The following is a 72,089-nucleotide window of genomic DNA, read 5'->3' as shown; positions in this document are numbered from 1 at the left end:
ATGTAAATGGATTCATTGCTCCAACCACAACAGATAAACTGGCTGAAGGGATACAACAACAAGCATATTATATATGCTGCCTAGAAGAGATCCACTTTAGACCTAGGGAGACATACAGACTGAAAGTGAGGAGATGGCAAGAGACATTCCATGCAAATGGAAATCAAAGGAAACCTGGAGTTACAATTCTCATATCAGAAGAAATAGACTTTAAGATAAAGACTATTTCAAGAAACAAACAAGGACACTACACACTGATCAAGGAATCAAATTAAGGAGAGGATATAAGAAATGCAAATACTTATGAACCCACCCGAGGAGCACTTCAATACATGAGGTATATCCTAACAGCCATTAAGCGGAACTTGACAGTAAAACCATAAGAGTAGGGGAAATTACCACCCCACAATCACCAATGGATAGATCATCCAAAATAAAACTAAATCAGGAAACATAAGCTTTCAATGACGCATTGAACAAGAGGGAATTCATTCATATGTATACAACATTCTATTGCAAAACAACAGAAAACACTTTCTCCTCGGGTACTCATGAAACACTCTCCAAGATATATCATATGTGGGTCACAAATAAAGCATTAGAAAACTAAGAAAATTGAAATAGCGTCAGGTATAATTTTCGCCTGCAGTGCTAGGCAACTAGATAGGAATTAAAAGAAAAACAAACTGTAAATAATACAAACACATGGAAGCTAAACAAAACGCTGTTACATAACCAAGAATACACTGCAGAAAACCAAGATGGGGTCACAAACACCTGGGAAAAATTGAAAATGAAAATAGGGCCACCCAAATCTATGGAATGGAACAAATGCAACTCTAAAAGCAGAGCTGTGCGAGCAAAGAAGCGAAAAGGTAATCTCTCCCAGCACCCGCACGAAGAGTGGATGAAATCTCCACATTCAACGTCAAGTACCCCGCATCTCTGGAACACCTGAGTAGAACAATGAATCAGTCCAAAATTGAGGAGGTGGACTTTGTGAGCATAGATATATTAGTTTTTCCAGTTTTTCACACTTTGTGAGTGTGTAGGTGTATGCTACTGTGAGTCATTTTGTCTGTGTAGCTAAGCTTTAACCATTTGTGCTAGAGTTCTTTTTGGCTGTTTATTTTTTTACATTTTAAAATTTTCTCATAAAAATATTTTTTATTCTAATAACTTCATTTTATTTGATTTTACTTTATTTTGTTTTATTTTATCCTCATTCTTTGTTTCCTCCTCTTTCTTCTCCCACTTATTCTGAGCTGTGAGGATGAAAGTCTCTAGGTGCTCTAACCAGGAGTCAGTGCTCTGCATCTGAGGTGGGAAAACCAACTTCAGGACACTGGTCCACAGGAGACCTGACAGCTCCACATAATATCAAAAGGAGAAAATCTCCCAGAGATTTCTTTCTCAACGCCAAGACCCACATTCACACAGTGACCAGTAAGCAACAGTGCTGGACACCGTATGCCAAACAATGAGCAAGACAGAAACAGTCCCATCCGTTATCAGAGAGGATGCTTTAAATCATCATAAGGACGGAGGCACCAAAATACACACCAGCAGTTGTGGAAATGCCCACCAGAAAGACAGGATCCAGCCTCATTCAAAAGAACACAAGCATAACTCCCCTCCACGAAGAAGCCTACACAACCCACTTAACAAACCTTAGCCGCTGGGGACAGACAACAAAAACAACAATAACTACGGGCATGACGCCTGTGAAAAGGAACCCCAAGCACAGTAAGTTAACCAAAATTAGGAGACCAAAAAACACACAGCTGACGAAGCAGCAAGGTCAAAACGCACCAGACCTAACAAATGAAGAGGAATTAGGCAGTCTACCCGAAAAAGAATTCAGAATAATGATAGGAAAAACGATTCAACATCGTGGAAATAGGAGATAGAAAATACAGGAAACGTTTCACAGGGGTCGACAAGAACTGAAGAGCAAACAAACAGTGATGAAGAACACAATAAATGAAAATAATTATTCTCTAGCATGGATCACTAGCACAATAACTGAGGCACAAGAACGGTTAAGTGGCCTGGAAGATAAAATAGTTCAAATAAATACTGCGGATCAAAATAAAGAACAAAGAATGAAAGGAACGGAGGACAGTCTCAGCGACCCTTGGGACAACATTAAATGCACCAACATTCGAATTATATGGCTCTCAGAAGAAGAAGAGAAAGAGAAAAGGCGTGAGAATATATTTGAAGAGATTATAGTTGAAAACTTCCCTAGTATGGGAAAGGAAAGAGTTAATCAAGTCCAGGAAGCACAGAGAGTCTCATACAGGATAATTCTAAGGAGAAACAGGCCAAGACACGTATTCATCAAACTATTAGAAACTAAATACATAGAAAGCATGTAAAAAGCAGCACGGGAAAAGTAGCATATACCATACAAGGGAATCCACGTAAGTTAACAGCTGACCTTTGAACAGAAATTCTGCAAGAGAGAAGGGAGTGGCAGTATACGTATTTGAAGTAATGAAAGGAAAAAAAAACCTACAACCGATGTTACTGTTCTCAGCAAGAATCTCATTGAGATTGGACAGAGAAACTAAAAACTTTACAGAAAAACACACGGAAAATAATTCAGCACCAACAATAGCTTTATAACAAAAGATAAAGGAACTTCTCTAGGCAGGAATCACAAGGAAAAGAAAGACCTCCTAGAACCAAGCAAAAACAATTAACAAAACGGTAAGAGGAACATCCATATTGATAATTACCTTACATGTAAATGGATTCATTGCTCCAACCACAACAGATAAACTGGCTGAAGGGATACAACAAAAAGCCCATTATATATGCTGCCTAGAAGAGATCCACTTTAGACCTAGTGAGACATACAGACTGAAAGTGAGGAGATGGCAAGAGACATTCCATGCAAATGGAAATCAAAGGAAACCTGGAGTTACAATTCGCATATCAGAAGAAATAGACTTTAAGATAAAGACTATTTCAAGAAACAAACAAGGACACTACACACTGATCAAGGGATCAAATTAAGGAGAGGATATAAGAAATGCAGACACTTATGAACCCAATCGAGGAGCACTTCAATACATAAAGTATATCCTAACAGCCATAAAGCAGAACTTGACAGTAAAACCATAAGAGTAGGGGACATTTCCACCCCACAATCACAAATGGATAGATCATCCAAAATGAAACTAAATCAGGAAACATAAGCTTTCAATGACGCATTGAACAAGAGGGAATTCATTCATATGTATAAAACATTCTATTGCAAAACAACAGAAAACACTTTCTCCTCGGGTACTCATGAAACACTCTCCAAGATTTATCATATGTAGGGTCACAAATAAAGCCTTGGAAAACTAAGAAAATTGAAATAGCATCAGGTATAATTTTCGCCTGCAGTGCTATGAAACTAGAGAGGAATGAAAAGAAAAAAAAACTGTAAATAATACAAACACATGGAAGCTAAACAAAACGCTGTTACATAACCAAGAATACACTGCAGAAAACCAAGATGGGGTCACAAACACCTGGGAAAAATTGAAAATGTAAATAGGACCATCCAAATCTATGGAATGAAACAAATGCAACTCTAAAAGCAGAGCTGTGCGAGCAAAGAAGCGAAAAAGTAATCTCTCCCAACACCCGCACGAAGAGTGGATGAAATCTCCACATTCAACGTCAAGTACCCCGCATCTCTGGAACACCTGAGTAGAACAATGAATCAGTCCAAAATTGAGGAGGTGGACTTTGTGACCATACATATATTAGTTTTTCCCGTTTTTCACTTTTTGTGAGTGTTTAGGTGTATGCTACTGTGAGTCATTTTGTCTGTATAGCTAAGCTTTAACCATTTGTGCTAGAGTTCTTTGTGGCTGTTTATTTTTTTACATTTTAAAATTTTCTCATAAAAATATTTTTTATTTTAATAACTTCATTTTATTTGATTTTACTTTATTTTGTTTTATTTTATCCTCATTCTTTGTTTCCTTCTCTTTCTTCTCCCACTTATTCTGAGCTGTGAGGATGAAAGTCTCTAGGTGCTCTAACCAGGAGTCAGTGCTCTGCATCTGAGGTGGGAAAACCAAATTCAGGACACTGGTCCACATGAGACCTGACAGCTCCACATAGTATCAAAGGGTGATAAACTCCCAGAGATTTCTTTCTTAACGCCAAGACCCACATTTACTCAGTGACCAGCAAGCTACAGTGCTGGACACCATCTGCCAAAAAATGAGCAAGACAGAAAGAGCCCCATCCGTTATCAGAGAGGATGCCTTAAATCATAATAAGGACGGAGGCAGCAAAATACACACCACCAGACGTGGAAGTGCCCACCAGAAAGAAAAGATCCAGCCTCATCTTCCAGAACACAAGCACAACTCCCCTCAACCAAGAAGCATACAGAACCCACTGAACAAACCTTAGCCGCTGGGGACAGACAACAAAAACAACAATAACTACGGGCATGACGCCTGTGAAAAGGAACCCCAAGCACAGTAAGTTAAGCAAAATGAGGAGACCGAAAAACACACAGCAGAAGAAGCAACAAGGTCAAAACGCACCAGACCTAACAAATGATGAGGAAATAGGCAGTCTACCCGAAAAATAATTCAGAATAATGATAGGAAAGACGATTCAACATCGGGGAAATAGGAGACAGAAAATACAAGAAACGTTTCACAAGGGTCGACAAGAACTGAAGAGAAAACAAACAATGATGAAGAACACAATAAATGAAAATAATTATTCTCTAGCATGGATCACTAGCACAATAACTGAGGCAGAAGAACGGTTACGTGGCCGGGAAGATAAAATAGTTCAAATAAATACTGCGGATCAAAATAAAGAACAAAGAGAAAAGGAACGGAGGACAGTCACAGCGACCCTTGGGACAACATTAAATGCACCAACATTCGAATTATATGGGTCTCAGAAGAAGAAGAGAAATAGAAAAGGCGTGAGAATATATTTGAAGAGATTATAGTTGAAAACTTCCCTAGTATGGGAAAGGAAATAGTTAATCAAGTCCAGGAAGCACAGAGAGTCCCATACAGGATAAATCCAAGGAGAAACACGCCAAGACACGTATTCATCAAACTATTAGAAACTAAATACATAGAAAGCATGTAAAAAGCAGCATGGGAAAAGTAGCATATACCATACAAGGGAATCCACGTAAGTTAACAGCTGACCTTTCAGCAGAAATTCTGCAAGAGAGAAGGGAGTGGCAGTATACGTATTTAACGTAATGAAAGGAAAAAAACCTACAACCAATGTTACTGTTCTCAGCAAGAATTTCATTGAGACAGGACAGAGAAACTAAAAACTTTACAGAAAAACACACGGAAAAAGAATGCAGCACCAACAACACCTTTATAACAAAGGATAAAGGAACTTCTCTAGGCAGGAATCACAAAGAAAAAAAAGACCTCCTAGAACCAACCAGAAACAATTAACAAAACGGTAAGAGGAACATCCATACTGATAATTACCTTACATGTAAATGGATTCATTGCTCCAACCACAACAGATAAACTGGCTGAAGGGATACAACAACAAGCATATTATATATGCTGCCTAGAAGAGATCCACTTTAGACCTAGGGAGACATACAGACTGAAAGTGAGGAGATGGCAAGAGACATTCCATGCAAATGGAAATCAAAGGAAACCTGGAGTTACAATTCTCATATCAGAAGAAATAGACTTTAAGATAAAGACTATTTCAAGAAACAAACAAGGACACTACACACTGATCAAGGAATCAAATTAAGGAGAGGATATAAGAAATGCAAATACTTATGAACCCACCCGAGGAGCACTTCAATACATGAGGTATATCCTAACAGCCATTAAGCGGAACTTGACAGTAAAACCATAAGAGTAGGGGAAATTACCACCCCACAATCACCAATGGATAGATCATCCAAAATAAAACTAAATCAGGAAACATAAGCTTTCAATGACGCATTGAACAAGAGGGAATTCATTCATATGTATACAACATTCTATTGCAAAACAACAGAAAACACTTTCTCCTCGGGTACTCATGAAACACTCTCCAAGATATATCATATGTAGGGTCACAAATAAAGCATTAGAAAACTAAGAAAATTGAAATAGCGTCAGGTATAATTTTCGCCTGCAGTGCTAGGCAACTAGATAGGAATTAAAAGAAAAACAAACTGTAAATAATACAAACACATGGAAGCTAAACAAAACGCTGTTACATAACCAAGAATACACTGCAGAAAACCAAGATGGGGTCACAAACACCTGGGAAAAATTGAAAATGAAAATAGGGCCACCCAAATCTATGGAATGAAACAAATGCAACTCTAAAAGCAGAGCTGTGCGAGCAAAGAAGCAAAAAGGTAATCTCTCCCAGCACCCGCACGAAGAGTGGATGAAATCTCCACATTCAACGTCAAGTACCCCGCATCTCTGGAACACCTGAGTAGAACAATGAATCAGTCCAAAATTGAGGAGGTAGACTTTGTGAGCATAGATATATTAGTTTTTCCAGTTTTTCACACTTTGTGAGTGTGTAGGTGTATGCTACTGTGAGTCATTTTGTCTGTGTAGCTAAGCTTTAACCATTTGTGCTAGAGTTCTTTTTGGCTGTTTATTTTTTTACATTTTAAAATTTTCTCATAAAAATATTTTTTATTCTAATAACTTCATTTTATTTGATTTTACTTTATTTTGTTTTATTTTATCCTCATTCTTTGTTTCCTCCTCTTTCTTCTCCCACTTATTCTGAGCTGTGAGGATGAAAGTCTCTAGGTGCTCTAACCAGGAGTCAGTGCTCTGCATCTGAGGTGGGAAAACCAACTTCAGGACACTGGTCCACAGGAGACCTGACAGCTCCACATAATATCAAAAGGAGAAAATCTCCCAGAGATTTCTTTCTCAACGCCAAGACCCACATTCACTCAGTGACCAGTAAGCAACAGTGCTGGACACCGTATGCCAAACAATGAGCAAGACAGAAACAGTCCCATCCGTTATCAGAGAGGATGCTTTAAATCATCATAAGGACGGCGGCACCAAAATACACACCAGCAATTGTGTAAATACCCACCAGAAAGACAGGATCCAGCCTCATTCAAAAGAACACAAGCATAACTCCCCTCCACGAAGAAGCCTACACAACCCACTTAACAAACCTTAGCCGCTGGGGACAGACAACAAAAACAACAATAACTACGGGCATGACGCCTGTGAAAAGGAACCCCAAGCACAGTAAGTTAACCAAAATTAGGAGACCAAAAAACACACAGCTGACGAAGCAGCAAGGTCAAAACGCACCAGACCTAACAAATGAAGAGGAATTAGGCAGTCTACCCGAAAAAGAATTCAGAATAATGATAGGAAAAACGATTCAACATCGTGGAAATAGGAGAGAGAAAATACAGGAAACGTTTCACAGGGGTCGACAAGAACTGAAGAGCAAACAAACAGTGATGAAGAACACAATAAATGAAAATAATTATTCTCTAGCATGGATCACTAGCACAATAACTGAGGCACAAGAACGGTTAAGTGGCCTGGAAGATAAAATAGTTCAAATAAATACTGCGGATCAAAATAAAGAACAAAGAATGAAAGGAACGGAGGACAGTCTCAGCGACCCTTGGGACAACATTAAATGCACCAACATTCGAATTATATGGCTCTCAGAAGAAGTAGAGAAAGAGAAAAGGCGTGAGAATATATTTGAAGAGATTATAGTTGAAAACTTCCCTAGTATGGGAAAGGAAAGAGTTAATCAAGTCCAGGAAGCACAGAGAGTCTCATACAGGATAATTCTAAGGAGAAACAGGCCAAGACACGTATTCATCAAACTATTAGAAACTAAATACATAGAAAGCATGTAAAAAGCAGCACGGGAAAAGTAGCATATACCATACAAGGGAATCCACGTAAGTTAACAGCTGACCTTTGAACAGAAATTCTGCAAGAGAGAAGGGAGTGGCAGTATACGTATTTGAAGTAATGAAAGGAAAAAAAAACCTACAACCGATGTTACTGTTCTCAGCAAGAATCTCATTGAGATTGGACAGAGAAACTAAAAACTTTACAGAAAAACACACGGAAAAAGAATTCAGCACCAACAATAGCTTTATAACAAAAGATAAAGGAACTTCTCTAGGCAGGAATCACAAGGAAAAGAAAGACCTCCTAGAACCAACCAAAAACAATTAACAAAACGGTAAGAGGAACATCCATATTGATAATTACCTTACATGTAAATGGATTCATTGCTCCAACCACAACAGATAAACTGGCTGAAGGGATACAACAAAAAGCCCATTATATATGCTGCCTAGAAGAGATCCACTTTAGACCTAGTGAGACATACAGACTGAAAGTGAGGAGATGGCAAGAGACATTCCATGCAAATGGAAATCAAAGGAAACCTGGAGTTACAATTCGCATATCAGAAGAAATAGACTTTAAGATAAAGACTATTTCAAGAAACAAACAAGGACACTACACACTGATCAAGGGATCAAATTAAGGAGAGGATATAAGAAATGCAGACACTTATTAACCCAATCGAGGAGCACTTCAATACATAAAGTATATCCTAACAGCCATAAAGCGGAACTTGACAGTAAAACCATAAGAGTAGGGGACATTTCCACCCCACAATCACAAATGGATAGATCATCCAAAATGAAACTAAATCAGGAAACATAAGCTTTCAATGACGCGTTGAACAAGAGGGAATTCATTCATATGTATACAACATTCTATTGCAAAACAACAGAAAACACTTTCTCCTCGGGTACTCATGAAACACTCTCCAAGATTTATCATATGTAGGGTCACAAATAAAGCCTTGGAAAACTAAGAAAATTGACATAGCATCAGGTATAATTTTCGCCTGCAGTGCTATGAAACTAGAGAGGAATTAAAAGAAAAAAAAACTGTAAATAATACAAACACATGGAAGCTAAACAAAACGCTGTTACATAACCAAGAATACACTGCAGAAAACCAAGATGGGGTCACAAACACCTGGGAAAAATTGAAAATGTAAATAGGACCATCCAAATCTATGGAATGAAACAAATGCAACTCTAAAAGCAGAGCTGTGCGAGCAAAGAAGCGAAAAAGTAATCTCTCCCAACACCCGCACGAAGAGTGGATGAAATCTCCACATTCAACGTCAAGTACCCCGCATCTCTGGAACACCTGAGTAGAACAATGAATCAGTCCAAAATTGAGGAGGTGGACTTTGTGACCATACATATATTAGTTTTTCCCGTTTTTCACTTTTTGTGAGTGTTTAGGTGTATGCTACTGTGAGTCATTTTGTCTGTATAGCTAAGCTTTAACCATTTGTGCTAGAGTTCTTTGTGGCTGTTTATTTTTTTACATTTTAAAATTTTCTCATAAAAATATTTTTTATTTTAATAACTTCATTTTATTTGATTTTACTTTATTTTGTTTTATTTTATCCTCATTCTTTGTTTCCTTCTCTTTCTTCTCCCACTTATTCTGAGCTGTGAGGATGAAAGTCTCTAGGTGCTCTAACCAGGAGTCAGTGCTCTGCATCTGAGGTGGGAAAACCAAATTCAGGACACTGGTCCACATGAGACCTGACAGCTCCACATAGTATCAAAGGGTGATAAACTCCCAGAGATTTCTTTCTTAACGCCAAGACCCACATTTACTCAGTGACCAGCAAGCTACAGTGCTGGACACCATCTGCCAAAAAATGAGCAAGACAGAAAGAGCCCCATCCGTTATCAGAGAGGATGCCTTAAATCATAATAAGGACGGAGGCAGCAAAATACACACCACCAGACGTGGAAGTGCCCACCAGAAAGAAAAGATCCAGCCTCATCTTCCAGAACACAAGCACAACTCCCCTCAACCAAGAAGCATACAGAACCCACTGAACAAACCTTAGCCGCTGGGGACAGACAACAAAAACAACAATAACTACGGGCATGACGCCTGTGAAAAGGAACCCCAAGCACAGTAAGTTAAGCAAAATGAGGAGACCGAAAAACACACAGCAGAAGAAGCAACAAGGTCAAAACGCACCAGACCTAACAAATGATGAGGAAATAGGCAGTCTACCCGAAAAATAATTCAGAATAATGATAGGAAAGACGATTCAACATCGGGGAAATAGGAGACAGAAAATACAAGAAACGTTTCACAAGGGTCGACAAGAACTGAAGAGAAAACAAACAATGATGAAGAACACAATAAATGAAAATAATTATTCTCTAGCATGGATCACTAGCACAATAACTGAGGCAGAAGAACGGTTACGTGGCCGGGAAGATAAAATAGTTCAAATAAATACTGCGGATCAAAATAAAGAACAAAGAGAAAAGGAACGGAGGACAGTCACAGCGACCCTTAGGACAACATTAAATGCACCAACATTCGAATTATATGGGTCTCAGAAGAAGAAGAGAAATAGAAAAGGCGTGAGAATATATTTGAAGAGATTATAGTTGAAAACTTCCCTAGTATGGGAAAGGAAATAGTTAATCAAGTCCAGGAAGCACAGAGAGTCCCATACAGGATAAATCCAAGGAGAAACACGCCAAGACACGTATTCATCAAACTATTAGAAACTAAATACATAGAAAGCATGTAAAAAGCAGCATGGGAAAAGTAGCATATACCATACAAGGGAATCCACGTAAGTTAACAGCTGACCTTTCAGCAGAAATTCTGCAAGAGAGAAGGGAGTGGCAGTATACGTATTTAACGTAATGAAAGGAAAAAAACCTACAACCAATGTTACTGTTCTCAGCAAGAATTTCATTGAGACAGGACAGAGAAACTAAAAACTTTACAGAAAAACACACGGAAAAAGAATGCAGCACCAACAACACCTTTATAACAAAGGATAAAGGAACTTCTCTAGGCAGGAATCACAAAGAAAAAAAAGACCTCCTAGAACCAACCAGAAACAATTAACAAAACGGTAAGAGGAACATCCATACTGATAATTACCTTACATGTAAATGGATTCATTGCTCCAACCACAACAGATAAACTGGCTGAAGGGATACAACAACAAGCATATTATATATGCTGCCTAGAAGAGATCCACTTTAGACCTAGGGAGACATACAGACTGAAAGTGAGGAGATGGCAAGAGACATTCCATGCAAATGGAAATCAAAGGAAACCTGGAGTTACAATTCTCATATCAGAAGAAATAGACTTTAAGATAAAGACTATTTCAAGAAACAAACAAGGACACTACACACTGATCAAGGAATCAAATTAAGGAGAGGATATAAGAAATGCAAATACTTATGAACCCACCCGAGGAGCACTTCAATACATGAGGTATATCCTAACAGCCATTAAGCGGAACTTGACAGTAAAACCATAAGAGTAGGGGAAATTACCACCCCACAATCACCAATGGATAGATCATCCAAAATAAAACTAAATCAGGAAACATAAGCTTTCAATGACGCATTGAACAAGAGGGAATTCATTCATATGTATACAACATTCTATTGCAAAACAACAGAAAACACTTTCTCCTCGGGTACTCATGAAACACTCTCCAAGATATATCATATGTAGGGTCACAAATAAAGCATTAGAAAACTAAGAAAATTGAAATAGCGTCAGGTATAATTTTCGCCTGCAGTGCTAGGCAACTAGATAGGAATTAAAAGAAAAACAAACTGTAAATAATACAAACACATGGAAGCTAAACAAAACGCTGTTACATAACCAAGAATACACTGCAGAAAACCAAGATGGGGTCACAAACACCTGGGAAAAATTGAAAATGAAAATAGGGCCACCCAAATCTATGGAATGAAACAAATGCAACTCTAAAAGCAGAGCTGTGCGAGCAAAGAAGCAAAAAGGTAATCTCTCCCAGCACCCGCACGAAGAGTGGATGAAATCTCCACATTCAACGTCAAGTACCCCGCATCTCTGGAACACCTGAGTAGAACAATGAATCAGTCCAAAATTGAGGAGGTAGACTTTGTGAGCATAGATATATTAGTTTTTCCAGTTTTTCACACTTTGTGAGTGTGTAGGTGTATGCTACTGTGAGTCATTTTGTCTGTGTAGCTAAGCTTTAACCATTTGTGCTAGAGTTCTTTTTGGCTGTTTATTTTTTTACATTTTAAAATTTTCTCATAAAAATATTTTTTATTCTAATAACTTCATTTTATTTGATTTTACTTTATTTTGTTTTATTTTATCCTCATTCTTTGTTTCCTCCTCTTTCTTCTCCCACTTATTCTGAGCTGTGAGGATGAAAGTCTCTAGGTGCTCTAACCAGGAGTCAGTGCTCTGCATCTGAGGTGGGAAAACCAACTTCAGGACACTGGTCCACAGGAGACCTGACAGCTCCACATAATATCAAAAGGAGAAAATCTCCCAGAGATTTCTTTCTCAACGCCAAGACCCACATTCACTCAGTGACCAGTAAGCAACAGTGCTGGACACCGTATGCCAAACAATGAGCAAGACAGAAACAGTCCCATCCGTTATCAGAGAGGATGCTTTAAATCATCATAAGGACGGCGGCACCAAAATACACACCAGCAATTGTGTAAATACCCACCAGAAAGACAGGATCCAGCCTCATTCAAAAGAACACAAGCATAACTCCCCTCCACGAAGAAGCCTACACAACCCACTTAACAAACCTTAGCCGCTGGGGACAGACAACAAAAACAACAATAACTACGGGCATGACGCCTGTGAAAAGGAACCCCAAGCACAGTAAGTTAACCAAAATTAGGAGACCAAAAAACACACAGCTGACGAAGCAGCAAGGTCAAAACGCACCAGACCTAACAAATGAAGAGGAATTAGGCAGTCTACCCGAAAAAGAATTCAGAATAATGATAGGAAAAACGATTCAACATCGTGGAAATAGGAGAGAGAAAATACAGGAAACGTTTCACAGGGGTCGACAAGAACTGAAGAGCAAACAAACAGTGATGAAGAACACAATAAATGAAAATAATTATTCTCTAGCATGGATCACTAGCACAATAACTGAGGCACAAGAACGGTTAAGTGGCCTGGAAGATAAAATAGTTCAAATAAATACTGCGGATCAAAATAAAGAACAAAGAATGAAAGGAACGGAGGACAGTCTCAGCGACCCTTGGGACAACATTAAATGCACCAACATTCGAATTATATGGCTCTCAGAAGAAGAAGAGAAAGAGAAAAGGCGTGAGAATATATTTGAAGAGATTATAGTTGAAAACTTCCCTAGTATGGGAAAGGAAAGAGTTAATCAAGTCCAGGAAGCACAGAGAGTCTCATACAGGATAATTCTAAGGAGAAACAGGCCAAGACACGTATTCATCAAACTATTAGAAACTAAATACATAGAAAGCATGTAAAAAGCAGCACGGGAAAAGTAGCATATACCATACAAGGGAATCCACGTAAGTTAACAGCTGACCTTTGAACAGAAATTCTGCAAGAGAGAAGGGAGTGGCAGTATACGTATTTGAAGTAATGAAAGGAAAAAAAAACCTACAACCGATGTTACTGTTCTCAGCAAGAATCTCATTGAGATTGGACAGAGAAACTAAAAACTTTACAGAAAAACACACGGAAAAAGAATTCAGCACCAACAATAGCTTTATAACAAAAGATAAAGGAACTTCTCTAGGCAGGAATCACAAGGAAAAGAAAGACCTCCTAGAACCAACCAAAAACAATTAACAAAACGGTAAGAGGAACATCCATATTGATAATTACCTTACATGTAAATGGATTCATTGCTCCAACCACAACAGATAAACTGGCTGAAGGGATACAACAAAAAGCCCATTATATATGCTGCCTAGAAGAGATCCACTTTAGACCTAGTGAGACATACAGACTGAAAGTGAGGAGATGGCAAGAGACATTCCATGCAAATGGAAATCAAAGGAAACCTGGAGTTACAATTCGCATATCAGAAGAAATAGACTTTAAGATAAAGACTATTTCAAGAAACAAACAAGGACACTACACACTGATCAAGGGATCAAATTAAGGAGAGGATATAAGAAATGCAGACACTTATGAACCCAATCGAGGAGCACTTCAATACATAAAGTATATCCTAACAGCCATAAAGCGGAACTTGACAGTAAAACCATAAGAGTAGGGGACATTTCCACCCCACAATCACAAATGGATAGATCATCCAAAATGAAACTAAATCAGGAAACATAAGCTTTCAATGACGCGTTGAACAAGAGGGAATTCATTCATATGTATACAACATTCTATTGCAAAACAACAGAAAACACTTTCTCCTCGGGTACTCATGAAACACTCTCCAAGATTTATCATATGTAGGGTCACAAATAAAGCCTTGGAAAACTAAGAAAATTGAAATAGCATCAGGTATAATTTTCGCCTGCAGTGCTATGAAACTAGAGAGGAATTAAAAGAAAAACAAACTGTAAATAATACAAACACATGGAAGCTAAACAAAACGCTGTTACATAACCAAGAATACACTGCAGAAAACCAAGATGGGGTCACAAACACCTGGGAAAAATTGAAAATGTAAATAGGACCACCCAAATCTATGGAATGAAACAAATGCAACTCTAAAAGCAGAGCTGTGCGAGCAAAGAAGCGAAAAAGTAATCTCTCCCAACACCCGCACGAAGAGTGGATGAAATCTCCACATTCAACGTCAAGTACCCCGCATCTCTGGAACACCTGAGTAGAACAATGAATCAGTCCAAAATTGAGGAGGTGGACTTTGTGACCATACATATATTAGTTTTTCCCGTTTTTCACTTTTTGTGAGTGTTTAGGTGTATGCTACTGTGAGTCATTTTGTCTGTATAGCTAAGCTTTAACCATTTGTGCTAGAGTTCTTTGTGGCTGTTTATTTTTTTACATTTTAAAATTTTCTCATAAAAATATTTTTTATTTTAATAACTTCATTTTATTTGATTTTACTTTATTTTGTTTTATTTTATCCTCATTCTTTGTTTCCTTCTCTTTCTTCTCCCACTTATTCTGAGCTGTGAGGATGAAAGTCTCTAGGTGCTCTAACCAGGAGTCAGTGCTCTGCATCTGAGGTGGGAAAACCAAATTCAGGACACTGGTCCACAGGAGACCTGACAGCTCCACATAGTATCAAAGGGTGATAAACTCCCAGAGATTTCTTTCTTAACGCCAAGACCCACATTTACTCAGTGACCAGCAAGCTACAGTGCTGGACACCATCTGCCAAAAAATGAGCAAGACAGAAAGAGCCCCATCCGTTATCAGAGAGGATGCCTTAAATCATAATAAGGACGGAGGCAGCAAAATACACACCACCAGACGTGGAAGTGCCCACCAGAAAGAAAAGATCCAGCCTCATCTTCCAGAACACAAGCACAACTCCCCTCAACCAAGAAGCATACAGAACCCACTGAACAAACCTTAGCCGCTGGGGACAGACAACAAAAACAACAATAACTACGGGCATGATGCCTGTGAAAAGGAACCCCAAGCACAGTAAGTTAAGCAAAATGAGGAGACCGAAAAACACACAGCAGAAGAAGCAACAAGGTCAAAACGCACCAGACCTAACAAATGACGAGGAAATAGGCAGTCTACCCGAAAAATAATTCAGAATAATGATAGGAAAGACGATTCAACATCGGGGAAATAGGAGACAGAAAATACAAAAAACGTTTCACAAGGGTCGACAAGAACTGAAGAGCAAACAAACAATGATGAAGAACACAATAAATGAAAATAATTATTCTCTAGCATGGATCACTAGCACAATAACTGAGGCAGAAGAACAGTTACGTGGCCGGGAAGATAAAATAGTTCAAATAAATACTGCGGATCAAAATAAAGAACAAAGAGAAAAGGAACGGAGGACAGTCACAGCGACCCTTGGGACAACATTAAATGCACCAATATTCGAATTATATGGGTCTCAGAAGAAGAAGAGAAATAGAAAAGGCGTGAGAATATATTTGAAGAGATTATAGTTGAAAACTTCCCTAGTATGGGAAAGGAAATAGTTAATCAAGTCCAGGAAGCACAGAGAGTCCCATACAGGATAAATCCAAGGAGAAACACGCCAAGACACGTATTCATCAAACTATTAGAAACTAAATACATAGAAAGCATGTAAAAAGCAGCATGGGAAAAGTAGCATATACCATACAAGGGAATCCACGTAAGTTAACAGCTGACCTTTCAGCAGAAATTCTGCAAGAGAGAAGGGAGTGGCAGTATACGTATTTAACGTAATGAAAGGAAAAAAACCTACAACCAATGTTACTGTTCTCAGCAAGAATTTCATTGAGACAGGACAGAGAAACTAAAAACTTTACAGAAAAACACACGGAAAAAGAATGCAGCACCAACAACACCTTTATAACAAAGGATAAAGGAACTTCTCTAGGCAGGAATCACAAAGCAAAAAAAGACCTCCTAGAACCAACCAGAAACAATTAACAAAACGGTAAGAGGAACATCCATACTGATAATTACCTTACATGTAAATGGATTCATTGCTCCAACCACAACAGATAAACTGGCTGAAGGGATACAACAACAAGCATATTATATATGCTGCCTAGAAGAGATCCACTTTAGACCTAGGGAGACATACAGACTGAAAGTGAGGAGATGGCAAGAGACATTCCATGCAAATGGAAATCAAAGGAAACCTGGAGTTACAATTCTCATATCAGAAGAAATAGACTTTAAGATAAAGACTATTTCAAGAAACAAACAAGGACACTACACACTGATCAAGGAATTAAATTAAGGAGAGGATATAAGAAATGCAAATACTTATGAACCCACCCGAGGAGCACTTCAATACATGAGGTATATCCTAACAGCCATTAAGCGGAACTTGACAGTAAAACCATAAGAGTAGGGGAAATTACCACCCCACAATCACCAATGGATAGATCATCCAAAATAAAACTAAATCAGGAAACATAAGCTTTCAATGACGCATTGAACAAGAGGGAATTCATTCATATGTATACAACATTCTATTGCAAAACAACAGAAAACACTTTCTCCTCGGGTACTCATGAAACACTCTCCAAGATATATCATATGTAGGGTCACAAATAAAGCATTAGAAAACTAAGAAAATTGAAATAGCGTCAGGTATAATTTTCGCCTGCAGTGCTAGGCAACTAGATAGGAATTAAAAGAAAAACAAACTGTAAATAATACAAACACATGGAAGCTAAACAAAACGCTGTTACATAACCAAGAATACACTGCAGAAAACTAAGATGGGGTCACAAACACCTGGGAAAAATTGAAAATGAAAATAGGGCCACCCAAATCTATGGAATGAAACAAATGCAACTCTAAAAGCAGAGCTGTGCGAGCAAAGAAGCGAAAAGGTAATCTCTCCCAGCACCCGCACGAAGAGTGGATGAAATCTCCACATTCAACGTCAAGTACCCCGCATCTCTGGAACACCTGAGTAGAACAATGAATCAGTCCAAAATTGAGGAGGTGGACTTTGTGAGCATAGATATATTAGTTTTTCCAGTTTTTCACACTTTGTGAGTGTGTAGGTGTATGCTACTGTGAGTCATTTTGTCTGTGTAGCTAAGCTTTAACCATTTGTGCTAGAGTTCTTTTTGGCTGTTTATTTTTTTACATTTTAAAATTTTCTCATAAAAATATTTTTTATTCTAATAACTTCATTTTATTTGATTTTACTTTATTTTGTTTTATTTTATCCTCATTCTTTGTTTCCTCCTCTTTCTTCTCCCACTTATTCTGAGCTGTGAGGATGAAAGTCTCTAGGTGCTCTAACCAGGAGTCAGTGCTCTGCATCTGAGGTGGGAAAACCAACTTCAGGACACTGGTCCACAGGAGACCTGACAGCTCCACATAGTATCAAAAGGAGAAAATCTCCCAGAGATTTCTTTCTCAACGCCAAGACCCACATTCACTCAGTGACCAGTAAGCAACAGTGCTGGACACTGTATGCCAAACAATGAGCAAGACAGAAACAGTCCCATCCGTTATCAGAGAGGATGCTTTAAATCATCATAAGGACGGAGGCACCAAAATACACACCAGCAGTTGTGTAAATGCCCACCAGAAAGACAGGATCCAGCCTCATTCAAAAGAACACAAGCATAACTCCCCTCCACGAAGAAGCCTACACAACCCACTTAACAAACCTTAGCCGCTGGGGACAGACAACAAAAACAACAATAACTACGGGCATGACGCCTGTGAAAAGGAACCCCAAGCACAGTAAGTTAACCAAAATTAGGAGACCAAAAAACACACAGCTGACGAAGCAGCAAGGTCAAAACGCACCAGACCTAACAAATGAAGAGGAATTAGGCAGTCTACCCGAAAAAGAATTCAGAATAATGATAGGAAAAACGATTCAACATCGTGGAAATAGGAGAGAGAAAATACAGGAAACGTTTCACAGGGGTCGACAAGAACTGAAGAGCAAACAAACAGTGATGAAGAACACAATAAATGAAAATAATTATTCTCTAGCATGGATCACTAGCACAATAACTGAGGCACAAGAACGGTTAAGTGGCCTGGAAGATAAAATAGTTCAAATAAATACTGCGGATCAAAATAAAGAACAAAGAATGAAAGGAACGGAGGACAGTCTCAGCGACCCTTGGGACAACATTAAATGCACCAACATTCGAATTATATGGCTCTCAGAAGAAGAAGAGAAAGAGAAAAGGCGTGAGAATATATTTGAAGAGATTATAGTTGAAAACTTCCCTAGTATGGGAAAGGAAAGAGTTAATCAAGTCCAGGAAGCACAGAGAGTCTCATACAGGATAATTCTAAGGAGAAACAGGCCAAGACACGTATTCATCAAACTATTAGAAACTAAATACATAGAAAGCATGTAAAAAGCAGCACGGGAAAAGTAGCATATACCATACAAGGGAATCCACGTAAGTTAACAGCTGACCTTTGAACAGAAATTCTGAAAGAGAGAAGGGAGTGGCAGTACACGTATTTGAAGTAATGAAAGGAAAAAAAAACCTACAACCGATGTTACTGTTCTCAGCAAGAATCTCATTGAGATTGGACAGAGAAACTAAAAACTTTACAGAAAAACACACGGAAAAAGAATTCAGCACCAACAATACCTTTATAACAAAAGATAAAGGAACTTCTCTAGGCAGGAATCACAAGGAAAAGAAAGACCTCCTAGAACCAACCAAAAACAATTAACAAAACGGTAAGAGGAATATCCATATTGATAATTACCTTACATGTAAATGGATTCATTGCTCCAACCACAACAGATAAACTGGCTGAAGGGATACAACAAAAAGCCCATTATATATGCTGCCTAGAAGAGATCCACTTTAGACCTAGTGAGACATACAGACTGAAAGTGAGGAGATGGCAAGAGACATTCCATGCAAATGGAAATCAAAGGAAACCTGGAGTTACAATTCGCATATCAGAAGAAATAGACTTTAAGATAAAGACTATTTCAGGAAACAAACAAGGACACTACACACTGATCAAGGGATCAAATTAAGGAGAGGATATAAGAAATGCAGACACTTATGAACCCAATCGAGGAGCACTTCAATACATAAAGTATATCCTAACAGCCATAAAGCGGAACTTGACAGTAAAACCATAAGAGTAGGGGACATTTCCACCCCACAATCACAAATGGATAGATCATCCAAAATGAAACTAAATCAGGAAACATAAGCTTTCAATGACGCGTTGAACAAGAGGGAATTCATTCATATGTATACAACATTCTATTGCAAAACAACAGAAAACACTTTCTCCTCGGGTACTCATGAAACACTCTCCAAGATTTCTCATATGTAGGGTCACAAATAAAGCCTTGGAAAACTAAGAAAATTGACATAGCATCAGGTATAATTTTCGCCTGCAGTGCTATGAAACTAGAGAGGAATTAAAAGAAAAAAAAACTGTAAATAATACAAACACATGGAAGCTAAACAAAACGCTGTTACATAACCAAGAATACACTGCAGAAAACCAAGATGGGGTCACAAACACCTGGGAAAAATTGAAAATGTAAATAGGACCACCCAAATCTATGGAATGAAACAAATGCAACTCTAAAAGCAGAGCTGTGCGAGCAAAGAAGCGAAAAAGTAATCTCTCCCAACACCCGCACGAAGAGTGGATGAAATCTCCACATTCAACGTCAAGTACCCCGCATCTCTGGAACACCTGAGTAGAACAATGAATCAGTCCAAAATTGAGGAGGTGGACTTTGTGACCATACATATATTAGTTTTTCCCGTTTTTCACTTTTTGTGAGTGTTTAGGTGTATGCTACTGTGAGTCATTTTGTCTGTATAGCTAAGCTTTAACCATTTGTGCTAGAGTTCTTTGTGGCTGTTTATTTTTTTACATTTTAAAATTTTCTCATAAAAATATTTTTTATTTTAATAACTTCATTTTATTTGATTTTACTTTATTTTGTTTTATTTTATCCTCATTCTTTGTTTCCTTCTCTTTCTTCTCCCACTTATTCTGCGCTGTGAGGATGAAAGTCTCTAGGTGCTCTAACCAGGAGTCAGTGCTCTGCATCTGAGGTGGGAAAACCAAATTCAGGACACTGGTCCACAGGAGACCTGACAGCTCCACATAGTATCAAAGGGTGATAAACTCCCAGAGATTTCTTTCTTAACGCCAAGACCCACATTTACTCAGTGACCAGCAAGCTACAGTGCTGGACACCATCTGCCAAAAAATGAGCAAGACAGAAAGAGCCCCATCCGTTATCAGAGAGGATGCCTTAAATCATAATAAGGACGGAGGCAGCAAAATACACACCACCAGACGTGGAAGTGCCCACCAGAAAGAAAAGATCCAGCCTCATCTTCCAGAACACAAGCACAACTCCCCTCAACCAAGAAGCATACAGAACCCACTGAACAAACCTTAGCCGCTGGGGACAGACAACAAAAACAACAATAACTACGGGCATGACGCCTGTGAAAAGGAACCCCAAGCACAGTAAGTTAAGCAAAATGAGGAGACCGAAAAACACACAGCAGAAGAAGCAACAAGGTCAAAACGCACCAGACCTAACAAATGACGAGGAAATAGGCAGTCTACCCGAAAAATAATTCAGAATAATGATAGGAAAGACGATTCAACATCGGGGAAATAGGAGACAGAAAATACAAAAAACGTTTCACAAGGGTCGACAAGAACTGAAGAGCAAACAAACAATGATGAAGAACACAATAAATGAAAATAATTATTCTCTAGCATGGATCACTAGCACAATAACTGAGGCAGAAGAACAGTTACGTGGCCGGGAAGATAAAATAGTTCAAATAAATACTGCGGATCAAAATAAAGAACAAAGAGAAAAGGAACGGAGGACAGTCACAGCGACCCTTGGGACAACATTAAATGCACCAACATTCGAATTATATGGGTCTCAGAAGAAGAAGAGAAATAGAAAAGGCGTGAGAATATATTTGAAGAGATTATAGTTGAAAACTTCCCTAGTATGGGAAAGGAAATAGTTAATCAAGTCCAGGAAGCACAGAGAGTCCCATACAGGATAAATCCAAGGAGAAACACGCCAAGACACGTATTCATCAAACTATTAGAAACTAAATACATAGAAAGCATGTAAAAAGCAGCATGGGAAAAGTAGCATATACCATACAAGGGAATCCACGTAAGTTAACAGCTGACCTTTCAGCAGAAATTCTGCAAGAGAGAAGGGAGTGGCAGTATACGTATTTAACGTAATGAAAGGAAAAAAACCTACAACCAATGTTACTGTTCTCAGCAAGAATTTCATTGAGACACGACAGAGAAACTAAAAACTTTACAGAAAAACACACGGAAAAAGAATGCAGCACCAACAACACCTTTATAACAAAGGATAAAGGAACTTCTCTAGGCAGGAATCACAAAGAAAAAAAAGACCTCCTAGAACCAACCAGAAACAATTAACAAAACGGTAAGAGGAACATCCATACTGATAATTACCTTACATGTAAATGGATTCATTGCTCCAACCACAACAGATAAACTGGCTGAAGGGATACAACAACAAGCATATTATATATGCTGCCTAGAAGAGATCCACTTTAGACCTAGGGAGACATACAGACTGAAAGTGAGGAGATGGCAAGAGACATTCCATGCAAATGGAAATCAAAGGAAACCTGGAGTTACAATTCTCATATCAGAAGAAATAGACTTTAAGATAAAGACTATTTCAAGAAACAAACAAGGACACTACACACTGATCATGGAATCAAATTAAGGAGAGGATATAAGAAATGCAAATACTTATGAACCCACCCGAGGAGCACTTCAATACATGAGGTATATCCTAACAGCCATTAAGCGGAACTTGACAGTAAAACCATAAGAGTAGGGGAAATTACCACCCCACAATCACCAATGGATAGATCATCCAAAATGAAACTAAATCAGGAAACATAAGCTTTCAATGACGCGTTGAACAAGAGGGAATTCATTCATATGTATACAACATTCTATTGCAAAACAACAGAAAACACTTTCTCCTCGGGTACTCATGAAACACTCTCCAAGATTTATCATATGTAGGGTCACAAATAAAGCCTTGGAAAACTAAGAAAATTGACATAGCATCAGGTATAATTTTCGCCTGCAGTGCTATGAAACTAGAGAGGAATTAAAAGAAAAAAAAACTGTAAATAATACAAACACATGGAAGCTAAACAAAACGCTGTTACATAACCAAGAATACACTGCAGAAAACCAAGATGGGGTCACAAACACCTGGGAAAAATTGAAAATGTAAATAGGACCACCCAAATCTATGGAATGAAACAAATGCAACTCTAAAAGCAGAGCTGTGCGAGCAAAGAAGCGAAAAAGTAATCTCTCCCAACACCCGCACGAAGAGTGGATGAAATCTCCACATTCAACGTCAAGTACCCCGCATCTCTGGAACACCTGAGTAGAACAATGAATCAGTCCAAAATTGAGGAGGTGGACTTTGTGACCATACATATATTAGTTTTTCCCGTTTTTCACTTTTTGTGAGTGTTTAGGTGTATGCTACTGTGAGTCATTTTGTCTGTATAGCTAAGCTTTAACCATTTGTGCTAGAGTTCTTTGTGGCTGTTTATTTTTTTACATTTTAAAATTTTCTCATAAAAATATTTTTTATTTTAATAACTTCATTTTATTTGATTTTACTTTATTTTGTTTTATTTTATCCTCATTCTTTGTTTCCTTCTCTTTCTTCTCCCACTTATTCTGAGCTATGAGGATGAAAGTCTCTAGGTGCTCTAACCAGGAGTCAGTGCTCTGCATCTGAGGTGGGAAAACCAACTTCAGGACACTGGTCCACAGGAGACCTGACAGCTCCACATAATATCAAAAGGAGAAAATCTCCCAGAGATTTCTTTCTCAACGCCAAGACTCACATTCACTCAGTGACCAGTAAGCAACAGTGCTGGACACCGTATGCCAAACAATGAGCAAGACAGAAACAGTCCCATCCGTTATCAGAGAGGATGCTTTAAATCATCATAAGGACGGCGGCACCAAAATACACACCAGCAGTTGTGTAAATGCCCACCAGAAAGACAGGATCCAGCCTCATTCAAAAGAACACAAGCATAACTCCCCTCCACGAAGAAGCCTACACAACCCACTTAACAAACCTTAGCCGCTGGGGACAGACAACAAAAACAACAATAACTACGGGCATGACGCCTGTGAAAAGGAACCCCAAGCACAGTAAGTTAACCAAAATTAGGAGACCAAAAAACACACAGCTGACGAAGCAGCAAGGTCAAAACGCACCAGACCTAACAAATGAAGAGGAATTAGGCAGTCTACCCGAAAAAGAATTCAGAATAATGATAGGAAAAACGATTCAACATCGTGGAAATAGGAGAGAGAAAATACAGGAAACGTTTCACAGGGGTCGACAAGAACTGAAGAGCAAACAAACAGTGATGAAGAACACAATAAATGAAAATAATTATTCTCTAGCATGGATCACTAGCACAATAACTGAGGCACAAGAACGGTTAAGTGGCCTGGAAGATAAAATAGTTCAAATAAATACTGCGGATCAAAATAAAGAACAAAGAATGAAAGGAACGGAGGACAGTCTCAGCGACCCTTGGGACAACATTAAATGCACCAACATTCGAATTATATGGCTCTCAGAAGAAGAAGAGAAAGAGAAAAGGCGTGAGAATATATTTGAAGAGATTATAGTTGAAAACTTCCCTAGTATGGGAAAGGAAAGAGTTAATCAAGTCCAGGAAGCACAGAGAGTCTCATACAGGATAATTCTAAGGAGAAACAGGCCAAGACACGTATTCATCAAACTATTAGAAACTAAATACATAGAAAGCATGTAAAAAGCAGCACGGGAAAAGTAGCATATACCATACAAGGGAATCCACGTAAGTTAACAGCTGACCTTTGAACAGAAATTCTGCAAGAGAGAAGGGAGTGGCAGTATACGTATTTGAAGTAATGAAAGGAAAAAAAAACCTACAACCGATGTTACTGTTCTCAGCAAGAATCTCATTGAGATTGGACAGAGAAACTAAAAACTTTACAGAAAAACACACGGAAAAAGAATTCAGCACCAACAATAGCTTTATAACAAAAGATAAAGGAACTTCTCTAGGCAGGAATCACAAGGAAAAGAAAGACCTCCTAGAACCAACCAAAAACAATTAACAAAACGGTAAGAGGAACATCCATATTGATAATTACCTTACATGTAAATGGATTCATTGCTCCAACCACAACAGATAAACTGGCTGAAGGGATACAACAAAAAGCCCATTATATATGCTGCCTAGAAGAGATCCACTTTAGACCTAGTGAGACATACAGACTGAAAGTGAGGAGATGGCAAGAGACATTCCATGCAAATGGAAATCAAAGGAAACCTGGAGTTACAATTCGCATATCAGAAGAAATAGACTTTAAGATAAAGACTATTTCAAGAAACAAACAAGGACACTACACACTGATCAAGGGATCAAATTAAGGAGAGGATATAAGAAATGCAGACACTTATGAACCCAATCGAGGAGCACTTCAATACATAAAGTATATCCTAACAGCCATAAAGCGGAACTTGACAGTAAAACCATAAGAGTAGGGGACATTTCCACCCAACAATCACAAATGGATAGATCATCCAAAATGAAACTAAATCAGGAAACATAAGCTTTCAATGACGCGTTGAACAAGAGGGAATTCATTCATATGTATACAACATTCTATTGCAAAACAACAGAAAACACTTTCTCCTCGGGTACTCATGAAACACTCTCCAAGATTTATCATATGTAGGGTCACAAATAAAGCCTTGGAAAACTAAGAAAATTGACATAGCATCAGGTATAATTTTCGCCTGCAGTGCTATGAAACTAGAGAGGAATTAAAAGAAAAAAAAACTGTAAATAATACAAACACATGGAAGCTAAACAAAACGCTGTTACATAACCAAGAATACACTGCAGAAAACCAAGATGGGGTCACAAACACCTGGGAAAAATTGAAAATGTAAATAGGACCACCCAAATCTATGGAATGAAACAAATGCAACTCTAAAAGCAGAGCTGTGCGAGCAAAGAAGCGAAAAAGTAATCTCTCCCAACACCCGCACGAAGAGTGGATGAAATCTCCACCTTCAACGTCAAGTACCCCACATCTCTGGAACACCTGAGTAGAACAATGAATCAGTCCAAAATTGAGGAGGTGGACTTTGTGACCATACATATATTAGTTTTTCCCGTTTTTCACTTTTTGTGAGTGTTTAGGTGTATGCTACTGTGAGTCATTTTGTCTGTATAGCTAAGCTTTAACCATTTGTGCTAGAGTTCTTTGTGGCTGTTTATTTTTTTACATTTTAAAATTTTCTCATAAAAATATTTTTTATTTTAATAACTTCATTTTATTTGATTTTACTTTATTTTGTTTTATTTTATCCTCATTCTTTGTTTCCTTCTCTTTCTTCTCCCACTTATTCTGAGCTGTGAGGATGAAAGTCTCTAGGTGCTCTAACCAGGAGTCAGTGCTCTGCATCTGAGGTGGGAAAACCAAATTCAGGACACTGGTCCACAGGAGACCTGACAGCTCCACATAGTATCAAAGGGTGATAAACTCCCAGAGATTTCTTTCTTAACGCCAAGACCCACATTTACTCAGTGACCAGCAAGCTACAGTGCTGGACACCATCTGCCAAAAAATGAGCAAGACAGAAAGAGCCCCATCCGTTATCAGAGAGGATGCCTTAAATCATAATAAGGACGGAGGCAGCAAAATACACACCACCAGACGTGGAAGTGCCCACCAGAAAGAAAAGATCCAGCCTCATCTTCCAGAACACAAGCACAACTCCCCTCAACCAAGAAGCATACAGAACCCACTGAACAAACCTTAGCCGCTGGGGACAGACAACAAAAACAACAATAACTACGGGCATGACGCCTGTGAAAAGGAACCCCAAGCACAGTAAGTTAAGCAAAATGAGGAGACCGAAAAACACACAGCAGAAGAAGCAACAAGGTCAAAACGCACCAGACCTAACAAATGACGAGGAAATAGGCAGTCTACCCGAAAAATAATTCAGAATAATGATAGGAAAGACGATTCAACATCGGGGAAATAGGAGACAGAAAATACAAAAAACGTTTCACAAGGGTCGACAAGAACTGAAGAGCAAACAAACAATGATGAAGAACACAATAAATGAAAATAATTATTCTCTAGCATGGATCACTAGCACAATAACTGAGGCAGAAGAACAGTTACGTGGCCGGGAAGATAAAATAGTTCAAATAAATACTGCGGATCAAAATAAAGAACAAAGAGAAAAGGAACGGAGGACAGTCACAGCGACCCTTGGGACAACATTAAATGCACCAACATTCGAATTATATGGGTCTCAGAAGAAGAAGAGAAATAGAAAAGGCGTGAGAATATATTTGAAGAGATTATAGTTGAAAACTTCCCTAGTATGGGAAAGGAAATAGTTAATCAAGTCCAGGAAGCACAGAGAGTCCCATACAGGATAAATCCAAGGAGAAACACGCCAAGACACGTATTCATCAAACTATTAGAAACTAAATACATAGAAAGCATGTAAAAAGCAGCATGGGAAAAGTAGCATATACCATACAAGGGAATCCACGTAAGTTAACAGCTGACCTTTCAGCAGAAATTCTGCAAGAGAGAAGGGAGTGGCAGTATACGTATTTAACGTAATGAAAGGAAAATACCTACAACCAATGTTACTGTTCTCAGCAAGAATTTCATTGAGACACGACAGAGAAACTAAAAACTTTACAGAAAAACACACGGAAAAAGAATGCAGCACCAACAACACCTTTATAACAAAGGATAAAGGAACTTCTCTAGGCAGGAATCACAAAGAAAAAAAAGACCTCCTAGAACCAACCAGAAACAATTAACAAAACGGTAAGAGGAACATCCATACTGATAATTACCTTACATGTAAATGGATTCATTGCTCCAACCACAACAGATAAACTGGCTGAAGGGATACAACAACAAGCATATTATATATGCTGCCTAGAAGAGATCCACTTTAGACCTAGGGAGACATACAGACTGAAAGTGAGGAGATGGCAAGAGACATTCCATGCAAATGGAAATCAAAGGAAACCTGGAGTTACAATTCTCATATCAGAAGAAATAGACTTTAAGATAAAGACTATTTCAAGAAACAAACAAGGACACTACACACTGATCAAGGAATCAAATTAAGGAGAGGATATAAGAAATGCAAATACTTATGAACCCACCCGAGGAGCACTTCAATACATGAGGTATATCCTAACAGCCATTAAGCGGAACTTGACAGTAAAACCATAAGAGTAGGGGAAATTACCACCCCACAATCACCAATGGATAGATCATCCAAAATAAAACTAAATCAGGAAACATAAGCTTTCAATGACGCATTGAACAAGAGGGAATTCATTCATATGTATACAACATTCTATTGCAAAACAACAGAAAACACTTTCTCCTCGGGTACTCATGAAACACTCTCCAAGATATATCATATGTAGGGTCACAAATAAAGCATTAGAAAACTAAGAAAATTGAAATAGCGTCAGGTATAATTTTCGCCTGCAGTGCTAGGCAACTAGATAGGAATTAAAAGAAAAACAAACTGTAAATAATACAAACACATGGAAGCTAAAGAAAACGCTGTTACATAACCAAGAATACACTGCAGAAAACCAAGATGGGGTCACAAACACCTGGGAAAAATTGAAAATGAAAATAGGGCCACCCAAATCTATGGAATGAAACAAATGCAACTCTAAAAGCAGAGCTGTGCGAGCAAAGAAGCGAAAAGGTAATCTCTCCCAGCACCCGCACGAAGAGTGGATGAAATCTCCACATTCAACGTCAAGTACCCCGCATCTCTGGAACACCTGAGTAGAACAATGAATCAGTCCAAAATTGAGGAGGTGGACTTTGTGAGCATAGATATATTAGTTTTTCCAGTTTTTCACACTTTGTGAGTGTGTAGGTGTATGCTACTGTGAGTCATTTTGTCTGTGTAGCTAAGCTTTAACCATTTGTGCTAGAGTTCTTTTTGGCTGTTTATTTTTTTACATTTTAAAATTTTCTCATAAAAATATTTTTTATTCTAATAACTTCATTTTATTTGATTTTACTTTATTTTGTTTTATTTTATCCTCATTCTTTGTTTCCTCCTCTTTCTTCTCCCACTTATTCTGAGCTGTGAGGATGAAAGTCTCTAGGTGCTCTAACCAGGAGTCAGTGCTCTGCATCTGAGGTGGGAAAACCAACTTCAGGACACTGGTCCACAGGAGACCTGACAGCTCCACATAATATCAAAAGGAGAAAATCTCCCAGAGATTTCTTTCTCAACGCCAAGACCCACATTCACTCAGTGACCAGTAAGCAACAGTGCTGGACACTGTATGCCAAACAATGAGCAAGACAGAAACAGTCCCATCCGTTATCAGAGAGGATGCTTTAAATCATCATAAGGACGGAGGCACCAAAATACACACCAGCAGTTGTGTAAATGCCCACCAGAAAGACAGGATCCAGCCTCATTCAAAAGAACACAAGCATAACTCCCCTCCACGAAGAAGCCTACACAACCCACTTAACAAACCTTAGCCGCTGGGGACAGACAACAAAAACAACAATAACTACGGGCATGACGCCTGTGAAAAGGAACCCCAAGCACAGTAAGTTAACCAAAATTAGGAGACCAAAAAACACACAGCTGACGAAGCAGCAAGGTCAAAACGCACCAGACCTAACAAATGAAGAGGAATTAGGCAGTCTACCCGAAAAAGAATTCAGAATAATGATAGGAAAAACGATTCAACATCGTGGAAATAGGAGAGAGAAAATACAGGAAACGTTTCACAGGGGTCGACAAGAACTGAAGAGCAAACAAACAGTGATGAAGAACACAATAAATGAAAATAATTATTCTCTAGCATGGATCACTAGCACAATAACTGAGGCACAAGAACGGTTAAGTGGCCTGGAAGATAAAATAGTTCAAATAAATACTGCGGATCAAAATAAAGAACAAAGAATGAAAGGAACGGAGGACAGTCTCAGCGACCCTTGGGACAACATTAAATGCACCAACATTCGAATTATATGGCTCTCAGAAGAAGAAGAGAAAGAGAAAAGGCGTGAGAATATATTTGAAGAGATTATAGTTGAAAACTTCCCTAGTATGGGAAAGGAAAGAGTTAATCAAGTCCAGGAAGCACAGAGAGTCTCATACAGGATAATTCTAAGGAGAAACAGGCCAAGACACGTATTCATCAAACTATTAGAAACTAAATACATAGAAAGCATGTAAAAAGCAGCACGGGAAAAGTAGCATATACCATACAAGGGAATCCACGTAAGTTAACAGCTGACCTTTGAACAGAAATTCTGCAAGAGAGAAGGGAGTGGCAGTATACGTATTTGAAGTAATGAAAGGAAAAAAAAACCTACAACCGATGTTACTGTTCTCAGCAAGAATCTCATTGAGATTGGACAGAGAAACTAAAAACTTTACAGAAAAACACACGGAAAAAGAATTCAGCACCAACAATAGCTTTATAACAAAAGATAAAGGAACTTCTCTAGGCAGGAATCACAAGGAAAAGAAAGACCTCCTAGAACCAACCAAAAACAATTAACAAAACGGTAAGAGGAACATCCATATTGATAATTACCTTACATGTAAATGGATTCATTGCTCCAACCACAACAGATAAACTGGCTGAAGGGATACAACAAAAAGCCCATTATATATGCTGCCTAGAAGAGATCCACTTTAGACCTAGTGAGACATACAGACTGAAAGTGAGGAGATGGCAAGAGACATTCCATGCAAATGGAAATCAAAGGAAACCTGGAGTTACAATTCGCATATCAGAAGAAATAGACTTTAAGATAAAGACTATTTCAAGAAACAAACAAGGACACTACACACTGATCAAGGGATCAAATTAAGGAGAGGATATAAGAAATGCAGACACTTATGAACCCAATCGAGGAGCACTTCAATACATAAAGTATATCCTAACAGCCATAAAGCGGAACTTGACAGTAAAACCATAAGAGTAGGGGACATTTCCACCCCACAATCACAAATGGATAGATCATCCAAAATGAAACTAAATCAGGAAACATAAGCTTTCAATGACGCGTTGAACAAGAGGGAATTCATTCATATGTATACAACATTCTATTGCAAAACAACAGAAAACACTTTCTCCTCGGGTACTCATGAAACACTCTCCAAGATTTATCATATGTAGGGTCACAAATAAAGCCTTGGAAAACTAAGAAAATTGAAATAGCATCAGGTATAATTTTCGCCTGCAGTGCTATGAAACTAGAGAGGAATTAAAAGAAAAACAAACTGTAAATAATACAAACACATGGAAGCTAAACAAAACGCTGTTACATAACCAAGAATACACTGCAGAAAACCAAGATGGGGTCACAAACACCTGGGAAAAATTGAAAATGTAAATAGGACCACCCAAATCTATGGAATGAAACAAATGCAACTCTAAAAGCAGAGCTGTGCGAGCAAAGAAGCGAAAAAGTAATCTCTCCCAACACCCGCACGAAGAGTGGATGAAATCTCCACATTCAACGTCAAGTACCCCGCATCTCTGGAACACCTGAGTAGAACAATGAATCAGTCCAAAATTGAGGAGGTGGACTTTGTGACCATACATATATTAGTTTTTCCCGTTTTTCACTTTTTGTGAGTGTTTAGGTGTATGCTACTGTGAGTCATTTTGTCTGTATAGCTAAGCTTTAACCATTTGTGCTAGAGTTCTTTGTGGCTGTTTATTTTTTTACATTTTAAAATTTTCTCATAAAAATATTTTTTATTTTAATAACTTCATTTTATTTGATTTTACTTTATTTTGTTTTATTTTATCCTCATTCTTTGTTTCCTTCTCTTTCTTCTCCCACTTATTCTGAGCTGTGAGGATGAAAGTCTCTAGGTGCTCTAACCAGGAGTCAGTGCTCTGCATCTGAGGTGGGAAAACCAAATTCAGGACACTGGTCCACAGGAGACCTGACAGCTCCACATAGTATCAAAGGGTGATAAACTCCCAGAGATTTCTTTCTTAACGCCAAGACCCACATTTACTCAGTGACCAGCAAGCTACAGTGCTGGACACCATCTGCCAAAAAATGAGCAAGACAGAAAGAGCCCCATCCGTTATCAGAGAGGATGCCTTAAATCATAATAAGGACGGAGGCAGCAAAATACACACCACCAGACGTGGAAGTGCCCACCAGAAAGAAAAGATCCAGCCTCATCTTCCAGAACACAAGCACAACTCCCCTCAACCAAGAAGCATACAGAACCCACTGAACAAACCTTAGCCGCTGGGGACAGACAACAAAAACAACAATAACTACGGGCATGATGCCTGTGAAAAGGAACCCCAAGCACAGTAAGTTAAGCAAAATGAGGAGACCGAAAAACACACAGCAGAAGAAGCAACAAGGTCAAAACGCACCAGACCTAACAAATGACGAGGAAATAGGCAGTCTACCCGAAAAATAATTCAGAATAATGATAGGAAAGACGATTCAACATCGGGGAAATAGGAGACAGAAAATACAAAAAACGTTTCACAAGGGTCGACAAGAACTGAAGAGCAAACAAACAATGATGAAGAACACAATAAATGAAAATAATTATTCTCTAGCATGGATCACTAGCACAATAACTGAGGCAGAAGAACAGTTACGTGGCCGGGAAGATAAAATAGTTCAAATAAATACTGCGGATCAAAATAAAGAACAAAGAGAAAAGGAACGGAGGACAGTCACAGCGACCCTTGGGACAACATTAAATGCACCAATATTCGAATTATATGGGTCTCAGAAGAAGAAGAGAAATAGAAAAGGCGTGAGAATATATTTGAAGAGATTATAGTTGAAAACTTCCCTAGTATGGGAAAGGAAATAGTTAATCAAGTCCAGGAAGCACAGAGAGTCCCATACAGGATAAATCCAAGGAGAAACACGCCAAGACACGTATTCATCAAACTATTAGAAACTAAATACATAGAAAGCATGTAAAAAGCAGCATGGGAAAAGTAGCATATACCATACAAGGGAATCCACGTAAGTTAACAGCTGACCTTTCAGCAGAAATTCTGCAAGAGAGAAGGGAGTGGCAGTATACGTATTTAACGTAATGAAAGGAAAAAAACCTACAACCAATGTTACTGTTCTCAGCAAGAATTTCATTGAGACAGGACAGAGAAACTAAAAACTTTACAGAAAAACACACGGAAAAAGAATGCAGCACCAACAACACCTTTATAACAAAGGATAAAGGAACTTCTCTAGGCAGGAATCACAAAGCAAAAAAAGACCTCCTAGAACCAACCAGAAACAATTAACAAAACGGTAAGAGGAACATCCATACTGATAATTACCTTACATGTAAATGGATTCATTGCTCCAACCACAACAGATAAACTGGCTGAAGGGATACAACAACAAGCATATTATATATGCTGCCTAGAAGAGATCCACTTTAGACCTAGGGAGACATACAGACTGAAAGTGAGGAGATGGCAAGAGACATTCCATGCAAATGGAAATCAAAGGAAACCTGGAGTTACAATTCTCATATCAGAAGAAATAGACTTTAAGATAAAGACTATTTCAAGAAACAAACAAGGACACTACACACTAATCAAGGAATTAAATTAAGGAGAGGATATAAGAAATGCAAATACTTATGAACCCACCCGAGGAGCACTTCAATACATGAGGTATATCCTAACAGCCATTAAGCGGAACTTGACAGTAAAACCATAAGAGTAGGGGAAATTACCACCCCACAATCACCAATGGATAGATCATCCAAAATAAAACTAAATCAGGAAACATAAGCTTTCAATGACGCATTGAACAAGAGGGAATTCATTCATATGTATACAACATTCTATTGCAAAACAACAAAAAACACTTTCTCCTCGGGTACTCATGAAACACTCTCCAAGATATATCATATGTAGGGTCACAAATAAAGCATTAGAAAACTAAGAAAATTGAAATAGCGTCAGGTATAATTTTCGCCTGCAGTGCTAGGCAACTAGATAGGAATTAAAAGAAAAACAAACTGTAAATAATACAAACACATGGAAGCTAAACAAAACGCTGTTACATAACCAAGAATACACTGCAGAAAACTAAGATGGGGTCACAAACACCTGGGAAAAATTGAAAATGAAAATAGGGCCACCCAAATCTATGGAATGAAACAAATGCAACTCTAAAAGCAGAGCTGTGCGAGCAAAGAAGCGAAAAGGTAATCTCTCCCAGCACCCGCACGAAGAGTGGATGAAATCTCCACATTCAACGTCAAGTACCCCGCATCTCTGGAACACCTGAGTAGAACAATGAATCAGTCCAAAATTGAGGAGGTGGACTTTGTGAGCATAGATATATTAGTTTTTCCAGTTTTTCACACTTTGTGAGTGTGTAGGTGTATGCTACTGTGAGTCATTTTGTCTGTGTAGCTAAGCTTTAACCATTTGTGCTAGAGTTCTTTTTGGCTGTTTATTTTTTTACATTTTAAAATTTTCTCATAAAAATATTTTTTATTCTAATAACTTCATTTTATTTGATTTTACTTTATTTTGTTTTATTTTATCCTCATTCTTTGTTTCCTCCTCTTTCTTCTCCCACTTATTCTGAGCTGTGAGGATGAAAGTCTCTAGGTGCTCTAACCAGGAGTCAGTGCTCTGCATCTGAGGTGGGAAAACCAACTTCAGGACACTGGTCCACAGGAGACCTGACAGCTCCACATAATATCAAAAGGAGAAAATCTCCCAGAGATTTCTTTCTCAACGCCAAGACCCACATTCACTCAGTGACCAGTAAGCAACAGTGCTGGACACTGTATGCCAAACAATGAGCAAGACAGAAACAGTCCCATCCGTTATCAGAGAGGATGCTTTAAATCATCATAAGGACGGAGGCACCAAAATACACACCAGCAGTTGTGTAAATGCCCACCAGAAAGACAGGATCCAGCCTCATTCAAAAGAACACAAGCATAACTCCCCTCCACGAAGAAGCCTACACAACCCACTTAACAAACCTTAGCCGCTGGGGACAGACAACAAAAACAACAATAACTACGGGCATGACGCCTGTGAAAAGGAACCCCAAGCACAGTAAGTTAACCAAAATTAGGAGACCAAAAAACACACAGCTGACGAAGCAGCAAGGTCAAAACGCACCAGACCTAACAAATGAAGAGGAATTAGGCAGTCTACCCGAAAAAGAATTCAGAATAATGATAGGAAAAACGATTCAACATCGTGGAAATAGGAGAGAGAAAATACAGGAAACGTTTCACAGGGGTCGACAAGAACTGAAGAGCAAACAAACAGTGATGAAGAACACAATAAATGAAAATAATTATTCTCTAGCATGGATCACTAGCACAATAACTGAGGCACAAGAACGGTTAAGTGGCCTGGAAGATAAAATAGTTCAAATAAATACTGCGGATCAAAATAAAGAACAAAGAATGAAAGGAACGGAGGACAGTCTCAGCGACCCTTGGGACAACATTAAATGCACCAACATTCGAATTATATGGCTCTCAGAAGAAGAAGAGAAAGAGAAAAGGCGTGAGAATATATTTGAAGAGATTATAGTTGAAAACTTCCCTAGTATGGGAAAGGAAAGAGTTAATCAAGTCCAGGAAGCACAGAGAGTCTCATACAGGATAATTCTAAGGAGAAACAGGCCAAGACACGTATTCATCAAACTATTAGAAACTAAATACATAGAAAGCATGTAAAAAGCAGCACGGGAAAAGTAGCATATACCATACAAGGGAATCCACGTAAGTTAACAGCTGACCTTTGAACAGAAATTCTGAAAGAGAGAAGGGAGTGGCAGTACACGTATTTGAAGTAATGAAAGGAAAAAAAAACCTACAACCGATGTTACTGTTCTCAGCAAGAATCTCATTGAGATTGGACAGAGAAACTAAAAACTTTACAGAAAAACACACGGAAAAAGAATTCAGCACCAACAATACCTTTATAACAAAAGATAAAGGAACTTCTCTAGGCAGGAATCACAAGGAAAAGAAAGACCTCCTAGAACCAACCAAAAACAATTAACAAAACGGTAAGAGGAATATCCATATTGATAATTACCTTACATGTAAATGGATTCATTGCTCCAACCACAACAGATAAACTGGCTGAAGGGATACAACAAAAAGCCCATTATATATGCTGCCTAGAAGAGATCCACTTTAGACCTAGTGAGACATACAGACTGAAAGTGAGGAGATGGCAAGAGACATTCCATGCAAATGGAAATCAAAGGAAACCTGGAGTTACAATTCGCATATCAGAAGAAATAGACTTTAAGATAAAGACTATTTCAGGAAACAAACAAGGACACTACACACTGATCAAGGGATCAAATTAAGGAGAGGATATAAGAAATGCAGACACTTATGAACCCAATCGAGGAGCACTTCAATACATAAAGTATATCCTAACAGCCATAAAGCGGAACTTGACAGTAAAACCATAAGAGTAGGGGACATTTCCACCCCACAATCACAAATGGATAGATCATCCAAAATGAAACTAAATCAGGAAACATAAGCTTTCAATGACGCGTTGAACAAGAGGGAATTCATTCATATGTATACAACATTCTATTGCAAAACAACAGAAAACACTTTCTCCTCGGGTACTCATGAAACACTCTCCAAGATTTATCATATGTAGGGTCACAAATAAAGCCTTGGAAAACTAAGAAAATTGACATAGCATCAGGTATAATTTTCGCCTGCAGTGCTATGAAACTAGAGAGGAATTAAAAGAAAAAAAAACTGTAAATAATACAAACACATGGAAGCTAAACAAAACGCTGTTACATAACCAAGAATACACTGCAGAAAACCAAGATGGGGTCACAAACACCTGGGAAAAATTGAAAATGTAAATAGGACCACCCAAATCTATGGAATGAAACAAATGCAACTCTAAAAGCAGAGCTGTGCGAGCAAAGAAGCGAAAAAGTAATCTCTCCCAACACCCGCACGAAGAGTGGATGAAATCTCCACATTCAACGTCAAGTACCCCGCATCTCTGGAACACCTGAGTAGAACAATGAATCAGTCCAAAATTGAGGAGGTGGACTTTGTGACCATACATATATTAGTTTTTCCCGTTTTTCACTTTTTGTGAGTGTTTAGGTGTATGCTACTGTGAGTCATTTTGTCTGTATAGCTAAGCTTTAACCATTTGTGCTAGAGTTCTTTGTGGCTGTTTATTTTTTTACATTTTAAAATTTTCTCATAAAAATATTTTTTATTTTAATAACTTCATTTTATTTGATTTTACTTTATTTTGTTTTATTTTATCCTCATTCTTTGTTTCCTTCTCTTTCTTCTCCCACTTATTCTGCGCTGTGAGGATGAAAGTCTCTAGGTGCTCTAACCAGGAGTCAGTGCTCTGCATCTGAGGTGGGAAAACCAAATTCAGGACACTGGTCCACAGGAGACCTGACAGCTCCACATAGTATCAAAGGGTGATAAACTCCCAGAGATTTCTTTCTTAACGCCAAGACCCACATTTACTCAGTGACCAGCAAGCTACAGTGCTGGACACCATCTGCCAAAAAATGAGCAAGACAGAAAGAGCCCCATCCGTTATCAGAGAGGATGCCTTAAATCATAATAAGGACGGAGGCAGCAAAATACACACCACCAGACGTGGAAGTGCCCACCAGAAAGAAAAGATCCAGCCTCATCTTCCAGAACACAAGCACAACTCCCCTCAACCAAGAAGCATACAGAACCCACTGAACAAACCTTAGCCGCTGGGGACAGACAACAAAAACAACAATAACTACGGGCATGACGCCTGTGAAAAGGAACCCCAAGCACAGTAAGTTAAGCAAAATGAGGAGACCGAAAAACACACAGCAGAAGAAGCAACAAGGTCAAAACGCACCAGACCTAACAAATGACGAGGAAATAGGCAGTCTACCCGAAAAATAATTCAGAATAATGATAGGAAAGACGATTCAACATCGGGGAAATAGGAGACAGAAAATACAAAAAACGTTTCACAAGGGTCGACAAGAACTGAAGAGCAAACAAACAATGATGAAGAACACAATAAATGAAAATAATTATTCTCTAGCATGGATCACTAGCACAATAACTGAGGCAGAAGAACAGTTACGTGGCCGGGAAGATAAAATAGTTCAAATAAATACTGCGGATCAAAATAAAGAACAAAGAGAAAAGGAACGGAGGACAGTCACAGCGACCCTTGGGACAACATTAAATGCACCAACATTCGAATTATATGGGTCTCAGAAGAAGAAGAGAAATAGAAAAGGCGTGAGAATATATTTGAAGAGATTATAGTTGAAAACTTCCCTAGTATGGGAAAGGAAATAGTTAATCAAGTCCAGGAAGCACAGAGAGTCCCATACAGGATAAATCCAAGGAGAAACACGCCAAGACACGTATTCATCAAACTATTAGAAACTAAATACATAGAAAGCATGTAAAAAGCAGCATGGGAAAAGTAGCATATACCATACAAGGGAATCCACGTAAGTTAACAGCTGACCTTTCAGCAGAAATTCTGCAAGAGAGAAGGGAGTGGCAGTATACGTATTTAACGTAATGAAAGGAAAAAAACCTACAACCAATGTTACTGTTCTCAGCAAGAATTTCATTGAGACAGGACAGAGAAACTAAAAACTTTACAGAAAAACACACGGAAAAAGAATGCAGCACCAACAACACCTTTATAACAAAGGATAAAGGAACTTCTCTAGGCAGGAATCACAAAGAAAAAAAAGACCTCCTAGAACCAACCAGAAACAATTAACAAAACGGTAAGAGGAACATCCATACTGATAATTGCCTTACATGTAAATGGATTCATTGCTCCAACCACAACAGATAAACTGGCTGAAGGGATACAACAACAAGCATATTATATATGCTGCCTAGAAGAGATCCACTTTAGACCTAGGGAGACATACAGACTGAAAGTGAGGAGATGGCAAGAGACATTCCATGCAAATGGAAATCAAAGGAAACCTGGAGTTACAATTCTCATATCAGACGAAATAGACTTTAAGATAAAGACTATTTCAAGAAACAAACAAGGACACTACACACTGATCAAGGAATCAAATTAAGGAGAGGATATAAGAAATGCAAATACTTATGAACCCACCCGAGGAGCACTTCAATACATGAGGTATATCCTAACAGCCATTAAGCGGAACTTGACAGTAAAACCATAAGAGTAGGGGAAATTACCACCCCACAATCACCAATGGATACATCATCCAAAATAAAACTAAATCAGGAAACATAAGCTTTCAATGACGCATTGAACAAGAGGGAATTCATTCATATGTATACAACATTCTATTGCAAAACAACAGAAAACACTTTCTCCTCGGGTACTCATGAAACACTCTCCAAGATTTATCATATGTAGGGTCACAAATAAAGCCTTGGAAAACTAAGAAAATTGACATAGCATCAGGTATAATTTTCGCCTGCAGTGCTATGAAACTAGAGAGGAATTAAAAGAAAAAAAAACTGTAAATAATACAAACACATGGAAGCTAAACAAAACGCTGTTACATAACCAAGAATACACTGCAGAAAACCAAGATGGGGTCACAAACACCTGGGAAAAATTGAAAATGTAAATAGGACCACCCAAATCTATGGAATGAAACAAATGCAACTCTAAAAGCAGAGCTGTGCGAGCAAAGAAGCGAAAAAGTAATCTCTCCCAACACCCGCACGAAGAGTGGATGAAATCTCCACATTCAACGTCAAGTACCCCGCATCTCTGGAACACCTGAGTAGAACAATGAATCAGTCCAAAATTGAGGAGGTGGACTTTGTGACCATACATATATTAGTTTTTCCCGTTTTTCACTTTTTGTGAGTGTTTAGGTGTATGCTACTGTGAGTCATTTTGTCTGTATAGCTAAGCTTTAACCATTTGTGCTAGAGTTCTTTGTGGCTGTTTATTTTTTTACATTTTAAAATTTTCTCATAAAAATATTTTTTATTTTAATAACTTCATTTTATTTGATTTTACTTTATTTTGTTTTATTTTATCCTCATTCTTTGTTTCCTTCTCTTTCTTCTCCCACTTATTCTGAGCTGTGAGGATGAAAGTCTCTAGGTGCTCTAACCAGGAGTCAGTGCTCTGCATCTGAGGTGGGAAAACCAAATTCAGGACACTGGTCCACAGGAGACCTGACAGCTCCACATAGTATCAAAGGGTGATAAACTCCCAGAGATTTCTTTCTTAACGCCAAGACCCACATTTACTCAGTGACCAGCAAGCTACAGTGCTGGACACCATCTGCCAAAAAATGAGGAAGACAGAAAGAGCCCCATCCGTTATCAGAGAGGATGCCTTAAATCATAATAAGGACGGAGGCAGCAAAATACACACCACCAGACGTGGAAGTGCCCACCAGAAAGAAAAGATCCAGCCTCATCTTCCAGAACACAAGCACAACTCCCCTCAACCAAGAAGCATACAGAACCCACTGAACAAACCTTAGCCGCTGGGGACAGACAACAAAAACAACAATAACTACGGGCATGACGCCTGTGAAAAGGAACCCCAAGCACAGTAAGTTAAGCAAAATGAGGAGACCGAAAAACACACAGCAGAAGAAGCAACAAGGTCAAAACGCACCAGACCTAACAAATGACGAGGAAATAGGCAGTCTACCCGAAAAATAATTCAGAATAATGATAGGAAAGACGATTCAACATCGGGGAAATAGGAGACAGAAAATACAAAAAACGTTTCACAAGGGTCGACAAGAACTGAAGAGCAAACAAACAATGATGAAGAACACAATAAATGAAAATAATTATTCTCTAGCATGGATCACTAGCACAATAACTGAGGCAGAAGAACAGTTACGTGGCCGGGAAGATAAAATAGTTCAAATAAATACTGCGGATCAAAATAAAGAACAAAGAGAAAAGGAACGGAGGACAGTCACAGCGACCCTTGGGACAACATTAAATGCACCAACATTCGAATTATATGGGTCTCAGAAGAAGAAGAGAAATAGAAAAGGCGTGAGAATATATTTGAAGAGATTATAGTTGAAAACTTCCCTAGTATGGGAAAGGAAATAGTTAATCAAGTCCAGGAAGCACAGAGAGTCCCATACAGGATAAATCCAAGGAGAAACACGCCAAGACACGTATTCATCAAACTATTAGAAACTAAATACATAGAAAGCATGTAAAAAGCAGCATGGGAAAAGTAGCATATACCATACAAGGGAATCCACGTAAGTTAACAGCTGACCTTTCAGCAGAAATTCTGCAAGAGAGAAGGGAGTGGCAGTATACGTATTTAACGTAATGAAAGGAAAAAAACCTACAACCAATGTTACTGTTCTCAGCAAGAATTTCATTGAGACAGGACAGAGAAACTAAAAACTTTACAGAAAAACACACGGAAAAAGAATGCAGCACCAACAACACCTTTATAACAAAGGATAAAGGAACTTCTCTAGGCAGGAATCACAAAGAAAAAAAAGACCTCCTAGAACCAACCAGAAACAATTAACAAAACGGTAAGAGGAACATCCATACTGATAATTACCTTACATGTAAATGGATTCATTGCTCCAACCACAACAGATAAACTGGCTGAAGGGATACAACAACAAGCATATTATATATGCTGCCTAGAAGAGATCCACTTTAGACCTAGGGAGACATACAGACTGAAAGTGAGGAGATGGCAAGAGACATTCCATGCAAATGGAAATCAAAGGAAACCTGGAGTTACAATTCTCATATCAGAAGAAATAGACTTTAAGATAAAGACTATTTCAAGAAACAAACAAGGACACTACACACTGATCAAGGAATCAAATTAAGGAGAGGATATAAGAAATGCAAATACTTATGAACCCACCCGAGGAGCACTTCAATACATGAGGTATATCCTAACAGCCATTAAGCGGAACTTGACAGTAAAACCATAAGAGTAGGGGAAATTACCACCCCACAATCACCAATGGATACATCATCCAAAATAAAACTAAATCAGGAAATATAAGCTTTCAATGACGCATTGAACAAGAGGGAATTCATTCATATGTATACAACATTCTATTGCAAAACAACAGAAAACACTTTCTGCTCGGGTACTCATGAAACACTTTCCAAGATATATCATATGTAGGGTCACAAATAAAGCATTAGAAAACTAAGAAAATTGAAATAGCGTCAGGTATAATTTTCGCCTGCAGTGCTAGGCAACTAGATAGGAATTAAAAGAAAAACAAACTGTAAATAATACAAACACATGGAAGCTAAACAAAACGCTGTTACATAACCAAGAATACACTGCAGAAAACCAAGATGGGGTCACAAACACCTGGGAAAAATTGAAAATGAAAATAGGGCCACCCAAATCTATGGAATGAAACAAATGCAACTCTAAAAGCAGAGCTGTGCGAGCAAAGAAGCGAAAAGGTAATCTCTCCCAGCACCCGCACGAAGAGTGGATGAAATCTCCACATTCAACGTCAAGTACCCCGCATCTCTGGAACACCTGAGTAGAACAATGAATCAGTCCAAAATTGAGGAGGTGGACTTTGTGAGCATAGATATATTAGTTTTTCCAGTTTTTCACACTTTGTGAGTGTGTAGGTGTATGCTACTGTGAGTCATTTTGTCTGTGTAGCTAAGCTTTAACCATTTGTGCTAGAGTTCTTTTTGGCTGTTTATTTTTTTACATTTTAAAATTTTCTCATAAAAATATTTTTTATTCTAATAACTTCATTTTATTTGATTTTACTTTATTTTGTTTTATTTTATCCTCATTCTTTGTTTCCTCCTCTTTCTTCTCCCACTTCTTCTGAGCTGTGAGGATGAAAGTCTCTAGGTGCTCTAACCAGGAGTCAGTGCTCTGCATCTGAGGTGGGAAAACCAACTTCAGGACACTGGTCCACAGGAGACCTGACAGCTCCACATAATATCAAAAGGAGAAAATCTCCCAGAGATTTCTTTCTCAACGCCAAGACCCACATTCACTCAGTGACCAGTAAGCAACAGTGCTGGACACTGTATGCCAAACAATGAGCAAGACAGAAACAGTCCCATCCGTTATCAGAGAGGATGCTTTAAATCATCATAAGGACGGAGGCACCAAAATACACACCAGCAGTTGTGGAAATGCCCACCAGAAAGACAGGATCCAGCCTCATTCAAAAGAACACAAGCATAACTCCCCTCCACGAAGAAGCCTACACAACCCACTTAACAAACCTTAGCCGCTGGGGACAGACAACAAAAACAACAATAACTACGGGCATGACGCCTGTGAAAAGGAACCCCAAGCACAGTAAGTTAACCAAAATTAGGAGACCAAAAAACACACAGCTGACGAAGCAGCAAGGTCAAAACGCACCAGACCTAACAAATGAAGAGGAATTAGGCAGTCTACCCGAAAAAGAATTCAGAATAATGATAGGAAAAACGATTCAACATCGTGGAAATAGGAGAGAGAAAATACAGGAAACGTTTCACAGGGGTCGACAAGAACTGAAGAGCAAACAAACAGTGATGAAGAACACAATAAATGAAAATAATTATTCTCTAGCATGGATCACTAGCACAATAACTGAGGCACAAGAACGGTTAAGTGGCCTGGAAGATAAAATAGTTCAAATAAATACTGCGGATCAAAATAAAGAACAAAGAATGAAAGGAACGGAGGACAGTCTCAGCGACCCTTGGGACAACATTAAATGCACCAACATTCGAATTATATGGCTCTCAGAAGAAGAAGAGAAAGAGAAAAGGCGTGAGAATATATTTGAAGAGATTATAGTTGAAAACTTCCCTAGTATGGGAAAGGAAAGAGTTAATCAAGTCCAGGAAGCACAGAGAGTCTCATACAGGATAATTCTAAGGAGAAACAGGCCAAGACACGTATTCATCAAACTATTAGAAACTAAATACATAGAAAGCATGTAAAAAGCAGCACGGGAAAAGTAGCATATACCATACAAGGGAATCCACGTAAGTTAACAGCTGACCTTTGAACAGAAATTCTGCAAGAGAGAAGGGAGTGGCAGTATACGTATTTGAAGTAATGAAAGGAAAAAAAAACCTACAACCGATGTTACTGTTCTCAGCAAGAATCTCATTGAGATTGGACAGAGAAACTAAAAACTTTACAGAAAAACACACGGAAAAAGAATTCAGCACCAACAATACCTTTATAACAAAAGATAAAGGAACTTCTCTAGGCAGGAATCACAAGGAAAAGAAAGACCTCCTAGAACCAACCAAAAACAATTAACAAAACGGTAAGAGGAATATCCATATTGATAATTACCTTACATGTAAATGGATTCATTGCTCCAACCACAACAGATAAACTGGCTGAAGGGATACAACAAAAAGCCCATTATATATGCTGCCTAGAAGAGATCCACTTTAGACCTAGTGAGACATACAGACTGAAAGTGAGGAGATGGCAAGAGACATTCCATGCAAATGGAAATCAAAGGAAACCTGGAGTTACAATTCGCATATCAGAAGAAATAGACTTTAAGATAAAGACTATTTCAGGAAACAAACAAGGACACTACACACTGATCAAGGGATCAAATTAAGGAGAGGATATAAGAAATGCAGACACTTATGAACCCAATCGAGGAGCACTTCAATACATAAAGTATATCCTAACAGCCATAAAGCGGAACTTGACAGTAAAACCATAAGAGTAGGGGACATTTCCACCCCACAATAACAAATGGATAGATCATCCAAAATGAAACTAAATCAGGAAACATAAGCTTTCAATGACGCGTTGAACAAGAGGGAATTCATTCATATGTATACAACATTCTATTGCAAAACAACAGAAAACACTTTCTCCTCGGGTACTCATGAAACACTCTCCAAGATTTATCATATGTAGGGTCACAAATAAAGCCTTGGAAAACTAAGAAAATTGACATAGCATCAGGTATAATTTTCGCCTGCAGTGCTATGAAACTAGAGAGGAATTAAAAGAAAAAAAAACTGTAAATAATACAAACACATGGAAGCTAAACAAAACGCTGTTACATAACCAAGAATACACTGCAGAAAACCAAGATGGGGTCACAAACACCTGGGAAAAATTGAAAATGTAAATAGGACCACCCAAATCTATGGAATGAAACAAATGCAACTCTAAAAGCAGAGCTGTGCGAGCAAAGAAGCGAAAAAGTAATCTCTCCCAACACCCGCACGAAGAGTGGATGAAATCTCCACATTCAACGTCAAGTACCCCGCATCTCTGGAACACCTGAGTAGAACAATGAATCAGTCCAAAATTGAGGAGGTGGACTTTGTGACCATACATATATTAGTTTTTCCCGTTTTTCACTTTTTGTGAGTGTTTAGGTGTATGCTACTGTGAGTCATTTTGTCTGTATAGCTAAGCTTTAACCATTTGTGCTAGAGTTCTTTGTGGCTGTTTATTTTTTTACATTTTAAAATTTTCTCATAAAAATATTTTTTATTTTAATAACTTCATTTTATTTGATTTTACTTTATTTTGTTTTATTTTATCCTCATTCTTTGTTTCCTTCTCTTTCTTCTCCCACTTATTCTGAGCTGTGAGGATGAAAGTCTCTAGGTGCTCTAACCAGGAGTCAGTGCTCTGCATCTGAGGTGGGAAAACCAAATTCAGGACACTGGTCCACAGGAGACCTGACAGCTCCACATAGTATCAAAGGGTGATAAACTCCCAGAGATTTCTTTCTTAACGCCAAGACCCACATTTACTCAGTGACCAGCAAGCTACAGTGCTGGACACCATCTGCCAAAAAATGAGCAAGACAGAAAGAGCCCCATCCGTTATCAGAGAGGATGCCTTAAATCATAATAAGGACGGAGGCAGCAAAATACACACCACCAGACGTGGAAGTGCCCACCAGAAAGAAAAGATCCAGCCTCATCTTCCAGAACACAAGCACAACTCCCCTCAACCAAGAAGCATACAGAACCCACTGAACAAACCTTAGCCGCTGGGGACAGACAACAAAAACAACAATAACTACGGGCATGACGCCTGTGAAAAGGAACCCCAAGCACAGTAAGTTAAGCAAAATGAGGAGACCGAAAAACACACAGCAGAAGAAGCAACAAGGTCAAAACGCACCAGACCTAACAAATGACGAGGAAATAGGCAGTCTACCCGAAAAATAATTCAGAATAATGATAGGAAAGACGATTCAACATCGGGGAAATAGGAGACAGAAAATACAAAAAACGTTTCACAAGGGTCGACAAGAACTGAAGAGCAAACAAACAATGATGAAGAACACAATAAATGAAAATAATTATTCTCTAGCATGGATCACTAGCACAATAACTGAGGCAGAAGAACAGTTACGTGGCCGGGAAGATAAAATAGTTCAAATAAATACTGCGGATCAAAATAAAGAACAAAGAGAAAAGGAACGGAGGACAGTCACAGCGACCCTTGGGACAACATTAAATGCACCAACATTCGAATTATATGGGTCTCAGAAGAAGAAGAGAAATAGAAAAGGCGTGAGAATATATTTGAAGAGATTATAGTTGAAAACTTCCCTAGTATGGGAAAGGAAATAGTTAATCAAGTCCAGGAAGCACAGAGAGTCCCATACAGGATAAATCCAAGGAGAAACACGCCAAGACACGTATTCATCAAACTATTAGAAACTAAATACATAGAAAGCATGTAAAAAGCAGCATGGGAAAAGTAGCATATACCATACAAGGGAATCCACATAAGTTAACAGCTGAACTTTCAGCAGAAATTCTGCAAGAGAGAAGGGAGTGGCAGTATACGTATTTAACGTAATGAAAGGAAAAAAACCTACAACCAATGTTACTGTTCTCAGCAAGAATTTCATTGAGACAGGACAGAGAAACTAAAAACTTTACAGAAAAACACACGGAAAAAGAATGCAGCACCAACAACACCTTTATAACAAAGGATAAAGGAACTTCTCTAGGCAGGAATCACAAAGAAAAAAAAGACCTCCTAGAACCAACCAGAAACAATTAACAAAACGGTAAGAGGAACATCCATACTGATAATTACCTTACATGTAAATGGATTCATTGCTCCAACCACAACAGATAAACTGGCTGAAGGGATACAACAACAAGCATATTATATATGCTGCCTAGAAGAGATCCACTTTAGACCTAGGGAGACATACAGACTGAAAGTGAGGAGATGGCAAGAGACATTCCATGCAAATGGAAATCAAAGGAAACCTGGAGTTACAATTCTCATATCAGAAGAAATAGACTTTAAGATAAAGACTATTTCAAGAAACAAACAAGGACACTACACACTGATCAAGGAATCAAATTAAGGAGAGGATATAAGAAATGCAAATACTTATGAACCCACCCGAGGAGCACTTCAATACATGAGGTATATCCTAACAGCCATTAAGCGGAACTTGACAGTAAAACCATAAGAGTAGGGGAAATTACCACCCCACAATCACCAATGGATACATCATCCAAAATAAAACTAAATCAGGAAACATAAGCTTTCAATGACGCATTGAACAAGAGGGAATTCATTCATATGTATACAACATTCTATTGCAAAACAACAGAAAACACTTTCTCCTCGGGTACTCATGAAACACTCTCCAAGATATATCATATGTAGGGTCACAAATAAAGCATTAGAAAACTAAGAAAATTGAAATAGCGTCAGGTATAATTTTCGCCTGCAGTGCTAGGCAACTAGATAGGAATTAAAAGAAAAACAAACTGTAAATAATACAAACACATGGAAGCTAAACAAAACGCTGTTACATAACCAAGAATACACTGCAGAAAACCAAGATGGGGTCACAAACACCTGGGAAAAATTGAAAATGAAAATAGGGCCACCCAAATCTATGGAATGAAACAAATGCAACTCTAAAAGCAGAGCTGTGCGAGCAAAGAAGCGAAAAGGTAATCTCTCCCAGCACCCGCACGAAGAGTGGATGAAATCTCCACATTCAACGTCAAGTACCCCGCATCTCTGGAACACCTGAGTAGAACAATGAATCAGTCCAAAATTGAGGAGGTGGACTTTGTGAGCATAGATATATTAGTTTTTCCAGTTTTTCACACTTTGTGAGTGTGTAGGTGTATGCTACTGTGAGTCATTTTGTCTGTGTAGCTAAGCTTTAACCATTTGTGCTAGAGTTCTTTTTGGCTGTTTATTTTTTTACATTTTAAAATTTTCTCATAAAAATATTTTTTATTCTAATAACTTCATTTTATTTGATTTTACTTTATTTTGTTTTATTTTATCCTCATTCTTTGTTTCCTCCTCTTTCTTCTCCCACTTATTCTGAGCTGTGAGGATGAAAGTCTCTAGGTGCTCTAACCAGGAGTCAGTGCTCTGCATCTGAGGTGGGAAAACCAACTTCAGGACACTGGTCCACAGGAGACCTGACAGCTCCACATAATATCAAAAGGAGAAAATCTCCCAAAGATTTCTTTCTCAACGCCAAGACCCACATTCACTCAGTGACCAGTAAGCAACAGTGCTGGACACTGTATGCCAAACAATGAGCAAGACAGAAACAGTCCCATCCGTTATCAGAGAGGATGCTTTAAATCATCATAAGGACGGAGGCACCAAAATACACACCAGCAGTTGTGTAAATGCCCACCAGAAAGACAGGATCCAGCCTCATTCAAAAGAACACAAGCATAACTCCCCTCCACGAAGAAGCCTACACAACCCACTTAACAAACCTTAGCCGCTGGGGACAGACAACAAAAACAACAATAACTACGGGCATGACGCCTGTGAAAAGGAACCCCAAGCACAGTAAGTTAACCAAAATTAGGAGACCAAAAAACACACAGCTGACGAAGCAGCAAGGTCAAAACGCACCAGACCTAACAAATGAAGAGGAATTAGGCAGTCTACCCGAAAAAGAATTCAGAATAATGATAGGAAAAACGATTCAACATCGTGGAAATAGGAGAGAGAAAATACAGGAAACGTTTCACAGGGGTCGACAAGAACTGAAGAGCAAACAAACAGTGATGAAGAACACAATAAATGAAAATAATTATTCTCTAGCATGGATCACTAGCACAATAACTGAGGCACAAGAACGGTTAAGTGGCCTGGAAGATAAAATAGTTCAAATAAATACTGCGGATCAAAATAAAGAACAAAGAATGAAAGGAACGGAGGACAGTCTCAGCGACCCTTGGGACAACATTAAATGCACCAACATTCGAATTATATGGCTCTCAGAAGAAGAAGAGAAAGAGAAAAGGCGTGAGAATATATTTGAAGAGATTATAGTTGAAAACTTCCCTAGTATGGGAAAGGAAAGAGTTAATCAAGTCCAGGAAGCACAGAGAGTCTCATACAGGATAATTCTAAGGAGAAACAGGCCAAGACACGTATTCATCAAACTATTAGAAACTAAATACATAGAAAGCATGTAAAAAGCAGCACGGGAAAAGTAGCATATACCATACAAGGGAATCCACGTAAGTTAACAGCTGACCTTTAAACAGAAATTCTGCAAGAGAGAAGGGAGTGGCAGTATACGTATTTGAAGTAATGAAAGGAAAAAAAAACCTACAACCGATGTTACTGTTCTCAGCAAGAATCTCATTGAGATTGGACAGAGAAACTAAAAACTTTACAGAAAAACACACGGAAAAAGAATTCAGCACCAACAATAGCTTTATAACAAAAGATAAAGGAACTTCTCTAGGCAGGAATCACAAGGAAAAGAAAGACCTCCTAGAACCAACCAAAAACAATTAACAAAACGGTAAGAGGAACATCCATATTGATAATTACCTTACATGTAAATGGATTCATTGCTACAACCACAACAGATAAACTGGCTGAAGGGATACAACAAAAAGCCCATTATATATGCTGCCTAGAAGAGATCCACGTTAGACCTAGTGAGACATACAGACTGAAAGTGAGGAGATGGCAAGAGACATTCCATGCAAATGGAAATCAAAGGAAACCTGGAGTTACAATTCGCATATCAGAAGAAATAGACTTTAAGATAAAGACTATTTCAAGAAACAAACAAGGACACTACACACTGATCAAGGGATCAAATTAAGGAGAGGATATAAGAAATGCAGACACTTATGAACCCAATCGAGGAGCACTTCAATACATAAAGTATATCCTAACAGCCATAAAGCGGAACTTGACAGTAAAACCATAAGAGTAGGGGACATTTCCACCCCACAATCACAAATGGATAGATCATCCAAAATGAAACTAAATCAGGAAACATAAGCTTTCAATGACGCGTTGAACAAGAGGGAATTCATTCATATGTATACAACATTCTATTGCAAAACAACAGAAAACACTTTCTCCTCGGGTACTCATGAAACACTCTCCAAGATTTATCATATGTAGGGTCACAAATAAAGCCTTGGAAAACTAAGAAAATTGACATAGCATCAGGTATAATTTTCGCCTGCAGTGCTATGAAACTAGAGAGGAATTAAAAGAAAAAAAAACTGTAAATAATACAAACACATGGAAGCTAAACAAAACGCTGTTACATAACCAAGAATACACTGCAGAAAACCAAGATGGGGTCACAAACACCTGGGAAAAATTGAAAATGTAAATAGGACCACCCAAATCTATGGAATGAAACAAATGCAACTCTAAAAGCAGAGCTGTGCGAGCAAAGAAGCGAAAAAGTAATCTCTCCCAACACCCGCACGAAGAGTGGATGAAATCTCCACATTCAACGTCAAGTACCCCGCATCTCTGGAACACCTGAGTAGAACAATGAATCAGTCCAAAATTGAGGAGGTGGACTTTGTGACCATACATATATTAGTTTTTCCAGTTTTTCACTTTTTGTGAGTGTTTAGGTGTATGCTACTGTGAGTCATTTTGTCTGTATAGCTAAGCTTTAACCATTTGTGCTAGAGTTCTTTGTGGCTGTTTATTTTTTTACATTTTAAAATTTTCTCATAAAAATATTTTTTATTTTAATAACTTCATTTTATTTGATTTTACTTTATTTTGTTTTATTTTATCCTCATTCTTTGTTTCCTTCTCTTTCTTCTCCCACTTATTCTGAGCTGTGAGGATGAAAGTCTCTAGGTGCTCTAACCAGGAGTCAGTGCTCTGCATCTGAGGTGGGAAAACCAAATTCAGGACACTGGTCCACAGGAGACCTGACAGCTCCACATAGTATCAAAGGGTGATAAACGCCCAGAGATTTCTTTCTTAACGCCAAGACCCACATTTACTCAGTGACCAGCAAGCTACAGTGCTGGACACCATCTGCCAAAAAATGAGCAAGACAGAAAGAGCCCCATCCGTTATCAGAGAGGATGCCTTAAATCATAATAAGGACGGAGGCAGCAAAATACACACCACCAGACGTGGAAGTGCCCACCAGAAAGAAAAGATCCAGCCTCATCTTCCAGAACACAAGCACAACTCCCCTCAACCAAGAAGCATACAGAACCCACTGAACAAACCTTAGCCGCTGGGGACAGACAACAAAAACAACAATAACTACGGGCATGACGCCTGTGAAAAGGAACCCCAAGCACAGTAAGTTAAGCAAAATGAGGAGACCGAAAAACACACAGCAGAAGAAGCAACAAGGTCAAAACGCACCAGACCTAACAAATGACGAGGAAATAGGCAGTCTACCTGAAAAATAATTCAGAATAATGATAGGAAAGACGATTCAACATCGGGGAAATAGGAGACAGAAAATACAAAAAACGTTTCACAAGGGTCGACAAGAACTGAAGAGCAAACAAACAATGATGAAGAACACAATAAATGAAAATAATTATTCTCTAGCATGGATCACTAGCACAATAACTGAGGCAGAAGAACAGTTACGTGGCCGGGAAGATAAAATAGTTCAAATAAATACTGCGGATCAAAATAAAGAACAAAGAGAAAAGGAACGGAGGACAGTCACAGCGACCCTTGGGACAACATTAAATGCACCAATATTCGAATTATATGGGTCTCAGAAGAAGAAGAGAAATAGAAAAGGCGTGAGAATATATTTGAAGAGATTATAGTTGAAAACTTCCCTAGTATGGGAAAGGAAATAGTTAATCAAGTCCAGGAAGCACAGAGAGTCCCATACAGGATAAATCCAAGGAGAAACACGCCAAGACACGTATTCATCAAACTATTAGAAACTAAATACATAGAAAGCATGTAAAAAGCAGCATGGGAAAAGTAGCATATACCATACAAGGGAATCCACGTAAGTTAACAGCTGACCTTTCAGCAGAAATTCTGCAAGAGAGAAGGGAGTGGCAGTATACGTATTTAACGTAATGAAAGGAAAAAAACCTACAACCAATGTTACTGTTCTCAGCAACAATTTCATTGAGACAGGACAGAGAAACTAAAAACTTTACAGAAAAACACACGGAAAAAGAATGCAGCACCAACAACACCTTTATAACAAAGGATAAAGGAACTTCTCTAGGCAGGAATCACAAAGAAAAAAAAGACCTCCTAGAACCAACCAGAAACAATTAACAAAACGGTAAGAGGAACATCCATACTGATAATTACCTTACATGTAAATGGATTCATTGCTCCAACCACAACAGATAAACTGGCTGAAGGGATACAACAACAAGCATATTATATATGCTGCCTAGAAGAGATCCACTTTAGACCTAGGGAGACATACAGACTGAAAGTGAGGAGATGGCAAGAGACATTCCATGCAAATGGAAATCAAAGGAAACCTGGAGTTACAATTCTCATATCAGAAGAAATAGACTTTAAGATAAAGACTATTTCAAGAAACAAACAAGGACACTACACACTGATCAAGGAATCAAATTAAGGAGAGGATATAAGAAATGCAAATACTTATGAACCCACCCGAGGAGCACTTCAATACATGAGGTATATCCTAACAGCCATTAAGCGGAACTTGACAGTAAAACCATAAGAGTAGGGGAAATTACCACCCCACAATCACCAATGGATAGATCATCCAAAATAAAACTAAATCAGGAAACATAAGCTTTCAATGACGCATTGAACAAGAGGGAATTCATTCATATGTATACAACATTCTATTGCAAAACAACAGAAAACACTTTCTCCTCGGGTACTCATGAAACACTCTCCAAGATATATCATATGTAGGGTCACAAATAAAGCATTAGAAAACTAAGAAAATTGAAATAGCGTCAGGTATAATTTTCGCCTGCAGTGCTAGGCAACTAGATAGGAATTAAAAGAAAAACAAACTGTAAATAATACAAACACATGGAAGCTAAAGAAAACGCTGTTACATAACCAAGAATACACTGCAGAAAACCAAGATGGGGTCACAAACACCTGGGAAAAATTGAAAATGAAAATAGGGCCACCCAAATCTATGGAATGAAACAAATGCAACTCTAAAAGCAGAGCTGTGCGAGCAAAGAAGCGAAAAGGTAATCTCTCCCAGCACCCGCACGAAGAGTGGATGAAATCTCCACATTCAACGTCAAGTACCCCGCATCTCTGGAACACCTGAGTAGAACAATGAATCAGTCCAAAATTGAGGAGGTGGACTTTGTGAGCATAGATATATTAGTTTTTCCAGTTTTTCACACTTTGTGAGTGTGTAGGTGTATGCTACTGTGAGTCATTTTGTCTGTGTAGCTAAGCTTTAACCATTTGTGCTAGAGTTCTTTTTGGCTGTTTATTTTTTTACATTTTAAAATTTTCTCATAAAAATATTTTTTATTCTAATAACTTCATTTTATTTGATTTTACTTTATTTTGTTTTATTTTATCCTCATTCTTTGTTTCCTCCTCTTTCTTCTCCCACTTATTCTGAGCTGTGAGGATGAAAGTCTCTAGGTGCTCTAACCAGGAGTCAGTGCTCTGCATCTGAGGTGGGAAAACCAACTTCAGGACACTGGTCCACAGGAGACCTGACAGCTCCACATAATATCAAAAGGAGAAAATCTCCCAGAGATTTCTTTCTCAACGCCAAGACCCACATTCACTCAGTGACCAGTAAGCAACAGTGCTGGACACTGTATGCCAAACAATGAGCAAGACAGAAACAGTCCCATCCGTTATCAGAGAGGATGCTTTAAATCATCATAAGGACGGAGGCACCAAAATACACACCAGCAGTTGTGGAAATGCCCACCAGAAAGACAGGATCCAGCCTCATTCAAAAGAACACAAGCATAACTCCCCTCCACGAAGAAGCCTACACAACCCACTTAACAAACCTTAGCCGCTGGGGACAGACAACAAAAACAACAATAACTACGGGCATGACGCCTGTGAAAAGGAACCCCAAGCACAGTAAGTTAACCAAAATTAGGAGACCAAAAAACACACAGCTGACGAAGCAGCAAGGTCAAAACGCACCAGACCTAACAAATGAAGAGGAATTAGGCAGTCTACCCGAAAAAGAATTCAGAATAATGATAGGAAAAACGATTCAACATCGTGGAAATAGGAGAGAGAAAATACAGGAAACGTTTCACAGGGGTCGACAAGAACTGAAGAGCAAACAAACAGTGATGAAGAACACAATAAATGAAAATAATTATTCTCTAGCATGGATCACTAGCACAATAACTGTGGCACAAGAACGGTTAAGTGGCCTGGAAGATAAAATAGTTCAAATAAATACTGCGGATCAAAATAAAGAACAAAGAATGAAAGGAACGGAGGACAGTCTCAGCGACCCTTGGGACAACATTAAATGCACCAACATTCGAATTATATGGCTCTCAGAAGAAGAAGAGAAAGAGAAAAGGCGTGAGAATATATTTGAAGAGATTATAGTTGAAAACTTCCCTAGTATGGGAAAGGAAAGAGTTAATCAAGTCCAGGAAGCACAGAGAGTCTCATACAGGATAATTCTAAGGAGAAACAGGCCAAGACACGTATTCATCAAACTATTAGAAACTAAATACATAGAAAGCATGTAAAAAGCAGCACGGGAAAAGTAGCATATACCATACAAGGGAATCCACGTAAGTTAACAGCTGACCTTTGAACAGAAATTCTGCAAGAAGGAAGGGAGTGGCAGTATACGTATTTGAAGTAATGAAAGGAAAAAAAAACCTACAACCGATGTTACTGTTCTCAGCAAGAATCTCATTGAGATTGGACAGAGAAACTAAAAACTTTACAGAAAAACACACGGAAAAAGAATTCAGCACCAACAATAGCTTTATAACAAAAGATAAAGGAACTTCTCTAGGCAGGAATCACAAGGAAAAGAAAGACCTCCTAGAACCAACCAAAAACAATTAACAAAACGGTAAGAGGAACATCCATATTGATAATTACCTTACATGTAAATGGATTCATTGCTCCAACCACAACAGATAAACTGGCTGAAGGGATACAACAAAAAGCCCATTATATATGCTGCCTAGAAGAGATCCACTTTAGACCTAGTGAGACATACAGACTGAAAGTGAGGAGATGGCAAGAGACATTCCATGCAAATGGAAATCAAAGGAAACCTGGAGTTACAATTCGCATATCAGAAGAAATAGACTTTAAGATAAAGACTATTTCAAGAAACAAACAAGGACACTACACACTGATCAAGGGATCAAATTAAGGAGAGGATATAAGAAATGCAGACACTTATGAACCCAATCGAGGAGCACTTCAATACATAAAGTATATCCTAACAGCCATAAAGCGGAACTTGACAGTAAAACCATAAGAGTAGGGGACATTTCCACCCCACAATCACAAATGGATAGATCATCCAAAATGAAACTAAATCAGGAAACATAAGCTTTCAATGACGCGTTGAACAAGAGGGAATTCATTCATATGTATACAACATTCTATTGCAAAACAACAGAAAACACTTTCTCCTCGGGTACTCATGAAACACTCTCCAAGATTTATCATATGTAGGGTCACAAATAAAGCCTTGGAAAACTAAGAAAATTGAAATAGCATCAGGTATAATTTTCGCCTGCAGTGCTATGAAACTAGAGAGGAATTAAAAGAAAAAAAAACTGTAAATAATACAAACACATGGAAGCTAAACAAAACGCTGTTACATAACCAAGAATACACTGCAGAAAACCAAGATGGGGTCACAAACACCTGGGAAAAATTGAAAATGTAAATAGGACCACCCAAATCTATGGAATGAAACAAATGCAACTCTAAAAGCAGAGCTGTGCGAGCAAAGAAGCGAAAAAGTAATCTCTCCCAACACCCGCACGAAGAGTGGATGAAATCTCCACATTCAACGTCAAGTACCCCGCATCTCTGGAACACCTGAGTAGAACAATGAATCAGTCCAAAATTGAGGAGGTGGACTTTGTGACCATACATATATTAGTTTTTCCCGTTTTTCACTTTTTGTGAGTGTTTAGGTGTATGCTACTGTGAGTCATTTTGTCTGTATAGCTAAGCTTTAACCATTTGTGCTAGAGTTCTTTGTGGCTGTTTATTTTTTTACATTTTAAAATTTTCTCATAAAAATATTTTTTATTTTAATAACTTCATTTTATTTGATTTTACTTTATTTTGTTTTATTTTATCCTCATTCTTTGTTTCCTTCTCTTTCTTCTCCCACTTATTCTGAGCTGTGAGGATGAAAGTCTCTAGGTGCTCTAACCAGGAGTCAGTGCTCTGCATCTGAGGTGGGAAAACCAAATTCAGGACACTGGTCCACAGGAGACCTGACAGCTCCACATAGTATCAAAGGGTGATAAACTCCCAGAGATTTCTTTCTTAACGCCAAGACCCACATTTACTCAGTGACCAGCAAGCTACAGTGCTGGACACCATCTGCCAAAAAATGAGCAAGACAGAAAGAGCCCCATCCGTTATCAGAGAGGATGCCTTAAATCATAATAAGGACGGAGGCAGCAAAATACACACCACCAGACGTGGAAGTGCCCACCAGAAAGAAAAGATCCAGCCTCATCTTCCAGAACACAAGCACAACTCCCCTCAACCAAGAAGCATACAGAACCCACTGAACAAACCTTAGCCGCTGGGGACAGACAACAAAAACAACAATAACTACGGGCATGACGCCTGTGAAAAGGAACCCCAAGCACAGTAAGTTAAGCAAAATGAGGAGACCGAAAAACACACAGCAGAAGAAGCAACAAGGTCAAAACGCACCAGACCTAACAAATGACGAGGAAATAGGCAGTCTACCCGAAAAATAATTCAGAATAATGATAGGAAAGACGATTCAACTTCGGGGAAATAGGAGACAGAAAATACAAAAAACGTTTCACAAGGGTCGACAAGAACTGAAGAGCAAACAAACAATGATGAAGAACACAATAAATGAAAATAATTATTCTCTAGCATGGATCACTAGCACAATAACTGAGGCAGAAGAACAGTTACGTGGCCGGGAAGATAAAATAGTTCAAATAAATACTGCGGATCAAAATAAAGAACAAAGAGAAAAGGAACGGAGGACAGTCACAGCGACCCTTGGGACAACATTAAATGCACCAACATTCGAATTATATGGGTCTCAGAAGAAGAAGAGAAATAGAAAAGGCGTGAGAATATATTTGAAGAGATTATAGTTGAAAACTTCCCTAGTATGGGAAAGGAAATAGTTAATCAAGTCCAGGAAGCACAGAGAGTCCCATACAGGATAAATCCAAGGAGAAACACGCCAAGACACGTATTCATCAAACTATTAGAAACTAAATACATAGAAAGCATGTAAAAAGCAGCATGGGAAAAGTAGCATATACCATACAAGGGAATCCACGTAAGTTAACAGCTGACCTTTCAGCAGAAATTCTGCAAGAGAGAAGGGAGTGGCAGTATACGTATTTAACGTAATGAAAGGAAAAAAACCTACAACCAATGTTACTGTTCTCAGCAAGAATTTCATTGAGACAGGACAGAGAAACTAAAAACTTTACAGAAAAACACACGGAAAAAGAATGCAGCACCAACAACACCTTTATAACAAAGGATAAAGGAACTTCTCTAGGCAGGAATCACAAAGAAAAAAAAGACCTCCTAGAACCAACCAGAAACAATTAACAAAACGGTAAGAGGAACATCCATACTGATAATTACCTTACATGTAAATGGATTCATTGCTCCAACCACAACAGATAAACTGGCTGAAGGGACACAACAACAAGCATATTATATATGCTGCCTAGAAGAGATCCACTTTAGACCTAGGGAGACATACAGACTGAAAGTGAGGAGATGGCAAGAGACGTTCCATGCAAATGGAAATCAAAGGAAACCTGGAGTTACAATTCTCATATCAGAAGAAATAGACTTTAAGATAAAGACTATTTCAAGAAACAAACAAGGACACTACACACTGATCAAGGAATCAAATTAAGGAGAGGATATAAGAAATGCAAATACTTATGAACCCACCCGAGGAGCACTTCAATACATGAGGTATATCCTAACAGCCATTAAGCGGAACTTGACAGTAAAACCATAAGAGTAGGGGACATTTCCACCCCACAATCACAAATGGATAGATCATCCAAAATGAAACTAAATCAGGAAACATAAGCTTTCAATGACGCGTTGAACAAGAGGGAATTCATTCATATGTATACAACATTCTATTGCAAAACAACAGAAAACACTTTCTCCTCGGGTACTCATGAAACACTCTCCAAGATTTATCATATGTAGGGTCACAAATAAAGCCTTGGAAAACTAAGAAAATTGAAATAGCATCAGGTATAATTTTCGCCTGCAGTGCTATGAAACTAGAGAGGAATTAAAAGAAAAAAAAACTGTAAATAATACAAACACATGGAAGCTAAACAAAACGCTGTTACATAACCAAGAATACACTGCAGAAAACCAAGATGGGGTCACAAACACCTGGGAAAAATTGAAAATGAAAATAGGGCCACCCAAATCTATGGAATGAAACAAAGGCAACTCTAAAAGCAGAGCTGTGCGAGCAAAGAAGCAAAAAGGTAATCTCTCCCAGCACCCGCACGAAGAGTGGATGAAATCTCCACATTCAACGTCAAGTACCCCGCATCTCTGGAACACCTGAGTAGAACAATGAATCAGTCCAAAATTGAGGAGGTGGACTTTGTGAGCATAGATATATTAGTTTTTCCAGTTTTTCACACTTTGTGAGTGTGTAGGTGTATGCTACTGTGAGTCATTTTGTCTGTGTAGCTAAGCTTTAACCATTTGTGCTAGAGTTCTTTTTGGCTGTTTATTTTTTTACATTTTAAAATTTTCTCATAAAAATATTTTTTATTCTAATAACTTCATTTTATTTGATTTTACTTTATTTTGTTTTATTTTATCCTCATTCTTTGTTTCCTCCTCTTTCTTCTCCCACTTATTCTGAGCTGTGAGGATGAAAGTCTCTAGGTGCTCTAACCAGGAGTCAGTGCTCTGCATCTGAGGTGGGAAAACCAACTTCAGGACACTGGTCCACAGGAGACCTGACAGCTCCACATAATATCAAAAGGAGAAAATCTCCCAGAGATTTCTTTCTCAACGCCAAGACCCACATTCACTCAGTGACCAGTAAGCAACAGTGCTGGACACTGTATGCCAAACAATGAGCAAGACAGAAACAGTCCCATCCGTTATCAGAGAGGATGCTTTAAATCATCATAAGGACGGAGGCACCAAAATACACACCAGCAGTTGTGGAAATGCCCACCAGAAAGACAGGATCCAGCCTCATTCCAAAGAACACAAGCATAACTCCCCTCCACGAAGAAGCCTACACAACCCACTTAACAAACCTTAGCCACTGGGGACAGACAACAAAAACAACAATAACTACGGGCATGACGCCTGTGAAAAGGAACCCCAAGCACAGTAAGTTAACCAAAATTAGGAGACCAAAAAACACACAGCTGACGAAGCAGCAAGGTCAAAATGCACCAGACCTAACAAATGAAGAGGAATTAGGCAGTCTACCCGAAAAAGAATTCAGAATAATGATAGGAAAAACGATTCAACATCGTGGAAATAGGAGAGAGAAAATACAGGAAACGTTTCACAGGGGTCGACAAGAACTGAAGAGCAAACAAACAGTGATGAAGAACACAATAAATGAAAATAATTATTCTCTAGCATGGATCACTAGCACAATAACTGAGGCACAAGAACGGTTAAGTGGCCTGGAAGATAAAATAGTTCAAATAAATACTGCGGATCAAAATAAAGAACAAAGAATGAAAGGAACGGAGGACAGTCTCAGCGACCCTTGGGACAACATTAAATGCACCAACATTCGAATTATATGGCTCTCAGAAGAAGAAGAGAAAGAGAAAAGGCGTGAGAATATATTTGAAGAGATTATAGTTGAAAACTTCCCTAGTATGGGAAAGGAAAGAGTTAATCAAGTCCAGGAAGCACAGAGAGTCTCATACAGGATAATTCTAAGGAGAAACAGGCCAAGACACGTATTCATCAAACTATTAGAAACTAAATACATAGAAAGCATGTAAAAAGCAGCACGGGAAAAGTAGCATATACCATACAAGGGAATCCACGTAAGTTAACAGCTGACCTTTGAACAGAAATTCTGCAAGAGAGAAGGGAGTGGCAGTATACGTATTTGAAGTAATGAAAGGAAAAAAACCTACAACCGATGTTACTGTTCTCAGCAAGAATCTCATTGAGATTGGACAGAGAAACTAAAAACTTTACAGAAAAACACACGGAAAAAGAATTCAGCACCAACAATAGCTTTATAACAAAAGATAAAGGAACTTCTCTAGGCAGGAATCACAAGGAAAAGAAAGACCTCCTAGAACCAACCAAAAACAATTAACAAAACGGTAAGAGGAACATCCATATTGATAATTACCTTACATGTAAATGGATTCATTGCTCCAACCACAACAGATAAACTGGCTGAAGGGATACAACAAAAAGCCCATTATATATGCTGCCTAGAAGAGATCCACTTTAGACCTAGTGAGACATACAGACTGAAAGTGAGGAGATGGCAAGAGACATTACATGCAAATGGAAATCAAAGGAAACCTGGAGTTACAATTCGCATATCAGAAGAAATAGACTTTAAGATAAAGACTATTTCAAGAAACAAACAAGGACACTACACACTGATCAAGGGATCAAATTAAGGAGAGGATATAAGAAATGCAGACACTTATGAACCCAATCGAGGAGCACTTCAATACATGAAGTATATCCTAACAGCCATAAAGCGGAACTTGACAGTAAAACCATAAGAGTAGGGGACATTTCCACCCCACAATCACAAATGGATAGATCATCCAAAATGAAACTAAATCTGGAAACATAAGCTTTCAATGACGCGTTGAACAAGAGGGAATTCATTCATATGTATACAACATTCTATTGCAAAACAACAGAAAACACTTTCTCCTCGGGTACTCATGAAACACTCTCCAAGATTTATCATATGTAGGGTCACAAATAAAGCCTTGGAAAACTAAGAAAATTGACATAGCATCAGGTATAATTTTCGCCTGCAGTGCTATGAAACTAGAGAGGAATTAAAAGAAAAAAAAAACTGTAAATAATACAAACACATGGAAGCTAAACAAAACGCTGTTACATAACCAAGAATACACTGCAGAAAACCAAGATGGGGTCACAAACACCTGGGAAAAATTGAAAATGTAAATAGGACCACCCAAATCTATGGAATGAAACAAATGCAACTCTAAAAGCAGAGCTGTGCGAGCAAAGAAGCGAAAAAGTAATCTCTCCCAACACCCGCACGAAGAGTGGATGAAATCTCCACATTCAATGTCAAGTACCCCGCATCTCTGGAACACCTGAGTAGAACAATGAATCAGTCCAAAATTGAGGAGGTGGACTTTGTGAGCATAGATATATTAGTTTTTCCAGTTTTTCACACTTTGTGAGTGTGTAGGTGTATGCTACTGTGAGTCATTTTGTCTGTGTAGCTAAGCTTTAACCATTTGTGCTAGAGTTCTTTTTGGCTGTTTATTTTTTTACATTTTAAAATTTTCTCATAAAAATATTTTTTATTCTAATAACTTCATTTTATTTGATTTTACTTTATTTTGTTTTATTTTATCCTCATTCTTTGTTTCCTCCTCTTTCTTCTCCCACTTATTCTGAGCTGTGAGGATGAAAGTCTCTAGGTGCTCTAACCAGGAGTCAGTGCTCTGCATCTGAGGTGGGAAAACCAACTTCAGGACACTGGTCCACAGGAGACCTGACAGCTCCACATAATATCAAAAGGAGAAAATCTCCCAGAGATTTCTTTCTCAACGCCAAGACCCACATTCACTCAGTGACCAGTAAGCAACAGTGCTGGACACCGTATGCCAAACAATGAGCAAGACAGAAACAGTCCCATCCGTTATCAGAGAGGATGCTTTAAATCATCATAAGGACGGAGGCACCAAAATACACACCAGCAGTTGTGGAAATGCCCACCAGAAAGACAGGATCCAGCCTCATTCAAAAGAACACAAGCATAACTCCCCTCCACGAAGAAGCCTACACAACCCACTTAACAAACCTTAGCCGCTGGGGACAGACAACAAAAACAACAATAACTACGGGCATGACGCCTGTGAAAAGGAACCCCAAGCACAGTAAGTTAACCAAAATTAGGAGACCAAAAAACACACAGCTGACGAAGCAGCAAGGTCAAAACGCACCAGACCTAACAAATGAAGAGGAAATAGGCAGTCTACCCGAAAAAGAATTCAGAATAATGATAGGAAAAACGATTCAACATCGTGGAAATAGGAGAGAGAAAATACAGGAAACGTTTCACAGGGGTCGACAAGAACTGAAGAGCAAACAAAGAGTGATGAAGAACACAATAAATGAAAATAATTATTCTCTAGCATGGATCACTAGCACAATAACTGAGGCACAAGAACGGTTAAGTGGCCTGGAAGATAAAATAGTTCAAATAAATACTGCGGATCAAAATAAAGAACAAAGAATGAAAGGAACGGAGGACAGTCTCAGCGACCCTTGGGACAACATTAAATGCACCAACATTGGAATTATATGGCTCTCAGAAGAAGAAGAGAAAGAGAAAAGGCGTGAGAATATATTTGAAGAGATTATAGTTGAAAACTTCCCTAGTATGGGAAAGGAAAGAGTTAATCAAGTCCAGGAAGCACAGAGAATCTCATACAGGATAATTCTAAGGAGAAACAGGCCAAGACACGTATTCATCAAACTATTAGAAACTAAATACATAGAAAGCATGTAAAAAGCAGCACGGGAAAAGTAGCATATACCATACAAGGGAATCCACTTAAGTTAACAGCTGACCTTTGAACAGAAATTCTGCAAGAGAGAAGGGAGTGGCAGTATACGTATTTGAAGTAATGAAAGGAAAAAAAAACCTAAAACCGATGTTACTGTTCTCAGCAAGAATCTCATTGAGATTGGACAGAGAAACTAAAAACTTTACAGAAAAACACACGGAAAAAGAATTCAGCACCAACAATAGCTTTATAACAAAAGATAAAGGAACTTCTCTAGGCAGGAATCACAAGGAAAAGAAAGACCTCCTAGAACCAACCAAAAACAATTAACAAAACGGTAAGAGGAACATCCATATTGATAATTACCTTACATGTAAATGGATTCATTGCTCCAACCACAACAGATAAACTGGCTGAAGGGATACAACAAAAAGCCCATTATATATGCTGCCTAGAAGAGATCCACTTTAGACCTAGTGAGACATACAGACTGAAAGTGAGGAGATGGCAAGAGACATTCCATGCAAATGGAAATCAAAGGAAACCTGGAGTTACAATTCGCATATCAGAAGAAATAGACTTTAAGATAAAGACTATTTCAAGAAACAAACAAGGACACTACACACTGATCAAGGGATCAAATTAAGGAGAGGATATAAGAAATGCAGACACTTATGAACCCAATCGAGGAGCACTTCAATACATAAAGTATATCCTAACAGCCATAAAGCGGAACTTGACAGTAAAACCATAAGAGTAGGGGACATTTCCACCCCACAATCACAAATGGATAGATCATCCAAAATGAAACTAAATCAGGAAACATAAGCTTTCAATGACGCGTTGAACAAGAGGGAATTCATTCATATGTATACAACATTCTATTGCAAAACAACAGAAAACACTTTCTCCTCGGGTACTCATGAAACACTCTCCAAGATTTATCATATGTAGGGTCACAAATAAAGCCTTGGAAAACTAAGAAAATTGAAATAGCATCAGGTATAATTTTCGCCTGCAGTGCTATGAAACTAGAGAGGAATTAAAAGAAAAAAAAACTGTAAATAATACAAACACATGGAAGCTAAACAAAACGCTGTTACATAACCAAGAATACACTGCAGAAAACCAAGATGGGGTCACAAACACCTGGGAAAAATTGAAAATGAAAATAGGGCCACCCAAATCTATGGAATGAAACAAAGGCAACTCTAAAAGCAGAGCTGTGCGAGCAAAGAAGCAAAAAGGTAATCTCTCCCAGCACCCGCACGAAGAGTGGATGAAATCTCCACATTCAATGTCAAGTACCCCGCATCTCTGGAACACCTGAGTAGAACAATGAATCAGTCCAAAATTGAGGAGGTGGACTTTGTGAGCATAGATATATTAGTTTTTCCAGTTTTTCACACTTTGTGAGTGTGTAGGTGTATGCTACTGTGAGTCATTTTGTCTGTGTAGCTAAGCTTTAACCATTTGTGCTAGAGTTCTTTTTGGCTGTTTATTTTTTTACATTTTAAAATTTTCTCATAAAAATATTTTTTATTCTAATAACTTCATTTTATTTGATTTTACTTTATTTTGTTTTATTTTATCCTCATTCTTTGTTTCCTCCTCTTTCTTCTCCCACTTATTCTGAGCTGTGAGGATGAAAGTCTCTAGGTGCTCTAACCAGGAGTCAGTGCTCTGCATCTGAGGTGGGAAAACCAACTTCAGGACACTGGTCCACAGGAGACCTGACAGCTCCACATAATATCAAAAGGAGAAAATCTCCCAGAGATTTCTTTCTCAACGCCAAGACCCACATTCACTCAGTGACCAGTAAGCAACAGTGCTGGACACTGTATGCCAAACAATGAGCAAGACAGAAACAGTCCCATCCGTTATCAGAGAGGATGCTTTAAATCATCATAAGGACGGAGGCACCAAAATACACACCAGCAGTTGTGGAAATGCCCACCAGAAAGACAGGATCCAGCCTCATTCAAAAGAACACAAGCATAACTCCCCTCCACGAAGAAGCCTACACAACCCACTTAACAAACCTTAGCCACTGGGGACAGACAACAAAAACAACAATAACTACGGGCATGACGCCTGTGAAAAGGAACCCCAAGCACAGTAAGTTAACCAAAATTAGGAGACCAAAAAACACACAGCTGACGAAGCAGCAAGGTCAAAATGCACCAGACCTAACAAATGAAGAGGAAATAGGCAGTCTACCCGAAAAAGAATTCAGAATAATGATAGGAAAAACGATTCAACATCGTGGAAATAGGAGAGAGAAAATACAGGAAACGTTTCACAGGGGTCGACAAGAACTGAAGAGCAAACAAAGAGTGATGAAGAACACAATAAATGAAAATAATTATTCTCTAGCATGGATCACTAGCACAATAACTGAGGCACAAGAACGGTTAAGTGGCCTGGAAGATAAAATAGTTCAAATAAATACTGCGGATCAAAATAAAGAACAAAGAATGAAAGGAACGGAGGACAGTCTCAGCGACCCTTGGGACAACATTAAATGCACCAACATTCGAATTATATGGCTCTCAGAAGAAGAAGAGAAAGAGAAAAGGCGTGAGAATATATTTGAAGAGATTATAGTTGAAAACTTCCCTAGTATGGGAAAGGAAAGAGTTAATCAAGTCCAGGAAGCACAGAGAGTCTCATACAGGATAATTCTAAGGAGAAACAGGCCAAGACACGTATTCATCAAACTATTAGAAACTAAATACATAGAAAGCATGTAAAAAGCAGCACGGGAAAAGTAGCATATACCATACAAGGGAATCCACGTAAGTTAACAGCTGACCTTTGAACAGAAATTCTGCAAGAGAGAAGGGAGTGGCAGTATACGTATTTGAAGTAATGAAAGGAAAAAAACCTACAACCGATGTTACTGTTCTCAGCAAGAATCTCATTGAGATTGGACAGAGAAACTAAAAACTTTACAGAAAAACACACGTAAAAAGAATTCAGCACCAACAATAGCTTTATAACAAAAGATAAAGGAACTTCTCTAGGCAGGAATCACAAGGAAAAGAAAGACCTCCTAGAACCAACCAAAAACAATTAACAAAACGGTAAGAGGAACATCCATATTGATAATTACCTTACATGTAAATGGATTCATTGCTCCAACCACAACAGATAAACTGGCTGAAGGGATACAACAAAAAGCCCATTATATATGCTGCCTAGAAGAGATCCACTTTAGACCTAGTGAGACATACAGACTGAAAGTGAGGAGATGGCAAGAGACATTCCATGCAAATGGAAATCAAAGGAAACCTGGAGTTACAATTCGCATATCAGAAGAAATAGACTTTAAGATAAAGACTATTTCAAGAAACAAACAAGGACACTACACACTGATCAAGGGATCAAATTAAGGAGAGGATATAAGAAATGCAGACACTTATAAACCCAATCGAGGAGCACTTCAATACATGAAGTATATCCTAACAGCCATAAAGCGGAACTTGACAGTAAAACCATAAGAGTAGGGGACATTTCCACCCCACAATCACAAATGGATAGATCATCCAAAATGAAACTAAATCTGGAAACATAAGCTTTCAATGACGCGTTGAACAAGAGGGAATTCATTCATATGTATACAACATTCTATTGCAAAACAACAGAAAACACTTTCTCCTCGGGTACTCATGAAACACTCTCCAAGATTTATCATATGTAGGGTCACAAATAAAGCCTTGGAAAACTAAGAAAATTGACATAGCATCAGGTATAATTTTCGCCTGCAGTGCTATGAAACTAGAGAGGAATTAAAAGAAAAAAAAACTGTAAATAATACAAACACATGGAAGCTAAACAAAACGCTGTTACATAACCAAGAATACACTGCAGAAAACCAAGATGGGGTCACAAACACCTGGGAAAAATTGAAAATGTAAATAGGACCACCCAAATCTATGGAATGAAACAAATGCAACTCTAAAAGCAGAGCTGTGCGAGCAAAGAAGCGAAAAAGTAATCTCTCCCAACACCCGCACGAAGAGTGGATGAAATCTCCACATTCAATGTCAAGTACCCCGCATCTCTGGAACACCTGAGTAGAACAATGAATCAGTCCAAAATTGAGGAGGTGGACTTTGTGAGCATAGATATATTAGTTTTTCCAGTTTTTCACACTTTGTGAGTGTGTAGGTGTATGCTACTGTGAGTCATTTTGTCTGTGTAGCTAAGCTTTAACCATTTGTGCTAGAGTTCTTTTTGGCTGTTTATTTTTTTACATTTTAAAATTTTCTCATAAAAATATTTTTTATTCTAATAACTTCATTTTATTTGATTTTACTTTATTTTGTTTTATTTTATCCTCATTCTTTGTTTCCTCCTCTTTCTTCTCCCACTTATTCTGAGCTGTGAGGATGAAAGTCTCTAGGTGCTCTAACCAGGAGTCAGTGCTCTGCATCTGAGGTGGGAAAACCAACTTCAGGACACTGGTCCACAGGAGACCTGACAGCTCCACATAATATCAAAAGGAGAAAATCTCCCAGAGATTTCTTTCTCAACGCCAAGACCCACATTCACTCAGTGACCAGTAAGCAACAGTGCTGGACACTGTATGCCAAACAATGAGCAAGACAGAAACAGTCCCATCCGTTATCAGAGAGGATGCTTTAAATCATCATAAGGACGGAGGCACCAAAATACACACCAGCAGTTGTGGAAATGCCCACCAGAAAGACAGGATCCAGCCTCATTCAAAAGAACACAAGCATAACTCCCCTCCACGAAGAAGCCTACACAACCCACTTAACAAACCTTAGCCGCTGGGGACAGACAACAAAAACAACAATAACTACGGGCATGACGCCTGTGAAAAGGAACCCCAAGCACAGTAAGTTAACCAAAATTAGGAGACCAAAAAACACACAGCTGACGAAGCAGCAAGGTCAAAACGCACCAGACCTAACAAATGAAGAGGAAATAGGCAGTCTACCCGAAAAAGAATTCAGAATAATGATAGGAAAAACGATTCAACATCGTGGAAATAGGAGAGAGAAAATACAGGAAACGTTTCACAGGGGTCGACAAGAACTGAAGAGCAAACAAAGAGTGATGAAGAACACAATAAATGAAAATAATTATTCTCTAGCATGGATCACTACCACAATAACTGAGGCACAAGAACGGTTAAGTGGCCTGGAAGATAAAATAGTTCAAATAAATACTGCGGATCAAAATAAAGAACAAAGAATGAAAGGAACGGAGGACAGTCTCAGCGACCCTTGGGACAACATTAAATGCACCAACATTCGAATTATATGGCTCTCAGAAGAAGAAGAGAAAGAGAAAAGGCGTGAGAATATATTTGAAGAGATTATAGTTGAAAACTTCCCTAGTATGGGAAAGGAAAGAGTTAATCAAGTCCAGGAAGCACAGAGAGTCTCATACAGGATAATTCTAAGGAGAAACAGGCCAAGACACGTATTCATCAAACTATTAGAAACTAAATACATAGGAAGCATGTAAAAAGCAGCACGGGAAAAGTAGCATATACCATACAAGGGAATCCACTTAAGTTAACAGCTGAACTTTGAACAGAAATTCTGCAAGAGAGAAGGGAGTGGCAGTATACGTATTTGAAGTAATGAAAGGAAAAAAAACCTACAACCGATGTTACTGTTCTCAGCAAGAATCTCATTGAGATTGGACAGAGAAACTAAAAACTTTACAGAAAAACACACGGAAAAAGAATTCAGCACCAACAATAGCTTTATAACAAAAGATAAAGGAACTTCTCTAGGCAGGAATCACAAGGAAAAGAAAGACCTCCTAGAACCAACCAAAAACAATTAACAAAACGGTAAGAGGAACATCCATATTGATAATTACCTTACATGTAAATGGATTCATTGCTCCAACCACAACAGATAAACTGGCTGAAGGGATACAACAAAAAGCCCATTATATATGCTGCCTAGAAGAGATCCACTTTAGACCTAGTGAGACATACAGACTGAAAGTGAGGAGATGGCAAGAGACATTCCATGCAAATGGAAATCAAAGGAAACCTGGAGTTACAATTCGCATATCAGAAGAAATAGACTTTAAGATAAAGACTATTTCAAGAAACAAACAAGGACACTACACACTGATCAAGGGATCAAATTAAGGAGAGGATATAAGAAATGCAGACAATTATGAACCCAATCGAGGAGCACTTCAATACATAAAGTATATCCTAACAGCCATAAAGCGGAACTTGACAGTAAAACCATAAGAGTAGGGGACATTTCCACCCCACAATCACAAATGGATAGATCATCCAAAATGAAACTAAATCAGGAAACATAAGCTTTCAATGACGCGTTGAACAAGAGGGAATTCATTCATATGTATACAACATTCTATTGCAAAACAACAGAAAACACTTTCTCCTCGGGTACTCATGAAACACTCTCCAAGATTTATCATATGTAGGGTCACAAATAAAGCCTTGGAAAACTAAGAAAATTGAAATAGCATCAGGTATAATTTTCGCCTGCAGTGCTATGAAACTAGAGAGGAATTAAAAGAAAAAAAAAACTGTAAATAATACAAACACATGGAAGCTAAACAAAACGCTGTTACATAACCAAGAATACACTGCAGAAAACCAAGATGGGGTCACAAACACCTGGGAAAAATTGAAAATGAAAATAGGGCCACCCAAATCTATGGAATGAAACAAAGGCAACTCTAAAAGCAGAGCTGTGCGAGCAAAGAAGCAAAAAGGTAATCTCTCCCAGCACCCGCACGAAGAGTGGATGAAATCTCCACATTCAACGTCAAGTACCCCGCATCTCTGGAACACCTGAGTAGAACAATGAATCAGTCCAAAATTGAGGAGGTGGACTTTGTGAGCATAGATATATTAGTTTTTCCAGTTTTTCATACTTTGTGAGTGTGTAGGTGTATGCTACTGTGAGTCATTTTGTCTGTGTAGCTAAGCTTTAACCATTTGTGCTAGAGTTCTTTTTGGCTGTTTATTTTTTTACATTTTAAAATTTTCTCATAAAAATATTTTTTATTCTAATAACTTCATTTTATTTGATTTTACTTTATTTTGTTTTATTTTATCCTCATTCTTTGTTTCCTCCTCTTTCTTCTCCCACTTATTCTGAGCTGTGAGGATGAAAGTCTCTAGGTGCTCTAACCAGGAGTCAGTGCTCTGCATCTGAGGTGGGAAAACCAACTTCAGGACACTGGTCCACAGGAGACCTGACAGCTCCACATAATATCAAAAGGAGAAAATCTCCCAGAGATTTCTTTCTCAACGCCAAGACCCACATTCACTCAGTGACCAGTAAGCAACAGTGCTGGACACTGTATGCCAAACAATGAGCAAGACAGAAACAGTCCCATCCGTTATCAGAGAGGATGCTTTAAATCATCATAAGGACGGAGGCACCAAAATACACACCAGCAGTTGTGGAAATGCCCACCAGAAAGACAGGATCCAGCCTCATTCAAAAGAACACAAGCATAACTCCCCTCCACGAAGAAGCCTACACAACCCACTTAACAAACCTTAGCCACTGGGGACAGACAACAAAAACAACAATAACTACGGGCATGACGCCTGTGAAAAGGAACCCCAAGCACAGTAAGTTAACCAAAATTAGGAGACCAAAAAACACACAGCTGACGAAGCAGCAAGGTCAAAATGCACCAGACCTAACAAATGAAGAGGAATTAGGCAGTCTACCCGAAAAAGAATTCAGAATAATGATAGGAAAAACGATTCAACATCGTGGAAATAGGAGAGAGAAAATACAGGAAACGTTTCACAGGGGTCGACAAGAACTGAAGAGCAAACAAACAGTGATGAAGAACACAATAAATGAAAATAATTATTCTCTAGCATGGATCACTAGCACAATAACTGAGGCACAAGAACGGTTAAGTGGCCTGGAAGATAAAATAGTTCAAATAAATACTGCGGATCAAAATAAAGAACAAAGAATGAAAGGAACGGAGGACAGTCTCAGCGACCCTTGGGACAACATTAAATGCACCAACATTGGAATTATATGGCTCTCAGAAGAAGAAGAGAAAGAGAAAAGGCGTGAGAATATATTTGAAGAGATTATAGTTGAAAACTTCCCTAGTATGGGAAAGGAAAGAGTTAATCAAGTCCAGGAAGCACAGAGAGTCTCATACAGGATAATTCTAAGGAGAAACACGCCAAGACACGTATTCATCAAACTATTAGAAACTAAATACATAGGAAGCATGTAAAAAGCAGCACGGGAAAAGTAGCATATACCATACAAGGGAATCCACTTAAGTTAACAGCTGACCTTTGAACAGAAATTCTGCAAGAGAGAAGGGAGTGGCAGTATACGTATTTGAAGTAATGAAAGGAAAAAAAACCTACAACCGATGTTACTGTTCTCAGCAAGAATCTCATTGAGATTGCACAGAGAAACTAAAAACTTTACAGAAAAACACACGGAAAAAGAATTCAGCACCAACAATAGCTTTATAACAAAAGATAAAGGAACTTCTCTAGGCAGGAATCACAAGGAAAAGAAAGACCTCCTAGAACCAACCAAAAACAATTAACAAAACGGTAAGAGGAACATCCATATTGATAATTACCTTACATGTAAATGGATTCATTGCTCCAACCACAACAGATAAACTGGCTGAAGGGATACAACAAAAAGCCCATTATATATGCTGCCTAGAAGAGATCCACTTTAGACCTAGTGAGACATACAGACTGAAAGTGAGGAGATGGCAAGAGACATTCCATGCAAATGGAAATCAAAGGAAACCTGGAGTTACAATTCGCATATCAGAAGAAATAGACTTTAAGATAAAGACTATTTCAAGAAACAAACAAGGACACTACACACTGATCAAGGGATCAAATTAAGGAGAGGATATAAGAAATGCAGACACTTATGAACCCAATCGAGGAGCACTTCAATACATAAAGTATATCCTAACAGCCATAAAGCGGAACTTGACAGTAAAACCATAAGAGTAGGGGACATTTCCACCCCACAATCACAAATGGATAGATCATCCAAAATGAAACTAAATCAGGAAACATAAGCTTTCAATGACGCGTTGAACAAGAGGGAATTCATTCATATGTATACAACATTCTATTGCAAAACAACAGAAAACACTTTCTCCTCGGGTACTCATGAAACACTCTCCAAGATTTATCATATGTAGGGTCACAAATAAAGCCTTGG

This window comes from Balaenoptera physalus (genome assembly GCF_965194825.1).
Source record: "Balaenoptera physalus genome assembly, chromosome: Y".
Taxonomy (NCBI): domain Eukaryota; kingdom Metazoa; phylum Chordata; class Mammalia; order Artiodactyla; family Balaenopteridae; genus Balaenoptera; species Balaenoptera physalus.
Note: the sequence above shows the minus strand (reverse complement) of the source record.